This window comes from Panthera pardus, unplaced genomic scaffold (genome assembly GCF_024362965.1).
Source record: "Panthera pardus isolate Hobbes unplaced genomic scaffold, ASM2436296v1 HiC_scaffold_24, whole genome shotgun sequence".
Taxonomy (NCBI): domain Eukaryota; kingdom Metazoa; phylum Chordata; class Mammalia; order Carnivora; family Felidae; genus Panthera; species Panthera pardus.
This window is the reverse complement of record NW_026526810.1, coordinates 112,171,525-112,242,583: the sequence shown is the minus strand read 5'-3', so window position 1 is coordinate 112,242,583 and position 71,059 is coordinate 112,171,525. Positions and strand designations below refer to the sequence as shown.

General features: G+C 48.4%; 1 protein-coding gene, 2 long non-coding RNA genes and 1 other non-coding gene across 4 annotated transcripts; 1 reads left to right on the top strand and 3 right to left on the bottom strand.

The window, feature by feature from the left end:
• Positions 1-12,371: 12,371 nt before the first annotated feature.
• Positions 12,372-18,482, bottom strand: LOC109253857 (uncharacterized). The gene is made up of 2 exons (XR_008417265.1): positions 16,485-18,482; positions 12,372-16,087 (listed from the first exon to the last, which is right to left on the bottom strand). It is a non-coding gene; the product is annotated as an uncharacterized LOC109253857 (long non-coding RNA).
• A 417-nt stretch (positions 18,483-18,899) lies between these two features.
• LOC128773348 (small nucleolar RNA SNORA17) lies at positions 18,900-19,024 on the bottom strand. The gene has a single exon (XR_008417614.1). It is a non-coding gene; the product is annotated as a small nucleolar RNA SNORA17 (small nucleolar RNA).
• A 20,649-nt stretch (positions 19,025-39,673) lies between these two features.
• Positions 39,674-43,105, bottom strand: FOS (Fos proto-oncogene, AP-1 transcription factor subunit). The gene is made up of 4 exons (XM_019427195.2): positions 42,786-43,105; positions 41,763-42,017; positions 41,240-41,347; positions 39,674-41,115 (listed from the first exon to the last, which is right to left on the bottom strand). Exons 1-4 carry the CDS (start codon positions 42,924-42,926, stop codon positions 40,474-40,476), a joined length of 1,146 nt encoding a protein of 381 aa, XP_019282740.1. The 5' UTR covers positions 42,927-43,105; the 3' UTR covers positions 39,674-40,473.
• Positions 43,106-43,522: 417 nt separating this feature from the next.
• On the top strand, positions 43,523-67,123 carry LOC109253855 (uncharacterized). Its single transcript, XR_008417263.1, has 3 exons — positions 43,523-43,650; positions 45,624-45,793; positions 61,644-67,123. It is a non-coding gene; the product is annotated as an uncharacterized LOC109253855 (long non-coding RNA).
• The last annotated feature ends 3,936 nt before the right edge of the window (positions 67,124-71,059 follow it).

The window sequence follows — 71,059 nt, the reverse complement described above, 5'->3', positions numbered from 1 at the left end:
AGGCAGAATGCTAATAATTCTTGAAGCAGGGTGATGAATACATGTGGGTTCGTAGCATTATTTTCTCTACTTTTTTGATATATTTGAAAACTTTCATGATAAAAAAAAATCTTAAAACATTTGAAAAGATGTCATCTTATCATGGACACTTCAACTGTGTAAATCTGCCTCCTGCCCTTAGCACGCACTGCCTGCATGTTGGCAACAGGTGTTTCCTCAAAGTCTTCATGGATCTGCTGCCTTCTCTCTCAGATGAGCACACTGAAATGCTCCAGAAAATGCCCCAAGGACTTCCTTGGCTGGCAGTGCTGCTTTTATATCTCCATGGCTTTGCACATGCTGTTCCTTCCATCTGAACCACACTTTCCTGACCCACCTACCTCTTACTTAGCCTTGGCCCCTCTTCTGTCAAGCTTTCTATGATGTTCCCAGGCTTTGAGCCCCTACTGAACCTTGTACATGCCTCTGTGTTATACCATTTACCTTGAATTCCAATATTCCGCTTATATGCCTGGCTTAGACTTTTAGACTTTTAGGTACTCAAGAGCAGAGATTTTTTTTTTTATGTTTATTTATTCATTTTGAGAGAGAGAGAGAGAGAGTATGTGAGCAGGGGGAGGGGGGGAAGAGAGAGGGAGAGAGAGAATCCCAAGCAGACTCCAAGCTATCACCAAAGGGCCCAACATGAAGTCAATCCCATGAGCTGTGAGATCATGACCTGAGCCAAAATCAAGAGTTGGACACTTACCCGACTGAGGCGCCCAAGCGCTCCAAGAACAGAGATCATTCTTTATTCGACGTTCCATCAACATGACTTCAAATACCATCTGTATACTCATGACTCCCCAAATTATTTTCATGAGCCAGATTCTCTTAAGCACCAAAGCCATAGATGCAAGTCCAGATGCCCCCTGAACTTCTCCCCTTAGAGGTACTAGGCCCCCAAAATTCAGTGAATCCCAAACTGAACATGTTCTCTTGCCCCAAAACTTACTCCTCCTGTTATCCCTAGCAGGTGGACGGGGCCACTCTCCATCAGTCACTGAACCCACACATCTGAACTTCGCCCTGTACCTCTCCTCCCCTTCACCTCCACACCTGGCCAACTTCCGTTTTTCTATCAGGCTTAGCTTAATCGTCACTTCCTCCTTGAACCTCCAAGTCTAGGTACGGGACTCTTACTGAGAACTTCTTTACCACCCTATGAAATGGCACTTGGCACCGAATGTTAGTTGCCTCGTCTTCCCCACCGGCCGGTGAAGCTAGGGCCCATGCCTGTCTTGGCCACAGCCATCTCCCCAGCACCTGACGCAGGGCTCGCATGTAGGACATTTAACCCATATTCACCCAGTAGTAAACTTTGTATTCATGGGACCTAGCACATAGCTCAAAAAATATTTGTCGAAATGAATGAAGATGAATGAATGATTTTACAGCCCTAAAGTCAAACAAGCAAAAGAATTGGGTTCTAAAAAGCAGCCCGTGGCTGCTCCTGAGTGGCTCAGTCAATTAAGCATCCGATTCTTGACTTCAGCTCAGGTCATGGTCTCCTGGTTCATGAGTTTGAGCCCCCACGTCGGGCTCTACACCCGACAGCGCTGATATCTGGGAGCCTGCTTAGGATTCTCTGTCTCCCTCTCGCTCTGCCCCTCCCCTGCACGTGCGCACGCTCTCTCTCAAAAATAAATAAACACTTCGTAAAAATAAATAAAAAATGAATAAAAAGCAGCCAATGCTCATAAACAGCATTGAATCATGAAACTATGCTCCCAGAAACTTTTTTTTAATGTTTATTTTTGAGAGAGAGAGAGAGAGCAGGTGGGGGAGGGGCAGAGAGAGAGGGACAGAGGATCTGAAGGTGCAACAGAGAGCAGAGAGCCTGACTCGGGGCTCGAACTCACGAAACCACCAGATCATGACCTGAGCCGAAGTTGAGCGCACGCAGGCGCCCCCCCCCCCCCACCCCCCCCCAGGAAACTTTAGACAGACAAATTAGCACATCGACTCCTCAAGGCTGCCCTACACCAAAGGTCAACTATTTTACTTAAATGAGTCTTTAGGCCCCTCTTCTCGTAGTGAACTATTAGAAATAACCGAGGCACTAGGAGGGTGAAATCTCCCCGTTTTAGTGACATACTCAGCTGGGGAAACTAAACACGCATGTTGAAAAATCGAAAGCCAGATCCTGACTCTGCCCCTCCCTCACTTCCTTCATGTTTAACTTTTCCTCCCTATTACCTTCCAGGGACCGTAGAAAGACTGGCTGAAGGCTGTAAAACAGAAGCTATGTAAATAAGGGAAGCATCTGAAGCTCCGGTGCCATTTAAGGCCACAGCTGTCCCCGCAAAAGCCACGGGGCGCTGCTGTTGAGTCAGGTGGCTGGGGAGGGCCGACGAGGGGGGGGCCAAGGGGCCCCTCTCCTTAGCTGTCAGATGCCTGCGGGGGCACTGAGGCCCTTCAGCTTCTCTATTTGTCATTTGCAGCAGGGCCAAATGCTCGGGTCTCTGGGGACCCGGCAAGGCTGCTGTAATTTTTCCCAAGGGTTTCAGCTCAATCTGGGTGAAACCTTGAGAAACCAAGAGGGAAAGAGCCCTCAGTCAGATGCAATTCAAGGCAGCGAAGATTTATCGGGCATGCACATACATGAGTCCTTGGAAGGAATACTAAAGAAGTCTATGTCCTCGATGGTGCCCTCAAGGGGCTGAGCCCCGTGGAAAAAATACAGAGCGAAGCGCGTGAGGAAAAAAACCAGGGGACACAGAGGCAGCATGTCATCAAGTGCCACATTACGCGGTTCAGGCTTTGCAAGCATCAAAGACTCAAAAGAGTAATGTGACCAGGAGAAAGCGAGGAGGGCCTCGTTGTACTATCTGATGTCGGATGCCCGCTCGGGGCCAAGTAGCATATATATTAGCGCTTGGTCTTTACAAACCTCATGAGATAGGCTCCGAGAGGCTAAATAACTTGCCCAAGGTGACAGCTGGTGAATGGCGGGCCCAGGGTTCTAACTCTAACCTCAAAGCCTGTGTTCCCGACCACCACACATATATGGCCTCAGAAAGGGTACTGTTTATTATGACTGAGACCCTGAGCTGACACCTTCACACATACCGTTTTTTTTTCACCGTCACGCTATCCCGAGGAGGGGAGGTATTACCACTCCCGCCTGACACACGGAAAAACTGAGGCTCACAGAAGTTAATGTGCCCCAGGGGAGGGGGAGGACCGGGAGACCCCGTAATTGCCATGCCATTCAAGCTAATTCAGATAACTTGTGCATATCCATTCTCCACCCCACCCCCACCCCTGATTTTTATTCGAGCCACAAAGATTCTAGAAACACAAAGGCACCATTTTAGGAGTTGGGCACATTCAGATACTGTGGATGATGAGCTGTCTTTCAAATACGAATTGATAAGCAGTCTTTTTGCAGCTCAGTAATCCGCCCCGGGAAGGAAGCACAGCCCCACGGGGACTCACTATCCCACCAGGTCCACACTGGCAAGTATCACCATGAAATATGACGGCTGAGCCTTTGGAAAGCACGCTTTGTATCATGCACTGTTGCAGTTCCTTGACGGTTTCCGACTGCCACCAACTTCTGTTGATCGCTTCAAACACCGCCATATCCCCGGGCACAGTGCCAACCCTTCTCTCCACGAATCCCGTTTTGTGGATGAGGAAACTGAGGGTCAGGGAGGCTAAGTGACTTGCTCCAGATCATGCAACTGGTCAGTTGCAGAGCCAGATTTCTTGCCCCCGGGCCAGAACCTGAGCTTCCATCATTCTCAGTGACGGTTTGCGCCTGAATGGACAGTAAGGCTCTTCTTCAATTTTTGAAAAACTTAAAGATGCAAAGGTGCCCTTTGTTGATACAAAAATACACAAAGGGGTATTTGTCCATCTCGTTGACAACCTTTGTAATTTTTGATGAGTAAGCTAATCTCTCTCTGTAATCTCAAGCCCTGTAAAACATGGGTAACATGGCTTCCACACCCTAAGGCTGTTATGCGGACTAGGTGAGATAGCATATAAAATGCCTAACATCAGGGGCGCCTGGGTGCCACAGTCAGTTAAGCATCCGACTTCGGCTCAGGTCATGATCTCACGGTTTGTGAGTTCAAGCCCTGCGTCGGGCTCTGTGCTGACAGCTCGGAGCCCAGAGCCTGCTTCCTATTCTGTGTCTCCCTCTCTCTCTGCTCCTCCCCTGCTCACACGCTGTCTCTCTCTCAAAAATAAATAAAGATTTTAAGGGATTAGAAAAAAAAAAAAAAAGATACAACGCCTAACATCATGCCTGGCATATTGCCAGCACTCCATAAATGATACTTATTAGCAGTGGCGATATTTATTGTCTACTGTTTCCCAAGCCTTATGCTGTGTGTTATAAACAGTGTTTAAAATAAGATTCTGACATCATATATGGAAGATACATACATACATATATATGTATATGATTGGAAGTATACGGGCGAGCAGTCTAGAGTGACATAAACCAAAAGAGTAACAGTAATTATAGGAGGTTTTCATTTCCTTCTGCATCTGTATACATTTCCCCAGTTTTTCTATAAAAACCATGAATGGATTGCTTTTGTAATCAAAATAAAGAAAATCTTGGGAAATCCATTGGAAGTGCATTTCATTTTGGAGTGAGAGGAACACCGTATGTCAAAGAAGCCATGAAAGTTTGAAACATTTTAAAAGGTGTACTAGCTTAAAAGCCCCAGGAGGGAAGAAGTAGCTTTTCCCCACAAAGCTGAGCAAACCCAGCTGGCTCCGCCAGCAGTTGCCATGACCCCTGGTTCTAGAACAAGACACTTAGGATGGGAAGAGGAAGGCTCTCCCGTGGCAACCGCGCATCTGGTGGCTGAAATCTCTTTAGTTGTTCTGAGGCCAAGCCCTGCCGGACCCGGCGCCCTCCTGCATCCTGTCACCCCTTCACCCTGACGCGTGCATCCTTCCCGGGTGGGTGGCCACCTCTCACACCGATGCAAGTGCAGCAGCAGCAGCGAGTGGCCGTCTGCAGCTCTCCCCGCCTGGAAAGGCAGGTCCAGCTGCTGAGGGAGGTCCCACCTGGGCCGGCTAGATAGCAGCTTCCATGGACACCAAGGATAGCCTCTGAGAAGGGGAGCTAAGAGAAAAGGACGTGGCAGAGCAGCGCGGGGGTGGGGAGGGAAGGGGTCCTGCGGCCGGAGTGCTTCTGCTCCCCAAGGAATCTCCCATTCGATCCTCACCATGGACTGGGGTTGGGAGGGGGAGGGTAACTGGGAACTCGATCTCGCAGACGGAGTGTTGGGAAGTTCAGAGCCTCGCTCAAGTGCTACAACTAGTGTGAAGCGAAGCACGCACTGTTTCAGGCGACACCAGAGCAAATGTTGCAAGAGCGGTGAGGGCTGTGGCAGATGGGCGGGGGGGGGGGGGGGGGGGGGGGGGGGGGGGACGGCGGGTAGCGAAAACAGGGCCAGCTTTTCAGCTCCGGGTTGGGGGGCGGAGGGGGGGGGCAGCTGTGCCGTGCCTGAATGCGGGACCCACCATGGCCAACCGGGTCTTCTGGCTGTTTTGTGAAATGTCTCGGTTTCTGAATGTTGGATTCATTTTAAAAGTGAACTAAGATGAAAGCATCTGAGTGCCAGCCAGAACGCTCCTCCAGGCCGGGTGTGGGCCGGCCAACTTGTACCCTCGGCCTCAGGGGTCGCCTGGGTCGCCCAGCCTGCTCGGTCGTGCCATTTGCGCGCGCTGTGACCAGGGGGTTTCAGGCTCCCCTGGAGAAGAGGGGGACACTTCCCATTGGGCCGGTAACCCCAGAGAAATGAGAAAAATATCCGGGTTTTCAGATTACCGGTGCCAGAAGATGGGCTAGGACCAAATTAGCCAGGAGAGCAGGGAGCTGGATTTGGTATCTAGGTCTCTCTGACCACAGCCCCTTTATTGTTGTAGGCAGAGCCGGTCAGCAGAAATTGCTTCAGGGATGACGATACATCCACTTATACCCGGCGAGATCCTGGGGATAAAGTCAGGAACAGAACAGAAAGAATCCTGCTGCATAGAGTTTACAGCTGAGAGAGGGGAGGCCAAAAATAACCAAGGGCGTGCTCCCCGGTGGGGGGGGAAAGGCCCAGGAAGAAAAGTTAAGCAAGCTAAGGCAGACACAGCACAATGAAGGCCACACTGGTCATGAAGGCCTTCTTGATCAGGTGAGATATGGACAGAGACCCGACTTCATCGAAAGCCATGTGGGTTTCTGGGGAAGAGCAGGCCAGGAGCAGTAGGTGCAGAAGCCCTGAGGCGTGGGGACATGTGATGCAGGAGGGAGCCCTGAGTCAGTATGTCTGGGGCAGAAAGGAGAATACAAGGAGACGAGGTCGGAGGAGGTAAGCAGAGGGAGGAGCGTGCTCCGTCATGTAGGACCACGTTGGCTCTCGTCAGGACAGGTCCTAGGGATGAGACAGGAATGAGATCTGCCCTCAGCCCTCAAAGCTTGCAGCTTGACCCCGTGACCACTGTATCCTGCTCCGATCCACCTGTATATTCCTGGCATCCAGAATTCTCCTCACATCCCCATTGGCCTCGGTGCCATTTGGCTGCAGGAGGGACGCTTCAGGGAACCCACTCAGCACAGGGCCACTCTCTGGATCCGGATCGAGAGACAGCGAGAAGGGAAAGCATGTGCTGGCTGCCCACCGTAGGATCGGACATGCGAGACTCCGTGGTGAAATGCGCACCCCCACTTCACAGGCTGACACGGGGACAAGAACCATTACCTTCCATTAGGTCCCAGAAGTCCTTTTGTGGCCGCGTATTCGTGCAACAGGAATGTATTGAGTGACTGCTGAGCACTGAGTCCTGACTAGGACTTGAGTAGCCACACATGAAGGGGACGACCATCCCCACCACAGAGCCCCCAGGCCCGAGGGGATACAGACGAGCAAACGGGCCACGCAAGCACAGCAGGTAAGTTCGGCGATGGGGGCGGAACAGGAGACACTGGGCCGGGTGTGCTGGCAAATGTTTGACGCCTGGCTCTCTGGAAAACTATGCGTGGGTTTATGAATTTTACTGCTATAAAGGATGCACAGCACACAATATGCCAATAATAACAAAACATACCGTACTCTTTATTGTAAGCTTCGTACAACCAAAATGGGTTTTCGCAGAATGCTTTTGTTGATTTTTGCTAACACTGGGGTCTGGAGCCAATCTATCGTTGGAACTGATGAACAGGTGTGGTTCCAACAGAGTATTTGCTGATATTCTTGTTTATGCTAATAAGAAAGACAGAACTGAGATAAAAAAGGTATGTTGGGATTTCACTTATTTGTCAGTGACGGGAACAACTTTTTTGCCGAACTGGATGGTAGTTTTTAAATTACCAAATGGTGGGGTGCCTGGGTGGCTCAGTTGGTTGAGCATCTGACCTCGGCTCGGGTCACCATCTCAAGGTTCGTGAGTTGGAGCCCCGCGTCGGGCTCTGTGCCGACAGCTCAGAGCCTGGAGCCTGCTTCGGATTCTGTGCTTCCCTCTCTCTGCCCCTCCCCTGCTTGTGTTCTCACTCTCTGTCTCTCTCTCTCCCAAAAATAAATAAACATTTAAAAATAAATAAGTACCAAATGAATATCTCCTCGATTTTTTTGTGCAACTCACAGTGCAATGGCTACAAACACCCTTTCAAGTTTAATCTGCATTTTCTCCATCACGTCCTTATGTTTGGACAATCAACAATCCCCCATTTAGAGTATTTGCTGTTTTTCATTGTGTAAATATACACACAAAGGCTGATTTCAAACGGGGGGGGGGGGAACCTTTGGGAGGTGGTTAGGTCATGAAGGTGGAACCCTCAGGAATAGGATTCGTGCCTTTACCCAGAGGCTCCTGAGGGATCCCTTGCCCCCTCTACCCTGTGAGGACGTAGGAGAAAGAAGGCACTGACTCTAAACCAGGAAGGGGGCCCTCACCAGAAGACAACCAGGTTGGTGCCTTGATCTTGGACTTCCAGTCTCCAGAACTGTGAGAAATATAGTTCCATTATTTATAAACGACCCAGTCTGATGGATCTTATTATAGCTGCCCAGACAGACGAAGACACGGTGTAATATACTAAACGAAGATTCGGGAAGAGGTGCCCAGTCGCCTACCAAGTATATGGTATTTTCACCATGGAGATGCATGAGACATAACTTCAAGAGCATCGGCAAAAGCAAAAGGTGCTAAAGCAATTAGGAAATGGTGAATGTTTAGTATGTGTTACCATATGTGAATTCTTAATAATGTCCGTGTTTAACAACCCAGCTCGCAAGATTCCTGAAAATGGAAGGAACAGTCGGTTCTTTCAAAGCGCAAACTGTAGGCAGTCAGGCCAGCTGAGACCAAAGGGGCGGGGCCTAACAAGGCCCAGTGGGCCCCTGTGTTCAGGCTAAGGAAAGGCCTAGAAGGGGAAGATGTCGTCTCAGCAGCTGAGCAGGGAGAGTATTATTGAGAGAGAGTCATTCTCTTTACAAGGAATTGATTTGGCCTTGAACTGGGGCAAAAGCCCTCCAAGTCCAAGGCATGCTGCAGCCCTGAGGCTTTAAAGGAAGGGGGAGGGGGCGCCTGGATGGCTCAGCTCGTTAAGCATCCAACTCTTGATTTCTGCTCAGGTTGTGATCTCACGGTGGTTCATGCGCTCCAGTCACTCTGTGCTGTGTCTTTCTCAAAGTAAATAAATACTGGGGCGCCTGGGTGGCTCAGTCGGTTGGGCGTCCGACTTCGGCTCAGGTCATGATCTCACACTCCGTGAGTTCGAGCCCTGCATCGGGCTCTGTGCTGATAGCTCGGAGCCTGGAGCCTGCTTCGGATTCTGTGTCTCCCTCTCTCTCTGCTCCTCCCCTGCTCCTGCTATGTCTCTCTCTGTCTCAAAAATAAATAAAAACTTAAAAAAAAAAAATTCTCTCAAAGTAAATAAATAAACTTTAAAAAATAAATAAAGGAAGGGGGAAGACTGTGTGTGATGGAGGGAGGGGCTGGGAGCTCCCAGGGGATCCAGGTGGAGAGGGAGGCAAAGGGCAAGGAAGGGTGAGCTGAGTTGAGTGCTGGGCATGGCACAAGGGGACCCAGCCCTAGAAGAGTCCCCTCCCTCAAACTTCAGGAAAAGCCACACCACAGAGAGAAAAAACACTTGAAGAGTTTAACTTCTTGTGAAAAATGCAGGGAAGAGACTGAAACTTGTGTCAGGGTTAATGCCCACACAGGCCCAGAAGTGAGAGAGCTCGGGGTATCCCAAGCACTGAAAATGATTCATCCCCCAGAGCCCAAGGTGTGAGGTGGGAATGGGGGGTGGGGAAGATAGAGCCCCCAGAAGTCAAGCTGACGGTGATGGATCCTGCCTTGTGCAGCTCAACACTACAGGTGTTTTATTCCCGGCCTCTTGGCCTCCCATCCGCAGTCACTCCAGGCGTGGACAGCCAACAAGTGACCCAGACCTTGCGGGGGCCCCCACCAGAGTCAGGCTAATGCCCGTGCTGGGGAGGCCTTGATCTCCTTCCCCAGACCCCAAAGATGGGGGAGTGACAGGACTCAGGCAAAGCTCCTCTGAAGGGACCACTAACACCTGCCCCTTTGCTAACAATGATCTCTAACGGGTCCCAGGGCCCCCAGAGCGGGGACAGCAAGGATTTTCCCCCCCAGCTGCAGAATGTCCTCTTCTTGGTCTCTTGAAACTCACCCCACGGTGACACAGCAGCTCCGGGCAGTGACTAACCCGGGTTTGAGGTGAGTCTTTCCATGATGGGGCAATGAAGCTTTGGAAAAAGCCCCCTTCTCACGGGGGGTTTCTTCTATCTGCAGTTGGCTCATCCTGAAGTCAGAATTCTTGCCTTCCTCTTCCCCATTTTCTGAAGTCCATACATATCCTGTTCCTGTGGGAAAAGAAGAGGGGCCGCTCCTGTAAGCTCCAAAATTCAGCTCTTCGTGGCTCTATTTGCCCCCAAGCACCTGCTTGTCTCCTACCCCCCGGGGGCTAGAGCCACAAGGCCTGTGACCACTACATGCTCCCGTCTCCCAGGAGCCCATGGTCCAGTGGGCAGGGGGGACAGACAAACTGACAGTCGCCATGCACCGTGACATGCGTCCTCACAGAGATCAGCCCGGGGCCCTCAGGGTGGCCTGGAGACTGGGGCAGTTTGGGAAAGGCTGCCCAGAGCTGGTGGCAGGTGAGTCCGGAATTAAACACGGAGTTGCATTAGCCTGGCTGAGAAGCACGGGTAGGACGCATGGAACAGATGGAACAGCACAGGCAAAGACATGAGAAAAGAAGGCACATGAGAAAAGAAGGCACATTCAGGCTCTTATGAGTGGATTTTGGTGTGATGGACTACATTCTCGTTTACATTTCTACACCCCGATGAAGTCAGGCGTGGCTATGGGACTTACTTGGCCAATGACATTTGAGCCGACGTGGCACCATTCATTTCCAGACAGAAATGCATGGTTCAAGAGCCCAGGGCCCTCTTTCTCTACCCCTGCAATCGCGGAAACACACGGCAACATGGAGCTTCTACCAGAGCCTGGATCCCTGAGTCACTATAACGAATGGAGCCCCCTGCTGGTCTGAATGGCCATGCAGTGTGAGCAAGAAATGAACTCAATGGCTCATTTGTTACTACGGCATAACCTAGCCTGTTCCTAGCTGATACCATTGGCCCAGCTGCGGAGGGTTTATCCCGGGGGTGGGGGTGGGGGGGCGGGTGTCAGATGAGCCTGCCTATGTATACGGTCAGCTAGATCCCCTATTCTTTCTCCAGATCTCAGACAGCAGCACAAGCTGTACATAAGTGGATTAGAATCCTAGCTTTATCATTTACTCGTTCTGAGAGTTGGGGAAGTTTAGTTAAATCCTTTGAGCCTAAGTTTATCCATCTATAACTGGAGAATAATGAAAACAAGATTACCTCCTTCCCAGGGCTGCTGTGTTTCCTGAGTAAATCAATGCTCGATCTTCCCTCTCCCCAGTTTTGACACTTGTCAAAAGTGTCACGAAGGTACTTGTTCCAAATGCAGATTCCTGACCGCCCCCCCCCCCCCCACCCTACACCTACCGAGTCTGAATCTCTGCAGGTCAGGCCCAGCCATCTGTGCTTTCAGAAATCACTCCGGGTAGTGTTTTTGCGTGTTACAGTTTAGGAACCACGACCTTTAAAGTTTTGATAGACAGTCAAAACCTCTGCCCCGAGAAAGGATCGTTGCTTGGAGGCTGGCTTGGCCTGAGGCCAAGAATCTTCAGACTGCCGCAGATCAGGTGGCCACAGTGCCTCGGACAAAAGCCAGAGGCTTAAAAGCTCTGTATTACTTAGAGATCAGGTAACGTCACTTGGAGCCAGCTCAGTGTGTACAACTCCAGCATTAATCAGCCCTCTGCGGCAGAGGCCCAGATCTGTGCTGAGCTTTTTATGAGGTGTTCTTCTCCGAGGGAGAGCTTTCAGGGATGCACCCCCTCCATAGCCCGGCCCAGGGAGGCTGACCCCTCGGGGATGTGGTACCAGCCCCTTTTCCTTCAGGAAGAGGCCGATTCTTCAGAGAATCGTGTAAGACTGAGACCAGGAAGAGGGCTGCAAAACTAGACCCTGGCAAAGTAGCTTCTGAGGGTAGAGAGCTGCCCAAAGGCTGCAGACAGATGCTTTAAGCTACCCGTAGTAGCTTAAAGTACCAGGCTCAGCTGCCCTCCTGGCCAGCAGCTTCCTCCCAACACATGCCACTGTCATATGGCTCTCTTCCTAAACATTTCTCCAAATGACACTTACGCTCAAGAACACACCATGGCTCCCTATGGCTTCCCACCCAGGGAATCGGGTGTTAACTTCTTGCTCTGACTTTCAGACCCCTCCACGTCATACCGCACCATGCCTTTCAGTCCTTTCCCCCACTACGTTCCCAGCCTACTAAGTTCTCTCTTCCCTCCCTTGCCACGGTAACCCCCCTGGGAGGGGAGTTCAGACCCCTCACCTGTAGCAGATGCTGCCGGTGCCCCACCCAGACCCCCTTTCCTAGGCCGGTGTGGCCATTCCCTGCCGCGAGGTACAGGAGGCCGCCCTCTTGCCTCCACGCTGCACAGCTGTCCATGGGACCAGGCCGAGGTTATACTTCAGTTGAACCCCATCTTTGTGTGGTCTCTTCCCTCCTCCCATCCTGTTTTTCTCACTTCCTCACAGACTTTTTCTCCAGACAGAACGCCCTCATAAATCACCTGCACGAGAATTTATGTCTTGGGCTTTGCTTCCAGGAAGCCTGAGCTACGACTCCCCTGTCATTTGAGAAGTTACCTTGAGGCAACAGTGGCTTCGAACTATATGCCCAGGCAACCTATACCAGAGGTCACAGAACAGAAAGGCTCACAGCCCAAATTAAGCCATTTATTTATTTTATTTTTACTCTTTTTGGACAGAGAGAGAGAGAGAAGGGGGAGGGGCAGCGAGAGAATCTTAAGCAGGCTCCACGTTCGGTGTGGAGTCCGACACGGGGCTCGATCACACGACCCTGAGATCGTGACCTGAGTGGAATTCCAGAGTCAGATGCTCAACCAGCTGAGCCACCCAGGCACCCTGAATCACACCATTTATTAATCAATTTAAAACACACAGTGGACAGGAGGAAGGTAAAGAGACAGGACAGGTGATCACATTTAGGTGGAAGGATCACCCTGCCTGAGTCCGGGGTTACAAGCATTCATGTATCTTGTCCTCTCTGCCACAACAGCCTTCTCTCCTGCTGGTGTGGCTACGGGGGTCAGACCCAAGGGCAGGCCAAGGGCAATAGCTGGAGGCAGTGCCCGAAGTAAGCACACAAACGGCCTCTACTGGGGAAGACCAAGGACAAGTATACCTGTTCACACTGCAGCACCCGAGTGCATCTGCTGAGCAGCTGTGGGTTTTCTCTGTTTCTTGGAGTGTCACCAGTGAGTGACCAACACAGGAGTGACATTGCTTCAACCTGGAGAAGACGTGATCCGTGCCTCATAAATCCTTAAGATTTACTTGGTATTCTCATTCCTTGTCTGTAAGCAACATTCTCATTTGATCTATATTCCACCCATATACGTTCTATTTATTCTTTCTGTGTCTAAAAAATCTCCTAAGCTACTTGCTTCTATACTTAATGTCTCTCATTTTCTATAGCAAAACTGAATATTCATAAATAACACGGCAAACACAAGACAGTTCCCTTTTCCAGAATTACCATCTCCTACCCATCGGTCTAAAGAGCTTTGTGTCACCCCAAATATAAAACCACATCCTTTAGGAACGGAACTAGGACTCAGCTCAGGTTTTGAGCACTGGTCTGACTGGCTCTAAGTCCATTGTGCTGTGTGACGTGTTGTTTGGGAACATAGTCTGTCTCCCCTACGGGAGGTAGGGACCCGCCCCCCCCCCCCCCCACACACACACACATGCACACAGTGCTTGCCCAGTGCTTGAATGATGTCGTGGGGTTCAACTGAATCCATCAGCATTTTAGAGACGGCTCAGCCAGTTTGCTTTCCTGCGTCATGATCACTGTGCTTAAAAAGCCAGAGGACAGGGGCATCTGGATGGCTCAGTCGGTTGAGCATCTGACTTCAGCTCAGGTCATGATCTTACAGTTCATGAGTTCGAGCCCCGTGTCAGGCTCTGTGCTGACAGCTCAGAGCCTGGAGCCTATTTTGGATTCTGTCTCTCTCTCTCTCTCTCTCTCTCTCTCTCTCTCTGCCCCTCCCCCACTCATGCTCTGTCTCTCTCAAAAATAAACATTTAAAAAATTTTTTTCTAAATAAAAATTAAAAAAAATTAAAAGCCAGAGGACGGAAACAAGCTGCCCCCTCCAGCAAAGCTATGAACAGGGTAGGTGCTAAACCCTGGTTTTCATTGGCCAGATTCAGCCTGTGAATAACCAGTGTCCTGATATCTCTCCGATTCAAGAAAGCAAACTCCTGCCCCCGTGCGACTATAAAACCAGGAGCCTCTGTCCGTTTCCAACTGGTCCACCCATCACAGCACTAAAAGCTGAGCTTTTATATATGAAAAGTGCTTGCCAAATTCCCAGAATAGCCGTGGCAGGAAATTGAATAACAAGGTAAAAGTGTAACCCTGCACTACACCGTTAATATTGGAGGGGAGAGGGTGGGACAGTCGATTAAGAAAGAAAAATCTTACTGTTGGCCGGTCAAGCTCATACACAGAGCTCTACTTGAGGCTCAAGCCACCAATTCCAATCCACACAGAAGTGACTGGAGACGAGGATTTGAGAAGGACCCACCCCCCCACTCCGCTCCACTGAACAAACCTTCAGCTCCACAAAACGTGTGGGGTCTTCGTTCTAGCCATTCTGCGCTGCCCCACGGGGCCACCCTTGCCCAGTTAGTAGGAAAACCTCTCTCCTTTACACACTTTCTCTTCTTTGCTCTATCACTCAGGAGGCTTCTGGATGGGGAGGACGATGACGATGATGGTAACAGCTCACATTCACAGAGTCATCGGTTGGGTTCCTGAGAAGAAACCCTGAGACCAGCGTGCACCGTGTGCTGCCTGGATCGACGCTTTCTGGATCGACAGAAAGGGAGGAAAGAAAGGATTGGGCAGGATTGGGCAGAGGGAGAAGCGGAGCTGAGATGGAAACCCAGCAGAGGCCTCCATCAATCCCACGGAGCGTTCCAGGGCTCGCGTGACCTTCCAGAGTTGTCCTGAGTTGAGGCAAGGGGTTCAGGCCTTTATAGCAACTCATCATACATCAGGCGTTGAATGTTTCCCAAATACGGAGAACGGCGTCTAGCACATAACAAGCGCTCAAAACGTTGTGAATGAATGAATTGGTTCACAAGGGGAAAACTCCAGCGCTGCGTGTTTCAAGAACAACTGGGAGTCTGGCTCCACTTGTCTGTGCTCTGCCCTCTTCCATGGGTTGGCTTTGCCCTCGGGATGGCTTCCATCGAGGTCCCAAGATGGACCCAGGGCTACTTGTATCTGTGCCTTTACCAGGAGGAGAGAGAACTTCATCATTATATCCATCAGAAGACCCAAGTCTTCTCAACTCAGTCGGTTGAGCGTCCAACTTCGGCTCAGGTCATGATCTCGCGGTTTGTGAGTTCAAGCCCCACGTCGGGCTCGGTGCTGACAGTTTGGAGCCTGGAGCCTGCTTCGGGTTCTGTGTCTCCTTCTCTCTCTGCCCCTCCCCCACTTGTGCTCTGTCTCTCTCTATCAAAAATAAATAAGTAAATGTAATAAGAAAAAATTTTTTAATGAAAAAGAATAAAAGAAGACCCAAAGTGTCGCACTCCACACTTCACAATACGAACCGATCACTGAGGTAACAGGACTGAGATTGTGCTGATTGTTAGGACATTCAGGACCCCCCTTGACTTCCCACCCAAACCCAGAAAGCAAATATGAGTGCTGGTAGGAAGTGGGGAAAAGAGGAATGGATATCGAGTAGGTAATCAATGAACAACCACTGACCCTTCATCCCATGAGCGTCCAAGCCCTTGAACCCTCTGCTCCCTTCCCCGGGGTCTAGCTTCACCTTCTCCTCATCCCCTGCCTAAATGACCCTCACCTACCTCCACTCTGCAGCTGAGGGTTTGGGGTCATTGGCTACCCTCAGATCCTGTGGGAGAAGGGGAACGAGAAGAAAGAAGTCCACTGAGAGTGGGGTCTAGACTTGGGAGGTTTGAGTCTAATGCAATTAAATTAACCACTCTGCAGAGCCTCAGATAAGCCCCTGTGGCCACACTAGGCAAAATATGCCTTACTCTCTCCCCCCTTTCCCTGCTTTATTTTCCTCAAAGCCCTTATCTCTGTCTGGACTTCTATTGTGTTTATGTTTATTTAGTTGTTTGATGCCTTTTCTGCACTGGAACAGATGCTCTGCAAAAGCAACTACTTTCTTTCATTCACATCTGAGTTTTTGTCATCGACAAAACTCATTTGTGGATGGATGGATGGACGGACGGACGGATGGACAGACGGAGAACCATTGGCCTGTGTTGCTATGGTAACGGGCTCAGTCTCCTCCTCCACCTTCAGTGGCATTGTCAGAGACTTTTTTGTTTTATCCTCCACTCCAAAGTGCCAGGCCTCAGGAAGGCCAACTGGAGAAAGACAAGAGAGGAAATGTCATCCTACCTCAAGTAAATCAGTCTGTCCTTATGAGCCAGAGAACATCTGATCCATAGATATGGGGCCTAAGTGGTCCCCAGTTTTAGAGGAAAAAAAATCAATGAAACTATTTTGTGTGTACAGATTTCACAAGTGTGAAATGTAAGATTTTGACAACAATCCTTTTCAACTCTTAATCATCATTAAATTGATAGAAATCACACATCATTAAATTGAGCCTGGCTGGCTCAGTTGGTAGAGCCTGAGACTCTTGATCTCGGGGTTGTGAGTTCGAGCCTCACGTTAAGTGTGGAGATTACTAAAAAATAAAATATTTTACAAAAGAAATCACACATGCACTGTAAGGCCAGCAACGGCCACCTGTCTCACCGTGGCTAATGTTTAATTGGAAGGTGCTGATTGTCACATGGTTCACAGGCTCTTCACCCACAGAAGGACGAGGACAATTCTATCATCTTTCACATGGTGATCTGGGAGCACCGATTAAGAAAAGGAAAAAAAAGGGGGCGCCTGGGGGGCTCAGTTGGTTAAGCGTCCAACTTCGGCTCAGGTCACGATCTCACGGTTTGTGAGTTCGAGCCCCGCATCAGGCTCTGTGCTGACAGCTTGCTCAGAGCCTGGAGCCTACTCCGGATTCTGTCTCCCTTTCTCTCTGCCCCTGCCCCGCTCACACTCGGTCTCTGTCTCTCTCAAAAATAAACATTAAAAAAAAAGAAAAAAAAAAAAAAAGACCAGAGAATTTGAGGCCAGCCTCCCCGGTTTCCAATCCCAGACCCACTTCTTACTATCTGGGTGGTCTAGAGCAAGTTGATTGATCCTTCTGTGCCTCCACTTTCCCATTCATAAAGTGAGGCTACTCTTAGTAGCTACTGCCCAGGACTCTTGCAAAGATGAAGGAGTTGCCACGTGGGAAGCACTAGGACGAGTGGCTGGCTCGCTGTGGGCACCGAGCAAGTGTGGGCTGTTGGAGAGTCTGGGCTGCAAGGTTGAACACATCAGTCACCAGGCAAGCCTCCGTCACTTACACAACCCACTCACACACACGGAACGCACGCATAACACGCACAACACATCCATAACACCTATAGCATACAACAAGGAGAACAAAACACACAAGACACAGGACGTACATACGTGCATACATAACACAGCCAGGCATTTTTCATACTCCGTGCATGGCGGTTTCGTGCAACCTTGCAGCCAAATCCCTGCTGACACACGCCCGTGAGACTCGCTGCTCTTCCCCCTGGTGGGCCAACGTGACATCATGGAATGCCACGACAAAGCAATTTACCAACTGCTCGTTCTAATTGCTCCCGGAGCAAAATACTCCAGCAAAATACTCCAGTTTGCTCCCGGAGCAAAATACTCACAAGCTTCTCGGCCACAGTGTCTTCTCCAGCGCAGGGTGGTGCTCTGGAGTCAGGCATGAGTTCAAACCCTGACATTACCACTTACCAACTGAGTGACCAGGAACAAGATGCTAAACTGCTCTGGCTGTGATGCTGTTCTCATTTTATGGAGGCGGAAACAACCAGAAAGAACAAACTGCTACCCGTGACTCTCATGTTATCCACGAAAAAGATTTACCTTGCACGGTTGCTATAAGAAATGAAAAGGTAAGGTGTGTACCTCATTTACTTTAGTGCTTGGCACACGCTGATCTATGCTAACCTAACAGCTGGTGGTGGTGGTGGTGAATGACGTTTTCTTTAAGCAGAAAAAAAGTTGCTTGGACTTAATTACTCTAAGCTGCTTTTCATGAACCTAACAGTAAAGGAGACCCATGGTGACTTGAGTCCCCCCAGCACACTTGGGTTCCAGGTCTCATAAACTTTGACCCAGCATCGTGTTGTAACGGTACCATTTCCCTTCATGAAATTCGAGAGGTGATGTTTTGACATTGTTGCCTTTCATTTCCTCTTGATGGGTGGGCTTAACTTGTTTCTCAATTTAGGCGAAGCAAAAGGGAGAAGTATTTTTAAATCGCTGGGATAGCCCAAGTCGGTCCTACCCTTCTGGTCCCTGAGAAGGAGCCCCAAATTCTCTCCTGCTCTCCTAAGGCATTGGGGCGTTTTCCAGTTCCTCTGATGGCCAAATATAATACTTTCCTTAGTTTCCTCCAAAGTTCCCCCATTTCAGCTTCAACTTTCCCCCCGACACTTGGGTGCCTTCACAATGAGTTTTGAAATAATATCTTAACCATATTTCACGTTCTTGTGGTGCATTTCAGTTCACCAAGTGCTTTCACATCCATTCTTCCTTAAGGGCTACAGGAAGACATAAGTCCTCCTTATGAGGACACAGCTGAGGCTCAGAGAGGTGAGTCAGCCTTCAAATGCCCCCGTCTCCCGCTACAAGAAGACAGTCTTTGACACTTTTCTTAAAACTGCGGTAAAATATGCGTGACACAGAATTCACCGTTTTAATCATTTTCAGGTGCACAGTCCAGCAGCATTAAGCACGTTCCCATGGCTGTGCGGCCATCGCCACCGTCCATCTCCAGAGCTCTTTTCATTTTCCCAAACTGAAACTCCATACCCATTAAACGCTAACACCCTCCTCCCCTTCTCCAGCCCTTGAAACCACCTTTCTACTTGCGGTCTCTATAAGCGTGACTGCTCTGGGAACCGCGTGCAAGAGGATCATACAGTGTCTGTCCTCTGGTGCGGGAGACACTTTTGCGGCAAGATTTCTGGAGGACGTACTGGGATTCCTTCCCCCGCTGTATTTGTTTTGCTAATATTGCACATTAGCCAGAGTGTCTATTTTTTGTGTGTGTCAAGTGTCAGACTATTAATATCCAGACATTCATGGGCCAGAACACTGAGTGAGACAAGCCTCTCCTTCTGCCACCTAATGACCCGAGTGTGACACATCAGCCACATCTGCAATGCTCTGAGGGCAGGAGGGTGTCTATTCCTCACCCGAAAGTAACCTACCCTCGTGGACACAAATACCTGGTAGGCCCTGCCCTGCAAAGCACATGTTTTCTAACATTTTGTTTTATGCTGAATGCTGTTTGTTCCTCTTGGGCCTCCAAGAAATTACTTGACTTGTGGACATCAGCAAAAAAGAAAAGAGGGGAGAAGAGGGGGAGGAGAGGAGGAGAGAAGGGAGGAGGGAGGGGAAGGGAAGGGAGGGAAAAGGAGGGGAGAGAAGGGGGGGAAGGGAAGGGAAGAGAAGGGAAGGGAAGGAAAAAGAAAAAAGAGAAAAGAGAAGAAAAGAAAAGAAAAAGAGAAGAGAAGAAAAGGAAAAGAAAAGAAAAGAAAGGAAGAGAAGAGAAAAGAAAAGAAAAGAAAAGAAAAGAAAAGAAAAGAAAAAGAAAAAGGGCTCCTGGAGAGGGACATAAGACATTTTCATGTTCTACTTCTGAGATTCCCAAAGACTCCCTCTCATCCACTGGCCTCTGTGCGTTGTTGTTGTTGTTTTGTTTTGTTTTGTTTTGTTGTTTTAAAGAACTCTGTGATCTACTTCAATTCATGTTTTGCCAAGAAAGCTAACACAGCTGCAAATCCTCTCTGCCCTGAAAGCCTTCCAGCCTTTCAGCCTTTCCAGAGGCCTCTTTGCTCGCTCAGTGGCCACTTCCCTCCCTCCCGGGCTGGCCAGCCTCTCTGAGCCCACTGTTCCCCAGGCCGCCCACCAGCTCCTGTGACAAGGCACTACTCTCTGGAAGTGGCCGTGCCTTCTCTGTGGGTTTCCATTACTTGGAGAAGCGCAGCCCCCTTGGGCACCCCAGCCCCCCTTCTTAGGCTTCCCCCTCAGAAAACTGGCTCAGCTGCCGGCTGGTAAACTGGCTGGCTATCACCATGACAACAGCCTGGCCCAGAGCCTGGATGACGCCAGGCCTGACTCCCCTCCCAGCCTCACCCAAATCTGTTTGTTCAAGTTCCAGCTGCTTTTGTTGGGCTCCGTTTTGCTTGTCAGTTTGAGGCAGCTCCACTGCTGATTGGCTGCAGGGGCTGGGCTTAGCATCCCTGGGATACTAACCGGGAAGTCAGCTCCCTGCCTGGGCAGGGATTTCCTGGCACCCTGGGGTATTTCCCCATCACAGTAACAAGATCTAGAAGAGCCTTTCAGGCAGGACAGAGCCCATAGGAGGCCAAGGCATCAGATAATCCATTAATGCTCTGATCCCTCTGATGACTTCAATCAAGGACAGTCTCGCCAGCCCACTGTTGGCTCTGAGATGCCACACTCATGACTAAAAGCCAGCCTGTTGTTTGATAAAACTGAAGAAGCAATACACCATGTTGATGGAACCGTCCGGCTGTGGATTAACATCAAAAATAAATAAAACCAGGAAGAAGAAACAATTATGTGGATTTTTGAGGAACAGTTTAAGTGAATATGGCAATAGACATCCGAGTGGATTTTCAAATCATCACTTGGGGGCGACTTTGCTTTTATTATTTGGATAACTACAGAAGCAGGAATCTGGAACATTGTTGGTGACTAATTTGAAAACACACCTGTAGCCTTTTGTCATTTCATCAGGTTTTTATCTCCCAAATAACTCAGTTTAATAACTTGCTTGGCCTCCGGGGCTCCTGAGTTTACCCCCAGATTCTCTGGTTTGTGATATAAAAGGTGCTTCTCGTGTGTCGCCCTTTGCAGCTGTGTCAGGGCAACCTCAGCTCCTCATCTGTAAAATGGGAGTAAATCATGCCAACCCGCCAGGCTATAGAGCTACTTAGCTTGGCTTAGTCTTGGCACTTACTGAGCTATTTTTTTAACGTTTTTTTATTTATTTATTTATTTATTTATTTTTGAGACAGGGAGAGACAGAGCATGAACGGGGGAGGGTCAGAGAGAGAGAGGGAGACACAGAATCTGAAACAGGCTCCAGGCTCTGTCAGCACAGAGCCCGACGCGGGGCTCGAACTCACGGACCGTGAGATCACGACCTGAGCCGAAGTCGGACGCTTAACCGACTGAGCCACCCAGGCGCCCCCTTACTGAGCTATTATCGTCATCATTAACTCCCACCAATGCCTGTTTTCTGAGGATCCTGACACTCTTTATAAAAATTACATCATTGATCCAACAAATATTTAACAAATATTTACTAAGTCTCAATTGGCCAAGCACTGTGCCAGCCACTAACGATAAAATGATAGACAGACACAGCTCCAGCCCCTTGGTAGTAGCTTCTGGACTAGTGGGGGAGACAGACATTAGTCAAATAACCACACAAAATGTAAAATTACATCTGTGTCATGTGAGTGAAGCCATCTTAGACACTCCAGACCAGCCCATCTCCCAGTTGAATACCACAGAGGACATCAGTCTTTGCCATATTGAGCAGAAGAATGTCCTGGCCAATGCCTGTCTTAATTCCTAACTCACAAAATCATGAGATATAATAAACTGGTTGATGTTTTAAGCTCTGTTCTCCCCCCAAATAATTACATCTGTATTAAGTGCCTAAAGCATTAAGAGAATGTGAAATAGAGGAAATAAACTACATTTTGGCCACTTTTCCTAGTTAGAAAACAAGAGTTAACATAAGAATTTAGAATGATTTGATCACCTAAGTCCCGGAGTGGAAAGCAAAGCCCAGAGATGGAAATGCTCAATCCCCCAACCCCGCAGAAAGAGCCTGGGGTTTCCTTACACTAAAACTTGTTTGCTGAACAGCGCCCTCTTCTGGCCTGGAGCCCTTTCTCCTGAAGCAGCTACTTCCTACTCGCTGCTTTTAAAGGGATTTGTAGAATATGATGTCCACTCCTTCCTCAAAGGTGTGCTGAGCGCCCAGGCCCTGGGAATACAGCCTGATCAGACACAGGCTCCCCACCCTCACGGAGCTGACAGTCTTTTGAACTTCCTGACATCTCTGAAGAGTGTAGGGCAAACTTCAGAACGCCTACTTGTTGGATAAGAAACTGGGTCGAGGGCGGCAGATAAAGCTTTGCTACACTGTTGATGATTTAGGACTAGATTTTAGGGTGCAAGGATGCACCCTGCAAGGGTGCAAACCTCCCACCGAACGTTAGATTGAGCCCAATTTCGGCAGGCTCGGTAGCCACACTCTGCCTCATCACCCTCTACTTCTTGAGTTCCCTCCTGCTTGGGAAATCTCTTCATGGTCCCTGAACCAGGGGACCCCACCTCTACACCGCTGTGGCCTCAGGTGCCTTTTCCTGCCACTTCATCTCTGCTATGGTTTCCCCAAAGCCAGCCTCAAGTCTCCATCTTCCCAAAGACCCTCCAGCCCTCCCTGACATCTTGCCCCTTAGTGCCCCTGCTACTGTAACATACATTTGGGAACAGACACCCAGGCAGACACCTCAATGTACATACCTTGTCACATCGAAAGCACAGCCTTTGGAGGGATCAGACAGACCCGGAGTTCAGATCTGCCACCTACTAGACTGTGACGTGAGGAAAATTTCGTCACCTTCTCCTACGCAACCAGGCTGTTCTGAAACTTACATATGTTTCGAGCACTTGGCACATAGTAAACACTCAGCAGTTTGTATGTCTAAGTCCTTTAACATGTCCAATCTGGTCACCTGCTTAAAAAGCATTACGACCCTCGAGGCATCTTCTACAGCCTTGGGCGCGTGTAGAGAGATATATAACCTGGGCGCTGTGTGGAGAACAGGGCTGATACAGAAGGCATGGTGCCTAAGGCCCACAATATTTTCACAAATCCATAGACATGATTTTATTTCTCTTAAAACTCAGGAGAAAAAATTAACTTTTATATCAAAAAATGACACTATGTTATATATGTTAACCTAGTTGTCTTCATACCAATGCAGTCATAAAATATAATTTTCAATGAATTTTTATAGAGGAAGGAGCCCACAAAGGCCAAAGAGTCTAGGGCCCATCAAAGTCATTATGCAGCCCTGATTCTGAAGAAAGTCCTCTGCTATTTAAAAAAAAAAAAAGAAAAAGTGGGAAAAGCAAACAGTGGCAAAAGAAGAAAATCGCTCACTAGCTGAGTGTAAGGGTCTCTCCAGCCCTAACATTCTTCAATTCAGAGAATTCCTTTTGCCTCAGCATGGCAGGATCCTGTACAGAGTGCATTCTTAAGAGTAAATTTCCTAACGCTTTCAGAATCTGTGAGTCCATCCACTTTCAGCAGAAGATCTTGTCCCCCAAGAATTTGGTGTGCCTTGTAAAATCCATGTATGCGCGCTTTATCTACTTGGTCAAGGATTGCCATGCCCTCCGGTGGCCGACAGAGGGCGCAGCGATTCAATCTTCAGCGTGGGTATCACAGCCAGCAAGCGGAATAGAAAGCCTTGCTGTTCAACAATTGGGGCCTGACATGGGAGATTGTTAAGAGATTCAGTATCTTGGACCTGACCCTAGGGAGGATCCTAGACACCTGCGATCAAAATTCACATGTTAAGAAGATCCCTGGGTAGGGGCACCTGGGTGGCTCAGTCAGTTAAGCATCTGACTTCAGCTCAGGTCATGATCTTATGGTTGGTGAGTTTGAGCCCCGTATTGGGCTCTGTGCTGATGGCTCAGAGCCTGAAACGTGCTTCGGATTCTGTGTCTCCCTCTCTCTCTGCCCCTCCCCACCCGTGCTCTGTCCTTCTCTCTCTCGCTTTCTCAAAAATAAACATTTAAAAAAATTATAAAAATTATATATACAAACATTAAGGTTTAAGAAGCACTGATTTAAAGCTTCTAGCCTGAGAAAGGGAAGCCCACTTCCTCAACAGAAAGAAGGATGGGAGAGGAACTGGCCAAGGCATCCCTTGCAGCCCCCAAATCTCCTATTCTTTCAGCCAATCAAGATGGGACTGAAGCCACAGGAGGGATGTAAAAGCATTCTATAGGTCACAAAGCAACTAGCTTCATCTTCTTCCATTTCAATAAGTACTTACTGAGTGCCTACTATGTCCTGGGCATCGAGATACAACAGTGAGCAAAAAACAGACCCTGTTCCTACCCTTGGGGGGCTCTCAGCCTAGCGGGGACACCAAGGATGAATCGTCACACACACGACTACAAACCTTGATGTGGTTGCCATGTGGGTGCAGAGGGCCATGAGACAGTCACGGGAGGGAGGGGAGCCGGTTTATACCAAATGGTCAGGGAAGGCCTCTCTGAGAAAGTGAACTATAAGCTTGAGAGCTGATGATGCCTAAGCCAGGGAAAGAGTAGGAGCTCCTGGCAGGCGGAAGAGAATGTACAGAGGTCACGCAACAGGGAGGAACGTGGAGCATTCAGGGAACTGAAAGAAGGAACTGGCATGGAGTGAGGCAACAGGGAGGGAGGCAGAAAGCAGCCTGATGGGGCCAGAAGCAGAGGACACAGGCTCCACACGCGCACGCGCGCGCGCACGCGCACACACACACACACACACACACACACACACACACACTGCAAAGCGACTGGCCCACGGCCCTGTTTTGGAGGGTCCCTGCTGCAAACATCCATGTGAACAACTCACCCCTGCCCACTGAGTCCCATTCTCCGCGACGGCTCACTCTCTCCTCTGCCAACCTCTCCTCACCCTCCCCACCACCAGCCATCTCTCTGTTACCTGTCTGCTTCTACCCTTCCCGCTCCAGCGTCCCCACCATTTGCCATTTAAACCTGATTGAGTTCTCCCCCAACTTGCCCGGGCAGCCAGACCCCAATTTCAGGACAACTCCTTCCCCTGAAGGAAAGACAATCCCTGAATCAGAAGCTACAAGTTCACTGAAGGCTCCATGTATGGAGGGATCATCATGTGCTGTGCCAGCCACCATTTTATACACTTTTTCATCCGATCCTTACAACCCGCCTTCACTAGATAGCTGCTATCATTCCAGCTTTGCAGTTGAGGAAATTAAAGCATTTCTGAAGGGTAAGTAATTGTTACAATTACACAGCTAGAAACCATGTGACCCCGTACTGACGGCACAGCTGCATTTCGAAAGCCTCCAGAAGGAGCACACTCTTGGCCCACCCCAAAAGAAATCATCTTGAAGGTGTACAAATAATCAGCTGCAAAGATATTTGTAGCCTTGTCTAGAACAGCAAAAAAATGTAGAAATCGCCCAAAGGTGGGGCGCCCTGGGGGGCTCTGTCGGTTAAGCGTCCGACTTCGGCTCAGGTCATGATCTCTGGGTCCGTGGGTTCGAGCCCCTCGTAGGGTGCTGTGCTGACAGCTGGGAGCCTGGAGCCTGCTTCGGATTCTGTGTCTCCCTCTCTCTCTCTCCCCCTCCCCCACTCATGCTGTCTCTCTCTCTCTCCCCGTCGAAAATAAATAAACATTAAAAAAAAATAAAAAAGAAATGGCCCAAAGGTTATATTTCAACAATGCAGAATTATTTAAATTGCTGGATGTTTATAACTAGAATCCTATGTAAGCAGCTATTTAATTTGATCACATAGAAAAATATGTTCATGATCTATGGTGTAGAAAAAGCAGATTACAAAATATTATTACAGCGTGATCCTATTTTCATAAAAACCACAGCATAGAAACTAAAAGGTATAAAAGTAGAGTGTATAGGAAAAGTACGACCAAAAGTAATGATGGTTGTTATCTCTGTGATGAGACTACAGGTGATTTTTTACTTTCCTTATTTTGATTGTCTGAATTTTTAAAGGTTTCGCCACGAGCATCTATTTCTTTTCGAAAGAGAGGAAAAGCAATAAAATAAAAATGAAAAAACTCAGGAGGCGTTTGAGCCTTCCCATTTATTACCTGTTAAAAAACAAACATATTGCTCTGCTGGGAACATTTAAAAAAACATGTTTTCTTCTCACAAAAACAAAAACAAAAAATCAGAAAGAACAAACAAGCAAAAGGAGAGAAACACATTCCCTCCTCCCCACAGACACCCAATACCAGCACCTTCGTGACTCTTCATAAGTCCCGTTTTTTTACAGATAGTAAAAACAAAAAACAAAACAAAACAAAAAAAAAACGTTCTGCTCTAGATGCCAGTCCCTGGGGCCCACCCTGTTCCCAGCGTGAGTTTGGAATGGGGCTTAGAGATTCCTCCGCGATACCAAACAGCCCCTAAGGTGGATTTGTCCAGGTCTCAGACTGCATCTGGGATTCCAGAATAGCAACTCACTTGGTGCGGACCCTGCTGTTGGGGATCACACAATTCCTCGTGGGTCACAGGCGACAAGAGCCATCAAGTGTGAGGACCATAAGAGTGATTCCCAGTGTGTTTGCAATTGCGACACCCTATCATTACTGGATTTTGCAACCATCCTTCCCCTTGGAAGAGAACTCAAAGGAATACAAACAGCATTTGCATATTCCATTTAGTACTTTTCCACACATGCAGCTGAAGGGAAGTAAGGTGAATCTGGCTTTAAGACTATCACAGCCCTCCTTCCCCCCCACCCCCCCACCCCTTGGAGAACTGCTGGCAATCGATCCCAGTGTCCTTGGACAGGTTTGGGAATGACAGCTCTGAGGAGCTGTGCGGACAGGTTCTGCCACGAGGGAGGCCACACCAGGCCGGGGAGCCCAGGTCGCAGGGCAGGATGTCTCTGGGCCATTCCCACACATACACACTCCACAACAATAGGTTTCTAAGGCCCACCCTGCCCACACCCTCTCTTATTAAAGTCCCCCCTCCTGGGAAGGGGAGCAGGATGGCCCTACAGCTGCTGGCGCCTAGCCCCACTGGGTCCACACCCTCAGCGCAGCCCTCGGGCACAAAGTGTTCCTAGAGCTGATGTGCAAGTCAAACCATTCCTGGATCCTTCAGAGGCTGCGATAGCCAATCATGGCCCAGGCCCAGGGCCTCCCCTCCCACCCCAAGCTCCATGATTGAGCTGGTGTCACTACTGCTGTTCCATATGCTCTTCCTTGAAACTTCAGAGATTTTGGAGACCCTATTCATACACACACACACACATACACACACACACACACATATATATGTATATATATATATATATATACACGTGTATATATATATGGCTCCTCTCATCAATAATAACTATAGGGGTGCCTGGGTGGCTCAGTCGGTTAAGCGTCCAACTTCGGCTCAGGTCATGATCTCTCAGTTCGTGAGTTCAAGCCCCGCGTTGGGCTCTGGGCTGACAGCTCAGAGTCCGGAGCCTGCTTTGGATTCTGTGTCTCCCCCTCTCTCTGCCCCTCCCCTGCTCGCACACCGTTTCTCTCTCTCTCAAAAATAAACAAACGTTTAAAAGAATTTCTAATAATAACCATAGCTTCTCTTTACTAAGCTCCTTCTATGATAGGCATCTTGCAAGCATGCAATGCACGCAGCAGTCTTTTGAGGTAGACACAATTATTCTCATTTTCGCAGATGAGAAAACTGAGGCTCCAAGAAAGTCGAGTGATCTGCCCAATGTCACACAACTGCTAACAGAGACAAGAGTCAACCCAGACCTGCCTGACCCCAAAGCTCATGTGCTGTCCTGGAAGGCTAATGCAGAGGGGAACCGAGAGATCATATAATATTCCCCATCCCATTTGCAAGACATTTAAGATGGAAAATTCATTTACAAACTGTTAACTAGCACTTATGTGCCAGGAGCTTTGGAAATATCAACTCAATTTATCCTCATCGTATTGCTAGGAGATGGGTACTTATTTTTACAGATGGGAAACTGACACACGGAGAGGGGAGTACACTTGCCTAAGGCTGCACAGCAGATGGTAGAGACTGGGTATAAACCTGGCCCTAGAGCCCCTGTGCTGCCTCTCTGAACCCAGGAGCAGAGGCCCTTCCCTCCTAATTCTTCGTCCTTTGGCCTTTCCACATCACCACTCTCCTCTCTCTGAGAATCCATTTCAAACTTTCTCATCCCTCTCTGGGTGGTGATGGTGTTCTCTTGTGAAATTGCTTTGTGAACTACTTATTGTGCAAGGCTTTATTTGATTAGGTCACTATCTAGATTCCTCCAAAGAACTAACAGTTCTAGAAAGTTTGTCAAAGCAAAGGCTTAGCATTGTTTTGGGTTTTTTGGTTTTGTTTTGTTTTGTTTTGTTTTGAATGCAGAGATTAATCAATTAATTTATCATTTAGTCAACAAGGGCTTATTGGGAGCAGTTTCTGTCCCCAGCCCTGTACGGGGCAATACGGAGTCTAAGAACACAAAGACACACAAAACATGGCTCCCACCCTCAAGAAAACAACACTAATGACATCATATATAAGTGTGCACTCTGTGCGCTGGGTCTGTATACAGCCGCATTCAGAAGATACCTAGGAGACGAAAGTCAGAGAAGTTATGATGAAGCAGGTGGAACTTGAAATAGGGATTGAAAAAATAGGGGCAGGGTTTGGATAGCAAGAAGAAAAATACAGTCCAGGCAAGAGAAAGAATGCACCAGATCCTCAGAAATAAACTAGAAAGAGAAAAGGCTGGGGTTGTTTTTTTGTTCCTGCCAAATTTTTCTATTTCTATCAGAGTGAACAAAGAGCAGATACCTCCTCTAGCCTCTACGCGACAGGGCTTCTGGAATCGGAGAAGGGCGCTGTGCCTCATATGTCCACCAGGGGGCAGAGCTGCCGCTTCTGCCGCTATAGCTCCGAGCACAATCAGAGGTGAAGGATTCCAGACTTCCCAAATCAGCAGGATGACTGCGGCCAGCGGTGGGCACCAATCTTCTTAGTCTGAGCTGCCTTCATACACAGTCTGGAAGTGAGGGAAGAAATAGAATGTAGAATGTAAGAGAAATTGGTCGAGATTGAAAGGGGAGAGAGAGAGAGACATTGAAGAGGCATTCCCCTACAGAATCTAACCTTTATGTACCATGAAAAGACCTTCCAAGGGCTGAGAGGGGTTCCCATGGGTTCAGGCTACATGCCTTCTGCTGTCGTCTTAGCTGAGAAAAGTTTAATGCAAGGCTTGGGTCACTATTAAAAAAATAACTAACGGTTAGTCTAAGCCTGGTTTCAGGACAGCCAAGTCACGTTCTCTGGACAAGAGAAGCCATTCCAACCACTGTAAGGAGGAACGCTTGTGGCTTGGGAAGTACACACGTCCCGGCCACCACCACAGGCCCTGGTGTCAGGCTGTGGCTGCGTGAAGCAGCAGGTGTGCCACTGTTATCCGTTGGGAGGCCTGAGGTCAGTACTTAGCTTTACTGCACACCCCCTCATCTGAGCCGGGCAACAGGGTCCTGAAGCCACAAAAGCACACAGGCGGTTAGAGGTGAGATGGAAGCCAGAAATCCTAGCCTTTATCTGTCTCCAACTAGCTGTGCAAGTTTGGGTGGACGAACCAACTTCTCGAGAGCCTGAGTTTCCGCATGTGTGAAATAGAAAGGCTGAATGGGGGGGCGGGGGGGGGCGGGCAGGGAGAATGTGGGATGTGCTTTTCTGCTCTGAAATTCTGGAAAACACACAGTCCTCTGGTCAGAAAACCCGGGGGATTGGTGGGGTGGGGGGCGCGACTGAGCAGCTTGAAGAGTTAGCCCCTTGCCAAGCAGTCCAGTCCCCAGCAGTGGCCTCTGCGGCACTGCCCGCCCCACCCCCGCCCGCAGGGCCCGGCGATATACACCCACGGCTCCCTCGGAGACTTCTGGAATCTCACTGGATTCCTCCCAGGAATGCTTATTGCCCTTTACATCTGCAAATCGCTTTACATCAGCAACCCTGCTGCGCGATTATTAATCATCGCAATATTCTTCCTTCCGCCTGGAAGAGGAATTGCAGGGATCCGGATTTATAAAGGTGAAATCCGAAGGTAATTTGCCTAGGATTCATTCAATAATCAGGTAACTATTTTAATTAAGCGCCTCATACGAGCAAGGCGCAAAGAGCCACACAAATCCAGTTACCATTGGGATCAAAATTGCAGGGGTCCTCAGCGGGCTTCACTGACATTCCAATTATGTCATGGGGATAGGGAGTAGTTCCAAGGTGAGGGACGGTATTCCCTCACAAGCCTGACTGATACTGCTGCAAATATTACGATCACCCCCCCCCCCTCACCCCCACAGTTCATTTTACCACGCCGAGTAAAGAGAAGCGACCTTCCCAAGGTCACTTATCCCCCAAGGGGCAACACTGACCCAGAACCTCTGGCTACAAAGCTTTCCACTGCTCCATGGGCGAGAATTTTAAGTTCGACCCTATAAAATATAAAATAGAGTTAGGCGAGGGATGGCTGTTTCCATGATTTCCGGCACAGAGTGAGAAAATCGTGATCCGAGCTCACCCACCCGGGACAGATGAGACAGCCCCAAATTTTGTCTGCAGCCTCAAAGAGTCAAGTAATGTTTACAGACCTCAGAGCTCATCCGATCACCCACGCCCTCTCCAGGGGTCCCTAACGCCTCCGCCCCTTGCCTCACCTCGGGTCTGCGGGAAGGGGCGGGAGGGGGGGCGCGTGACACAGAGCCGCCGCCAGCACACTGCGGGGGCGTGGCCGGGAACAGGGGGCGGGGCGAGGCGGGAGTCCGGTTCCCAGCCTCCTCCCGACGGGCGGCTCGCGGGCTGCGCCAAATATGGGCAGAACGGAAGCGGCGGGCAGACGTCACGGCGCCGGGTGGCGGCCGCGCTGCGGGGCCTGTGACGGGAGGCGCTGACGGCGCCTACGTGTCACCATGGAAACCAAACAGTAAATAGAGGACTCGCGAGCTCCTGGCACGGCTTGACCCTGCGACCTGGCCAGAAGCAAAGGGCCGGAAGCTGGGACGGGCCGGGACAAACCTGGGCCGGGCAGACGTGGGCATAGGAGGGGACGCCGAGAGAGCACCCCCTCGGGAAGCCAGCTATCCCTTAGCCCAGGATCCAGCAGGGGTGGGTCTAGAATAGAAAGAAGCCCTTCTGGACCAGAAGAAGGCTTCCTGTCCTTTTTGAAGGGCTTCTATTGGCCTGCAAGGTTGTTGGGGATATTGGTTTCGTTTTGTCTTTTCTTACTAGCGGCTAAGAATTCAGGGATCGGAGCCACATTCCCCGGCTCGGATACCAGCTCTGCCACTCCACTCGGATGATCTCGAGGAAACCGCAGTCATTCTGTGCCCCAGATTATTTTATCTGTAAGGTGAATAGCAAGACTTACCTGCTAAGGTTGTATTAACGAGTTAATGTAGATACTAGTATGTGGGAGTGTGTGTTTGGAAGAATCTGGCCCGTGGTGAGCCAAATCAGTGCTGGCTATTTTTATTCCTAAGCAGCAAAACAGTAGCTTACCAAGTATTAGGCAACTACTAAATCACAATATTGTTGTAATGTTTTGTTTTCTTGATCGTTTTTCAGTTTTAAAATGAATAATTGTAAAGGAATTTTCCACTTTAAAGTTAATGTTAAAATTTAGTAAAGTATTGCCTGTATTAACTGAAATGTATATTTACCAAATAAAAATATCACACCTCTGTTTGCACCGCCTCACAGTATTAGATTTTAAACGCAAAAACTCCACACGGTCATAAATAATAACAGAACTGAAGTCACTCAAGTTCAATTTCTCATTCACTGTTGTCCGTGTTTATTTCAAATCTATTTAAACACAGTGTTGTGTACTACCATAGGTTGGAGATGTGCATTGCACCCAAAACAGTTTCAAATGACTCTGAACCATTACAAACTTAACTCTTGAGATGAAGGCATATAGCTAAGTCCACGTGTTGGGGACCAACTATTAGTATAACTGAGAGTTTCCTTCCACGTAGCATACAATGCATTAAAGGGTCAGTGATTTTAAAAATGAAGCTTACCTACACATTATGAAAAGTTGACAGTAATCCCAGCAACTGTTTACAACTCGAAGCAACAAGAGACGTTCTTTTCAGGAAATACTTTGTCACACCTAAAGTTGACAGTTCATGGCATTAATAAAAAAGCAGACCAACTTTAGTTGGTTTTATTAGTTTTACATTCTCAGCATGTAATGTGACCTCTTGTGGATGAGAGGCCCTTGGTTGACCCCCCCAGTAATTCCTACCTCCTGGTGTCCATGCCTTTGTGTAATTCCCTCCCCTTGGGTGCAGGTGGAACCCAAGACTCGCCTCTAAGCAATAGAATATGGCAAAGGCGATGGGATGTTACTCCTGTGATAAATAATCTGCAATATTTATATATTCACCTGTATCTATTTCTATATAAAGGAGATATATACATCCATTTTACCAGCACACACTAGTAGGTTCTCCTGGCAGGCTTGCCGAAGTGGGCAACCATGTTGAGAACGCAGCCTCTGTGATCTGAGGATGGCCTCTGGCCAACAGCCAGCAGAAGGTCAGGCCTTAGTTACAAAATCGTGAGGAAATAAAGCCTGCAACAACCAGAATGGGTTCAGAAGCAGACTCTTCTCCCTTCAACCATCCGGCTGAAAATTCAGCTCAGCTGACACCTTGACTGCAGCTTTATGAGACCATGGACAGAGGACGGAGCTTACCCATGCAGTCCACAGAAACGAAGAAATACGTGTGGCTTCTGGCTGCTAAATTTGCGATAATTTGTTGTGCAGACGCAGAACCCTAATCCGCCCGCTTTGCCCGCCCACACAGCTCCCACCTCGCCGTTGTGGTGTAGCACCTAGCACTACATACACTTCTCGGGCCTTCCATCCTAAATGGTGGGGTATGGGCCCCTGCAGTGCATTTCCACCGTGGTCACCTGATGTCGTCAGAGTTTTGAAGCTGGAAAGGGAGCTCCGAGATTTTTGAAATCCACTCCTGATGGGGTAATCTCAGAGGGGCTAGAGGCTCACCCTAAGTCACATAAGTACATATTATTTTAAGTTTACTTATCTTGAGGTAGAGAGAGCACAAGCAGGAGAGGGGCAGAGGGAGAGGGAGAGAGAGAATCCCACACCGGTTCTGCACAGCCAGCACAGGAGCCCAATGTGGGGCTCGAGCACACAAACTGTGAGATCATGACCTGAGCCTAAATCAAGAGTCAGACACTTAACCGACTGAGCCACCCAGGAGCCCCACGAGTACCTACTTAGGAGCAGATTTTAACATTCTAGCAAAACAGTTCAGCACGTCAGACTTCATAGTCACAAAGAGCTCATTTCAAATCTCTGATCTGCTACTTCATAAGTGTGTGACCTTGGGCAATGTGATATTTTTTTAGCTCATTTTCCTCATCTGTAAGATGAAGATCCTAATAATATCTGCATCATCGGGCTGTGGTGCGGACTTAACGAGAGCATCCATTCAACAAAATAATTATCGTATGCCCAGTATGGGCCAGTTACTAGAGGTAAAATGCTTAGCGAAGCGAATACAGTCCCTGATTTAGCATTGCCTGTGAAGTGCATAGCACAGCCTGGCATATAACAAGCACATGTGAAATGTTAGCCATTATCACTATTGTATCCTAGGGCTCCAGGTCCGATCCCAACCACGTGCCTCCAGACGAGCTCCATAAGCTCACATCATAGAACATCTATTGTATAAGTGAACTGCCTACACCACCTGCCCCCGCCCCCGCCCCCCGCCCCCGCCCCCGGGTATCTCACAGGCTTGGCAAACTCCACATGTCCAACATGGAACTTACTTTCTTATTCCCCAAACCTACTCTTCTTCCTGCAGTCACAGTCACACAGCCTCCATGTGTGTCGAGCCCGGTGAACCTGGGAGTGACTGGGATTCCTCTCCCTCCCTCACCTCCCACATCCACTCAGTCACCAGGTCCCAACAGTCCTACCCCCTAATTACCTCTTGTTCCCTCTGCATTCCCACCACCACTGCCCCGGACCAGCCTACACACAACTGAAGCAAGTAAATACCAGGCTGTTCATGATCTGGCCACAGTTACCTCTTCCTGACCTATCTCCAGCCCCCTCCGCTTTGATGCTGCAATATTAATGTAAATGAAATCAAATGCACTTCGGGGATGCTCTATAATCACATCCCCCTCCTTTCCTTCCTGCCCCCCTCCACCCATATTTTATAGTCCAGCAAAAGCAAGTGTGTTGTTTCAGGAGTGTGTGCCTTTACGGGGATATCCCTCTGCTTCCTGAAATCCCTCCACCGGCCACTCGCTCATCTGGCAAACTCCATCCATCTTCAAAGCCCAGCTCAGAGATCACTGGCTCGGAGACGCCCCCAGATAGAGTTCATCACTCCCTCTTCTGCACAACTGTTGCATCTGATGTTTTCACCGTTACGGTGTATTATGATGCACATGTTTACGTGTCTTTCTCCCTTACTGGACCATGAACTCTTTGAGTACAGGCCTATGCCTTTCTCATATCTGAAACCAGCACCTGATAAATAATAGACATCCAGAAACTTTTTATTGCATTAAATGAAGCCCATGCTTGCCCGAGAGGGTAAATATTTTCTCCCCTGACCCCCATCTCCCTTAATTATAGAGATAATAAATAATAGCAAACACTTTTATACTGTAACAGGCACCCAATACATAGTAACTTTTTTTAATACTTGCAACAACCCCAAGAGGTAAGGTACAATTATCCCCCTTTTACTTAAACTAAGGTGCAGAAAGGTGAAGTAACTGGCCCAAGGTCAAGGAGCCAGGATTCAAACCTGAGCCGTTGCTCTGAACCACTCTGCTATATTGGATCCAATTCCTCAAATCCAAATTAACTTATATTGTTTTGGTAATTAAAGCTGTGATGAGAGTCTCGTAGTTGATCAAAAAGCCTGCAAATCAATCATTGCTTCCGTAGATCTGACTGCAAACTGTTCCCCCAAAGTAAACATGGCGGCCTTCTGCTCCTCATCCTTTGACAAGACCTCCTTCCGAGGCCCTGCTCCTAATGTAACCATGGATCAAACCCCTCCGGATTCTTATTCTAATCAACTGATTGGACCAAGCAAAGCTCTGCCTTCTCAGTGTGAGCCGAGAGTAAAAAGGGCTTATTAGTCAAGAAGAACTGATGGCCACCAAGCCAGGCAGCCTCCTTGGGACAGTGGCCAAGAACCCTTTCTGCCCTTGGGCAAAGGAAAGGCAACTTAGTGAATGAGTGTGTGGAGTCATTGAAATGAATTGCTTTGAACTAAACCAGTTTATGCTTCTGTCGCTTTCTCCTGGGTGCAAAGAAAGTAGCCATCTATCCAGCCAGTGTCCTTCAGGGATTTTGAACTCATTCATCAGGATTCAATACACTTTATTACCAACTGCTTTTCCTCAGGTCTGGGCATATTCTTGGTAAATGATGATTATGATGATAAGGTTGATATCAGTAATGATAGTAACAACAGCTAACCCTTATTCTTCTATTCTTTTTTTTTATTTAATGTTTTTCTTTATTTTTGAGAGAGAGAGAGAGCAAGCAGGGGAGGGGCAGAGAGAGGGGGACAGAGGACCCAAAGCGGGCTCTGCACTGACAGCAGTAAGCCCAACGTGGGGCTTGAACCCACGAACCCCCAGCTCATGACCTGAACCGAAGTCAGAAGCTCAACTGACTGAGCTAGCCAGGTGCCCAGTCTTCTATTTATTATAAAACTAATTTAGCATACCAGTTTGTAGGTACTCCAAATGGGTTTGTGTGATAGTCTAAAATTTCATATGGGGGCGCCTGGGTGGCTCAGATGGTTAAGCTTCTGACTCTTGGTATCAGCTCAGGTCATGATCTCACAGCTCCTGGGTTTGAGCCCCACCTTGGGCTCTGTGCTGGCAGTGCAGAGCCTGCTTGGGATTCTCTCTCTCTCCCTCTCTCTCTCTCTTTCTCTCTCTCTGCCTCTCTCCTACTCTCTTTCTCTCTCTCTCTCTCTCAAAATAAATAAATAAACTTTAAAAAATAAAATAAAATTTCATAAGAATAAGGGTGAAAACCATAATTTTGTTTGTTTCTTTGAAGATGGTTATACCAGGGTGCCTGGGTGGCTCAGTGAGTTAAGCGTCTGACTTTGGCTCAGGTCACGATCTCTAGGTTTGTGAGTTCGAGCCTCACATCAGGCTCTGTACTGACAGCTCAGAGCCTGGAGCCTGCTTTGGATTCTGTGTCTCCCTCTGTCTCTGCCCCTTCCTCACTTGTACTCTGTCTCTCAAAAGTAAATAAAAGCCTTGAAGATGGTTATGCCTATATTTACCATACATCCATTCTTCATTTGATGTTGAACTTCTCAATTTGTAAATTTGTCTCGAAGTGTCACTGACCTGCAGTATGCTTGTATTTTGGGGACCTCTTAAAATTCTTTCCCACTCTAGCTAGTGCCCTACCTTAATACTGTAGAACCCTTGACAGGATTTTTTTTAAACAAAGGAAATGCTTTTCTATCCAGGAAGAAGTCCGTGAGGTACACAGCTTTATCTTCACTTTTGAATTCTACTTATCTCCCTTTAGATTAATTTTGTAAATTTCACCTGCCTTCATTTATTCATCCATCTTCATTCATTTAACAAGCATTCGAGCGCCTAATAGATACTGGGGAAACAGAAGTGATCAAGACAGAAGAGATCCCTGCTCACATGGAACTTACAATGCAGTGGTGAAGAAGGGCCAAAACTCATTAAAAAGGAAAAGAAAACATAAATTAGATGTCACGGACGGTGACACGTGCTATGGAGAAACAAAGCAGGATGATAAGACAGAGTCATGGAGAGGAAATGTGTGCATAAATCACTTCAGATAGAATGATGTGGAAAGGGCTCTTGAAGGAGGTATCCTTTGAGCTGAATCCTGAATGACAGGAAGGAGCCAACCTGGGACAAGAGGCCCAGACAGAGAGACAGCAAGTGCAAAGGCCCTGTAGCACGATCAAGCCTGCTGTGTGTCTGGAATGGAAGGAAGGCTGGTGAGCAGGGGCTGTAGGGGAAAAGGACAAGATGGGGATGTGGAGGAGAAATGTTCTTCCCCTATAGTCAGCATGGGACTGACAGCTCCTTCATGTGACTAGCAAAACAGCACACCTTAAAGCGATCTGATGTTCAGCATTCAAATGATCCTCAATTCTCATTTGTTTTTTGATTATTTGACTATTCTGTGCTTCGAGGAAGCCTCAGACACAGTTTAAAGGTTGATTTTTTGGTTTGTTTTAGATTTTTTTTGTTTGAAAAACACTGAAACTTCAGGTGCTCTCCTAAGAGTAATCATCCGAGAATTTTTACTTTGCCTCGGTCTCGCTTTTGTCCTTTAACTAAAGATGGCGTAATTGATTTGCTTTCATTCACACCTAGAAAGTTGCTGTTGATACGAAATTATTGTTCTTAGAACAAATGGCTAAATGCTACCTTTTAATTTTAATAATTGAGCAAGATGCAGGGATGTGCAAAGACAGTACAGAATCTATAATCCACCATTATATAGAGATAAATATTTTTTCTTCTATTCTTTTTTTATCTAAAATTAATTTGGAGCTGGAAACCCAATGGCAGGGTGTTCACTTTGAAATTGAATTGGGCAGAGGTCAGAAGAGCCAAGGATAGAAGTGGGGTATGTGTTTGAAGCCAAACATAAAAGATGTGAAATCCCCATTGCTTAATATCATAAAAGGGTCTGGAATAGGAGAATTTAGAGAATATGTGTGGAATGTACTTCTGCTCATGGAAATAGTGCAGAATGTCTGCATTCAGCCACCAGGCCGGTATTTATTATCCCTGTACTAAACCCCAGACACTGAGACAGGTCTGGGGATCCATTGATGAGCCAAACCAGACATGTTCCCCCATAAGAAAATGACCCTCCCATCCTCATTCCCATCCCCTTCTATCATATGTGTATCTTTTGTATATTGTGGGATAGTTGTTTTGTTGAGACCAGTGTGAGGTCGTATCTTGTGGGTAGAGATCAGTCTTTCCCAAAAAGAAGTCGACATTCCTAGTATCCATCATCCATGGGAATTGTTGAATCCTGACTCAGGAAAGGAAGATTTGGAAAGAGCCCTTTGGCTGAAAGAGAGGGAATTCCTTTCTTCTCTTGATCCCATGAGAATAGTCTGCAGGGAGCTGGGTGAGATGTCAACCCTATGGAGGATACTCTGTCCTCCGAGAAGCCTGGTAAGGGATTCCTTGTGTGCAAGTACCTCTCCCTGGACCTGTAATGCGGTCTTGTCGATGAAGCAACCTGTTCTTCGCTGGGTCATGGTGAAATAGAAGAATGGTCTGTGTCTGGGCATAGGATAAGGCTGTCAAAGGGAAAGCAATGTTCTTTCTCTATAGTCAGCGTGGGACTGACAGGGGCCATTAGCCAGGTCCTGTGGGAGCAGTTCAGTGTCCAAAGCTGAGGTCCAGCCACCCTTCTCCACCTGGGAAATCTTCTGTGGGTTGTTATTCCTGTATGCGAAAGCAGGGGAGGGGGGTGGCTAGCTTCTTTACGGGGTATCTCACCTTGTTATTTCAGATCTGGGTGTTAATTACAGTAATTTTGTAATTAGTCTAGGCTTCATTTAAAGGCTACAGAAAATTTACCCTCTGAACAGCAAATAGGGAGTCTAAAGCCACTTTCATCACTGCAAGACAGACAAAAGTAATATGCAGTCGTATGTGATCTATCAATGTTCTCAAGAGCCTAAAGCAAGTGGGTTTCGAATGTCAATTATTCTGCAGGCACAGGGAGACCGTAGGTGAGAACATCAACCTCAATGGAACTGTCATTTTCAATTAAAACTTTCAACTTGACTGAGTGTGACACCCCATAACCACCCAGTGATTTTCATTATCACCAAAGCATAGGGAGGCTGGCACCGAAGCTCCCCTTCCACAGAGCAGGTGTGGGGAAGCATGGCCTCTGGCTTCCACACAGGGTACCGGCCTGGTATCTGAGAACAGGGTGGGGAAGGGCCCCGGCTCTTTTCTTTGTGGTTTGTGCATGTGCGTGTCAGGGCCCCATTACTAGAGGTGTCCCAGACAAAGGTCATGTTCTTCTTAAAGATTCTAAGTTAAAGCTTATTCAGAGTCATGTTGACTTCTCCTTAATGAGCTGTTATGTAACTTTTTATTTACCGACTGATCAACCATTATTTGAACTGTTCAAGTTCTCTTGCAAATTCTCAGGGCCAGTTTTCTCTTCCCCCAGTGTAAACAGAATGGCGGGCATATGATGTTAAAGGAATGTCAGCAATTACAATGCATTTATTACCGAGGGATAGGACAGTAGCCCTCCTTTCCTTGTGAGAATAAAAATAGCCCAACTAAATGTATGCTCGATTTAAGGCCTGAGTTTTGTTTCTTTTTTTTAGACCAAATATTAAGAGGCAGCTCAGCCTTAGGGATAAGGTATGAGGAAGTTAAGATTCGATCTCACTAGTGGAACACTGAGAAAGGCATGCATTCTAAACTTTCTTCAATTTGCTCACCTTGAGGGTGAGAGTAACCCTTCACGTAATTTTGAGGGAATAAAAAGTTAAAGTGGTTTGTACAAAGCTCAATTCTGTTTGCTTAAAAGGATTCCTTTAAGATCAAGACCTTTCGGTTTAATATTGGCACAACTAGATTTAAATATTTCCCCCTTGGACTTCCAAAACAGAGAAAGAAGCAGGAAGACGCGTTCCCTCAAAAGCTATATAGTACAGTCAAGTGCCACCCCAGAATCTGCTAGGGAATCTTAGCCTCACCAGATGAACCCATATTTGTAAAATATTCCCAACATCAGCTTTAGAGTTTCCCTTTGCTTTTCAATAAGGGATCAAACGAAGGGGCGTGTCCCCCTCCAGGAGCTACCCTTCTTGACAAACTGGTCTCTGATACCTTTCAGGATCTTACAAAACTTCCAGAATAAAGAGCACAAGTTTGGTCGCATTCAACTTAAATGCTTTTATTGACAATGTCTTTGAACAATAAGCAAACAATGCTTAAATTTTTCATTCAAATTCACTTTCCACATGTCAAAAGACCTCAAGGTAGAAAAAAATAAAATAAAAATATAAATATCTGAGAATCCATCTTAATAAATAAATTAAAAACACAATAAAACGTTTTCATGGAAAACTGTTAATGTCAGAACATTCAGACCACCTCAACAATGCATGATCAGTAACGTTACGATGAACATTGATGTTGAAGAAAAAACTACAGTACATGGATATAGCTATTTATTTCTATCTACCAGAAAATAAAGTCATATCTTTTCTTAGTTTAATATTGGTCATTGCTAATCAGAACACACTATTGCCGGAACACAGTACTTATTGTTAAAATCAGCTGCACTAGATACAATTCGAAAATATCCAGCACCAGGTTAATTCCAATAATGAACCCAATAGATTAGTTAATGCTATGAGAAGACTAAAGAGAAAGAGATAAGAGACACAGACCCAGGCCTGGCTCAACATGCTACTAACTACCAGCTCTCAGATGTGTCACTGGGAACAATACACACTCCATGCGTTTTGCTACATCTCCGGAAGAGGTAAGGACTTGAGTCCACACGTGGATGCTTTCAAGTCCTTGAGGCCCACAGCCTGGTGTGTTTCACGCACAGATAAGGTCCTCCCTAGGTCTACGGGAACCCTCGAGGGAAGACGTGTTTCTCCTCTCTGTAATGCACCAACTCGGGCAGCGGCGCTCGTGGGTGCCTGCTGCCTCCCCTCCCCGCCTGCTCACAGGGCCAGCAGCGTGGGTGAGCTGAGCGAGTCAGAGGAGGGTTCGTTGCTGCTGCTGCCCTTGCGGTGAGCAGCCCCACAGCTGGGGAAGGAGTCAGCCTCAGGGTAGGTGAAGACGAAGGAAGACGTGTAAGTAGTGCAGCTAGGAGTACAGGTGACCACCGGGGTGCACAGAGGCTCCAGCTCTGTGGCCATGGGCCCCATCCCCAGGGAGCCACCATGCAGGGGCTCCCAGTCTGCTGCATAGAAGGAACCAGACAGGTCCATGTCTGGCACAGAGCGGGCGGTCTCAGAGCCGCTGGGCCTGGACGATGCTGGGAACAGGAAGTCATCAAAGGGCTCGGCCTTCAGCTCCATGCTGCTGATGCTCTTGACCGGCTCCACGGAGGGCTTGGGCTCAGGATCATTGAGGAGGGGCAGGGTGAAAGCCTCCTCCGACTCGGGGGTGGCAGCTTCCGGCAGGCCCCCGCTCAGATCTAGGGAAGCCACAGACATCTCTTCCGGGAAGCCCAGCTCATCGGGGATCTTGCAGGCGGGTCGGTGAGCTGCCAGGATGAACTCTAGTTTTTCCTTCTCCTTCAGCAGGTTGGCAATCTCAGTCTGCAAAGCAGACTTCTCATCTTCTAGTTGGTCTGTCTCCTGCACACAGAGGGATAAAGCAAAGCATAAGACACAGGCTTACTCAAGCTCCCCTATACCCAGTCTCCAACTTGCTCCCAAAGTTTGAAAAAGGAGTGACCTCCCCTCCCCAGGATCTACCCACCGCTTGCAGCGTATCCGTGAGCTCCCGCCTCCGGTTCCGGCACTTGGCTGCAGCCATCTTATTCCTTTCCCTTCGGATTCTCCTTTTCTCTTCTTCTTCTGGGGACAACTAGAAAAATAATTTTCAGAAAGGCCAACAGTCAGTGACAAGGTCTGCCATCAGCTCTGTTCAGCCACCCCAGGGAAACTGGCCCTTGGTGCTTCTCAGCTTCCTGGCACCTCTGCTGGGAAGCCATTTCCAACCTGCCGTTGTGGGCTAGGTGTGACTTACATTTAAAATCGGAACAAAGAGCCCGGTCTAAAAGCAGGAGGTAGGAACCTATCAGGGAAGAAACTATTGCAGTACTTCTTGGGGCAGGGCTACCAGAGTCTGGCTTGGGGTGGAGATGGCTTGGAGCCAGGGGTCCCCGTTCGGGATGCGCGGTGAATTCCATCCGCGGCTTCGCCCTATCTACTGTGCTCCCGGTCTCCACCCACGCCAACCCATGCCCCCTGCTGAGAGAAGGCGCAGAAGAACTCCTCACCTGTTCCACTTTGCCCCTCCTGCCAATGCTCTGAGCTCGGCCTCCTGCGGTCACGGTCTTCACGACTCCAGCCCTGGAGTAAGCCCCGGCGGAGGGGGCGGGGACTCCATAGGGGTGGGGGGCTCTGGTCTGAGAAGGAGCCACGGAGGAGACCAGGGTGGGCTGCACCAGCCACTGCAGGTCCGGGCTGGTGGAGATGGCAGTCACCGTTGGGATAAAGTTGGCGCTGGAGACGGCCAGATCCGTGCAGAAGTCCTAGAACGAAGACAGGAGGGGAGAGCTGACGTGAGTGAGCAGGTTCCGGACACCGGTGGCGACAGCCGAGTTTCCAGTGCCGCATGCAGCAGGGAGAGGGAGGGAGAAGCGTGCCCTGGACTGCTCTCGTCTTTTTATATGCCCCTCATCTTGGATGGAAGGTCTCCCCGTTTCCTCCCAAGAAATCCGCAACGCAGTGCCCTTCTCCTCCACCCTGCTGCTGCGTCCCCGTTATCCCTTCGGCATCACCCGCTTGAAAGGGGGTTTGTTATAAATATCCCTGACGTCTGCGCTGACGCAGGCGCCGCTCCGGAGTCTCCTGAATGAACTCGCTTTTTATCAATGAAACTGCCTTACACACCCGCCTGCTTCACCCTCCTCCCCCGCCCCTCCTCCCTGCTCCAGGCAGCTAGGGGAGGGGGAATCGCCGCTTTTTGCCGCCTCCCGGAGGAGCCAGGATCGAGTTCGCGAATCTTTGCTTGGGACCTGTTTGCCCCAGCTCATGTCAGAGACCAGTCAGAGAGCGCGGTCCCAGGGCAACTCAGGATGAGCCTGCCGCGGGAGAGGAGGACCGATTCTTACTATGACAAGCGTGCGTGCACTCGGAACAAGTCCGGGGCTCTCCGAGATAGGGCTGCTCCGGCCGGGGCAGCCTCCCTCCCCGGCCCAAGGGGTCCCCGACTCGTCTCCCCGAGCGTCCCGCCCCCCGTGTCTCCTCCCCGGTGACCCCGAGCCCCGGGCCCCGCGGCGGCGCGAAGCCAGCCTCACCTGCGCATTGACAGGAGAGCCCATGCTGGAGAAGGAGTCGGCCGGTGAGTGGTAGTAGGAGAGATTGTCCCCGGCCGGGGAGGCGCTGCTGCAGCGGGAGGAGGACGCCTCGTAGTCGGCGTTGAAGCCAGAGAACATCATGGTCGCGGTGAGTCTAGGCCCGGGCGAGGGGCTGAGGGGCAGAGGCAGGTGGGAGCTGTGGGGCAGAGCTGGGTAGGAGCGCGGTCACTGCTCGTTCGCTGCGCCGCCGCCGCCGCCGGCTCTGTCTCGACTTCTGGGCTGCTCGCTGCAGATGCGGTTGGAGTACGAGGCGCCGCAGCCACTGCTTTTATAACAGCATTCTATGAATGAGCAGCCACACGTCATGGGCGCGACCATCGTGGCGCTGGGGGGGTGGCGAGCGGACCTGGACGCCTCTGCTGCCTCCTTGCCGCCTCCGCCGCCCTCGCAGCCTCCCGTCTCCCGTCTTGGTGCGTTTCCTTATCTCCTCAATGCTTAGCAACCTAGGACTTAGGGGTCTCACGGACCCCCTAAGATGAGGGACTCCGGGGATAGCTCCCCCCACGACCGCAGGGAACGGCCGTGGAAACCTGCTGACGCAGATGTCCTAATATGGACATCCTGTGTAAGGGAGGGGGGGATGGATTGACGGGAACTGCTCGCGGGCTGCAGCCAACACCAAGGGTGCAGCGCGGGGGGAGGCGGGGGCCGCGGTCGGGGGAGGGGAGGCGGGAAAGGCGAGGAACGCGAGCGAACATTCGCACCTGGTTCAATGCGGACCCTTGTTCCCGGAGCGGAGTTGGGGGATGGGGTGGAAGCGACTTTTTACCAGTATACGGAACCCCGGAAACGTGCTGGGGCTAAGGTAAAGGAGAAACAGGTACAGAGCCCGAGGGCTTAAGCCTCGGCCTCCGAAGGAATGCGCCCCCCCCCGCCCCCCAGCACCACGACATTCCAAATTCTAGCCCTAATTCAGTGCAAACTGTGGAAGCAGACCCTTAAGCCCCCACTCTCGAGCAATACTAGGACTGTTACTGCATTTGGAAGCAGAAAGTCCGGAGATCCAAAATAAGGGACTACGATAACCTACTTTACCTACGATGCTGGGCATTTTGATTTTAATTTTTTGTTTGTTTTTAAGGAAAAAACGCATTTTTTTTTTCTCGGCCATACTTAAGGATGTTAGTGTTACTGTCAAATCTCTGAGACACTAGCCAGTAAACATTGTGCAGAACCTCCACGCAAGGATGTCTGATGGGTTCGTTTGCCTCCTTCTGAGCTGGGGCCCGAGGAATGGGGTGGGGGTGGGGGGATGTTATGTGGGTAAGGTGGTCATTTGGGAGTACCGGGTGGAGAGAGCTCTTGGGGGAGCGCAAGTCCAAGCGGGGGAGTTAGATGTGGTTCGGTTCCCCCAGGAAGCTGTGCTTACTGGGAGCCCACAAGCGGGTGATTTTCCAGCGAGGACTTGGAGGGGGGAGCACCGGGCACGCTGGAAGGACCGTGGCCAGCAGCGCCCAGGCCGGGGACCTCGGCCACTGGGACCTAAGACGCGGCCCCGTGGCCTGGAAAACGGGGTTGGGGCGCCTAGATGCTCGGGAGTGCGTTGCGCCCCCTGACGCCCCCAGCCTCCTGCTCCGCTGCAAAGGACAGCTGGGGTCACATTGCCCCTGGTTGGGTCCCAGAGCGCCGGCCACCTCCGGGACGCGAAGCCGCAGATCCCAGCAGAGCCTCTGTGTCCCTTCCCCCACTCTTCGGGCCAGGGGCTCACGGAAAGGGGCGAGGCGGGATCAGGGCAGCGGGCGGATCCCTCGGGGAGCGCGGGGAGCCGGACCGCCGACCTGCCTTCAGCCGCCGCACCCCGGAGCCAGGCGATCCTGCTATAGATAGTAACAGGGAAGCGGCTGTTTACAGCAACACTGCGCCGCCAGGGCTGTCTCCAGGCGACGCCGCGCGGCCGGGCGCGCCGTCGGCCGGGCCAGGCCGCCCTCCCTACTCGCTCCCCCGGGGCCTCGGCCTCCCCGGCCCGGCTGCGGCCACTCCCGCCGCCTGACATCATCCTCCGGGTCCTGGGACTGCGTGCGGCTCGCGCGCCGCGGTGCGCTAACCTCCATTCTTAGAGATGAGAACCCGGCGGGAGCTGGGAGGGCAGGGAGGCGGGGATTCGTGGAACTGGGCCACTTGCTATTTTTTGCATTCCCTGTCACAGGCAGAGGTGAAAACAGAATTTCATCATTGTATGGCACTGGTTTATGTTGGTGGGAATTTAGGCGCCCCCCAACCTCCGCACTTAAAAAAGGAGAGCGAGAAGGAAAAACATAATACATAAACAGACTTCTCCGAGCTGCCTTGAATCGTAAAACAATTCTCCGGCCTTCAGTTCTCCTAATTCTATCATCTGTCAGGCTACTTCACTGTTCTTGATTATTTACAAAAAAAAAAAAAGTCATGAAGGCAAATCCATTTCTCTTATTAGCTTGGACAAAGGAGGTCAAGCTTTAAATTCCTGGGTCTGGTCTTGCCTTCCATTCATAACTGGATCTCAGGCCGCTTAAGAGAAAACCTAGAATGACTTCATTTATTTCCCCTTCAGAGTTTGAATTAGCTCAACTCAGCACCTAAAGGATGTGTCAAGATTTTATATCCCAGGATTTATCTCATATATCACTTTATCCTGTGTTTGCCAATAAAAGGAAAGGGGTCTCTGAATGAACCTGTCCCCTCCAGATAGCTTAACTCTTTCCTTCCCAGCACCATTACGACCTGAGAGTTGGGGATTTAAACCCATCCTCTGAAAAGGACAGAACCATGAATTCATAATTCTTTTATTTATTCATCCAGGAACTACTGACAGCCTCTTATGGCCATGCACTCCTGTGAGTTCTGGGGGCTGGCACTTACTGTACAGAACAGAATGGACCTGTCCCTACCTTCAGAGACCTTCCAGCTTTGGGGAGAAGATCAGCAAATCAGGAGAGAATTACAAAGCAGCAGCAAACGCTTTGACAGAGGTAAGAACACAGAGGAGGGCTCAGAGACCAGTATCAGAGGAAGTGACTATGGTACAGAGATGGGACCTGGACCCACTGTCCTCTGGGAAGTGACATGATAAAGATTGAAATGCCAGAGCATCTGAATCTGTGATCACCCTAACGTACTCTCACATCTGAATCTGCTCATGGTATCTGCTTCAGGACTACAAAATCACATTTTCAATGTGGAGCTCACATGATGTAGCCTTAAAATAGAGGGAAATCAGAACCGATGCACGAAATTATCTTTGCCATTAGCCAAGGTCAGGGTGACTTAGAGACAGATGTGCGTGTGCCTCTGTGAACATAGTGCTGCCTTCTAGCAGGGCAGGGGTTCTGTGTTCAGGACAAGTCTGAGCATATAAAACCAAAACTTACGCAGTTTGTGATTATCTATGTGCGGAGTTCCTCCTCTGTGGGGATCCAGAAGTGAAGAGGAGGGTAGAATCCCGTGTCTGATTTTAACCCAAACTGACAACAAATATATCTTTCCTCAACAGTTGCTCCTTATCAGATAGAGACTTTTCCTATTTTGTACTTCTCTGGCATTTGAATTAAGAGACCTGACCCACATCAAGCATTTGTTCAGCAACTCTGGAAGCCAGTGCACATTGTTTAGCCCGGTGTTATTGCAACATTAAGTGAAAGGCTGCTGTCTGTACTGCCTACGTAAATGCTGCCGCACACAATCCGTCCCCAGCATGCAGAAGTAGTTATTTATTTGGGGAAGTGTGGTCTAGCGGTGAAGGGTTGTGGTCAGAGCACGGGACCAGAAGTCAGGAAGATGTGTATAGCAAAATCAACTCCTTCAGGGACTTGGGGAAGTCGCTTCTTAGATTTATTCAACATCCCCATGCTTTGGCCCTTGTCTTTTTCATGTACTGATATTCACTTAGTACCTAGCCCAGTGCCTCGCCTGTAACAGGTGTTTGATGAATATCTCCTGAATGGACGGATGAATGAATGAATGAATGAATGAATACCCTCATCCAAGCAAGGCAAATATTGTCCTTTATGGGTACTTAGAAATCAATAGATAAGGTTCTTTAAATCTTTGGAAAGGCTGAACAGGCTGTGTCTTTTATTCTTGGGTATGAATAGGCAAAAATTGGGAAAGAGAAAATAACAAGATGCTAGGGCTATTTTCAGCTGTTGCAGGCTCTGGGCCTAAAGAACACCCCAGTGGTTCGTGATGAAAGATCAAACTTGCCCTTGTTATTGAGCCCCATGATAAAGACAGCCAGTGCCCATACATAAATGCCACATTGTCTGCAGTGACAATGACCATGTTACCACCACCCTCTAATTTATTCATTCTAAATGTCTGGACCCAAGGAGGGGCAGGACTCACACACACATGACACCCAGTGGAGGGCTTTAGGGGTCAAGGTTACTCACCCTATGGCTCAGACAGTGAGCAAAAAGACTGCTCCTATTTTAAAACAGTGGAGGCACGGGATTACCACCACCATCGCTGCACACACACACACACACACGTACAAACATACGCACCGCTGCCCTCCCCCCCCACCACCACCCCCGCCGTGGCCACCAGGACTAATCAGTACTAGGGATTTAGCCTCTTTGGGAAAAGCTGCATTCCTTCGGAACAACCCTTGGCTTTTTGACAGGAGATGATGATTCAATGGGATCCCCGTCCTTCTGCTAATGCGAGCATTTAAACAAAGCTCAGTGTGGTCCCTGGGATAGGCTCCCTCTGGAGCTGAGGACATTGGGGAATAGTTACAGTGCCTGAGAAGGAGACATTTCAGCCCAAGCTTGCAGCCTGTCTCACCACAGCCTGCATCATTGGACCCTCACTGTCAGTCACGCTGACACTTCCTGTAGAAAGCAGAGCTCACCGCGGCCAGACCAGCGAGTCTTCTCCAGGTCATTGGCTCCTCAGCTGTCCTGAGCTGAACTTCTGCAGCTCTGGTGGACTTAGCTGCTGGACTTTCAGAAGAAGCCCATCTAGGTCACTAAACCTATAGGAAAACGACACACCCTCTCTAAACACTGCAGCTGCAGGACTCCCATCCAACGGGGAAAATCCCAGAGTCAGCGTGGGTAGGGCCAGGCATGGCCAGAATGGGCTAGCACGCGACGCCCTCCAAGGAGTTAAGACATCTCAAGCATAGCTGACACCATTTTATCTACAGCCTTGCTCAGCAAGAAAGATCCTTAAAAGAGACGGTAATAATTGTGACGACAAAAAAAAAAAAAAACAACACAATCTAAACCAGGAAGGGGCGTGTGGGCGGCTCAGTGGATTTAGGCGTCTGACTTCATTCAGCTCAGGTCATGATCTCTCTGTCAGTGAGTTCGAGCCCCCGTATGGAGCTCTCTGCTGGTGCTCGGAGCCTGGAACCGGCTTCCGATTCTGTGTCTCCCTCTCTCTCTGCCCTTCCCCCACTCAGGCACGCACGTGCTCGCTCACTCGCGCGCTCTCTCTCACTCTCTCAAAAATAAGTAAACATTAAACCAGGAAAATCCTGGCCAGTATGTAGGCATTCAGAGTTACTCTGCCTTCTGTTCTATAGGTTCGAGTTTCATCCTCAGGTATGAACACTTTTTGTCTTAGCTCAGTATCTGCTTGTGCCCTACCAGAAAACTCCCAGCTGAGGTCTGATTTTCTCCGCTGTTATTTCACATGGAGTGTCAGTGAGTTAGAGATCACTGGCTAACATCCCCAAAATGACTTTACTGAAGAATTCCACCTTCAGACTCTGGCCCGCCGGAGATTGAGAGGTAATCAATGAAGACAGGGACAGATCGCACGCCGAAAGTCTACTCTCCCACTTAGTGGGGCTCTGAATTAAATCATAACACTAAACCCTAAACCATCAATCCCTTCAGACCTGTTTTAGTGGCCAATTTACAGAATCACACTGTGGAAAAAAAATTTACATTCCTTACTGAGGTCTACCAAGTGTATGACCCAGCCCCTGCCTAACCCTCCGACCTCATCTTGAAACACTTTCTCTCATCTCCTCCACTCCAGCCACGCTGGCCTTCTTCCTGTTCCTCAAACCTGCCAAGCTGGGTCTGTAGCTGAGACTTTCTATCCGTTGCTCGCTCTTCCCCCCACATCTTAACATGTTGACTCTACCGCATGATCAATGCCTGCTCAAATATCAAATTCTCCACGAAGCCTGTCCCGTCCCCCGTCCAATGTGGCATCCCTCAGTCACTTTCTGTTACATTACCTGCTGTCATTTTCTGTCCAGGACTTAGCACCATGGTACCCTATTTGTTTTATTTACGTCGTTTTTCATTGTCTGCCTCTACTAGGCCATGATTTCCACAAAAGCAGGGGGCTTATCTGTCTCATTCGGTAGGAAACTATCCTTGGTGCCTAGCTTCGTGACACTAGAAAGCATTCAATAAATGTGTGAGGAAAGAATGAACAGTAAACAGAAAGCTCAGAGAAGGCAGCGTGGATTCTCTCTTTGGATAAAGGGGCTCGATGGGTGACTTCTTACCTGTACTCTCCGGAGGTGAGGGGAACCAAAATCCTGAGCAGCACCTGCTTTATCAGGCATAATAATATAAATGCTTCCAAAGCCCATGGGTACACCCATTCTTAGAACTGCATACACCCATCATATTTGCTGTCTAAATGCTCCCACTACCTGTAGTTTTAAATCCACAACCACCCCCTTCAGAAACAGTGATCAGCACAATGAGACAATCTGTCTGGGATAGGTTCTCCTTTCTTTCTTTCTTTCTTTCTTTCTTTCTTTCTTTCTTTCTTTTTTTCTTTTTGAATATTTATTTATTTATGAGAGAGAGAGAGAGAGAGAGAGAGAGAGAGAGATAGAAAGTGGGTGGGGGAGGGGCAGAGAGAGGGAGACAGAATCCCAAGCAGGCTCCTCACCTTCATTGCAGAGCCCGGTGTGGGGCTCAAACTCAACACCCATGAGATCATTCCTGAAACCAAGAGTTGGATGCTTAATTGACGGAGTCACCCAAGTGCAGCGCGCCCCCTCCCACAAATATTTTCTTTTTCACAAATTGAAGTTAATACGACAAGTGACTTTTTTAGAAAATATTTGGGGGGCGCCTGGGTGGCTCAGTCGGTTGAGCGGCCGACTTGGGTTCAGGTCATGATCTCACGGTCCATGAGTTCGAGCCCCGCGTCGGGCTCTGTGCTGACAGCTCGGAGCCTGGAGCCTGTTTCAGATACTGTGTCTCCCTCTCTCTGACCCTCCCCTGTTCATGCTCTGTCTCTCCCTGTCTCAAAAATAAATAAACGTTAAAAAAAAAAAATTAAAAAAAAAAAAAAAAGAAAATATTTGGGCATAAGGTTTAAAAACCTAACTTTTTGTTTGTATGTTTAACAGCACGGGGAATAGACCGTAATAAAATTTTTATGGCCCCAATACTAAAATGACGATGGTACTCTCCCAAGGGGTTCAAAATAAAAACAACATTAAATTGCAAAATAAAATTTTATTTCAAAAGCTAAAACTCACAAGTATGCTGAAATAAGGCCAGGATGTAAGTTCATGCGGGAGGGAAAAATTGCGGGTTCCCCAGTGCCAGAAACAGTGCCTTGCACAACAGCAAGGTACTCAATAAACAGAATGATGGCTACGGTTTTCCCAGTTCTTTCTTGAATGCCCCTTACCCCCATCCCTGGCCCTGCCCTGGCCCCAGCATGTTCTTACTTGGCTTCTTGGGCAATCTAGCCATGACTGGGCATGTGGCTAGGGCTCGGTCAGTATTTGTTGATTGTAAGACTTGCACTGGACAGGACTGGAGTATCGCAGACCACACGATCACCTGAGGCCTGGCTGCAGGGCCTACATCAGCCCTATCTGGGCTGGAGCTGAACTTCAAGGTTACAACAGAGGACCACGCACTCCTGCCCCGTTCAGGATTGCTTAGCTCCGTGGATGGGATCAGCCGACAGGATTCTTCATTTGCACAGTTTGGCTGAACCATTCTATTCCTTCTTCCACATTGATCAGGTGGTTTGGAATCAACTGTGGGGAACCTGCCCAGAGGGTGTCTGCGGGTGAAGAATCTTCATTTTCTCCTGGCCTCTGTTTGTCGTGAATGGGACAGTTCACAGGAGGCGGGACTTCGGGGGTTCATTTGCTACTATGACTTTGCCATCCAAGTCTAGTGTTCATCCAGCTGGTGTCTGTCTGAGCTTGGAACTTGGAGAAGAGTGAAGCAAGACGTTGTGAAATAGGCTGGGGAAATGGAGAAAACCTGGTGTTTTCAAGTAGCACTCCACTCATTGGCCTCCCAGATCAGCAGGCTTACCAAACAGCAGCTCCCAGCCACAGTGAATATTTCAACACGTCTTACCCGTTTCTGGCCCGTGTGGTAAGATGACCAGAGAAGTACACAAAAAACCCTAGTAATGGAGAATACCGAAGAGTTTCAAATGAGGTGATTCTAGATTGTATGTTTAGATCAAGCAGCCCCGCGGTGTTCGAGATTAATTTAGTCGTGGTGTTCTGTTTTTAGTGTTTGTTTATTCATTTTTGAGAGAGAGAGAGAGAGCACGAGCGGGCGAGGAACAGAGAGAATCCCAACCAGGATCCGTGCTGTCAGCACAGAGCCCAACACAGCGCTTGGTCCCACAAACCAAACTGTGAGATCATGACCTGAGCTAAAATCAAGAGTTTGAGACATGTAAGTGCCCCGATTTAGTTGTGGTCTTATCAGAAATCTCTATCCTACCTTCTACTTTTCCATTGGTTTCAGAATCCCTGCCAGGGATGAAAGGGGCTTCATTTACCTCAAATTATTATTATCTTGCATAAGAACCAGAAAATTACCTGCAGGTACTAGGTAAGACCTCTACAAAGTTAATTTTTTCATGACTCAAATTGTACAGGGACAATTATCCTATTCCTTATTCTTCGTTCAGTATCTTTATTGAGTGTCTACTATGTGCTAGTTGCTGGAATCCATAGTAAACGGACAAGCTTCCTATTAAAGCAAAGCTCGTAGTCTAGCAATAAACAAGAAAACAACCCAAAATATCAGATAAAAGCTAGCAGGTAATTAAAATGGAGAGATATGTTGTGAGTGTTTGGATTAGGTGGAAGGAGGTGACTTTTGTGATGAGAAATAAATGACAGGAAGGAACCAGCCACGGGAAGACAAGAAACGGAGCATTCTGGGCAGAGGAAATGCTTCCCAGTGTAGTTAAGTACTGGGAAACATAACCGTTGACTTTTCCTCACCTCTGAACCCAGCAACCCTCTGTCCTTAAAATGCGCACCACAAGCTCTAGTGTCTGAGTTGCCCCCGAACCATCTCTCCCTCCCCCGGATGATACACACCAAATTTTGGATCAATGGTACCAAATTTAGAAATGTCCCAGCTCTTCCCGGTTTACTTTCCTCCCTAGCCATCACTGTACTTCGAACCAGGCACGGACAGTTAGTTCTATTTCGTTTTTATGCAGTAACAACCTATATAGATCCTTCTGATAAGTGGCTCCACGCTAACGTTGATGTTTGGTAAGATGTCTCTCAACAGCTTAGAGTCTTCATTCAGAGCCCCGAAAAACAGTGACGCAAATTGCCCTAGACCAGGATCTGAGGTCTTCCAGGACCCTTTTTCACAGGAATTTGAAAACAGGCACATTCCATTTTGCCCTTTGTTAGAGAGCTATTGACAATAAACAGAATTCGGCTCAGAATTTGTGCTGTAAAACAGCAGAACGCTGAACAAACCACTCTTTCTCACCCAGGGCAACACTCCCCTGGATTCTGCTGATACTTCCACAGGGTTTAAGTAAGAACATTTGGGAAGTTTATGGGAGACTAAAAGTCTCAACGCATTAGTTTCTTAAATTCTTTGTTATTTTGACTGCACCGAAGGCTATTCCACAAGCCGTTATCAGAATCCGCCCATCTTCAGTTCCCGTAAATATTATGTCTACCCAGAACTATGTGAACTATTTCATAGCTGGAATATGAGCCAGGCTGTGGAACTTGCTGGTAGGAATAAGAGGAGCGTTGAAACCTGAAGGCAAGAAAATTCAGGAGGCAAAGGGAAAAGTGGGCTAAAGGATTATGTATGTTTTGGAGAAAGAAGACAGCTCAGCCCTCAGAGACTGATTATTATTCAGCCCATACTTGATTATTTAAACCCAGCAGCGAATGTTTGCTAACACATTCCTGGGGGCACGAGGGTGGCTTTCATTACAAGTAAAGGAAGCTGCGTTCGGGCCTCAGCAGTCATCCTTGTTGTAACTGATACTAACTATTCCAGGCAATGGAGAGCAAGGAAAACTGAGGCAGCAACTGTCAAACGTTGGTGACCTCCTGGAAAGGAGCAAAGTAGGCAGCTGCTGCCATGCATCCTGGAGCTGGGGACTAAATTCACTCCGGTGGCAAACCTCTGATGCAGGACGTTTGTGAAAAGGCATTGTACCGCGGAAAGCACGAATTAAATGTGAGTTACTAGTGTTAAACCTGTGTTCTCTGCCCCCATCTCCCTCTCTCCTCCTCGGCTAAACCTACTCTTATCCAGGTTTCAAACTTGAAATGTTGTATCCTGAGCACCCAGCTTGAATTAGGAACCCTCTAGAAGTCTTTCGCTCGCCCCAGGCTTTGCATGTATAGCACTGATCACTGTTTCTAATAATGCATACTTATTTAGAAAACAATGGGGCTGATATCTAAGAGATCCGTTCTACAAAGGTTGGGATCTTTGGGATCTGATGAACCCCCAAACGCCCACAGAAGGCCTCGTATGAGTAGGCCTTAATTGTTGATTGAGTTTGTTTGGTGTCTGTCTCTCCACTCCGGAAGGAGAGAAATCCTGCTTATTTCACCCATGATGGACTCACAAGCCCATAATATGGTTTCTGGCCATGTATCGGCTGCTCAAAAAATACTTCTCGAATAAATGGAAATAACAGTAGCTAATATTTATTGAGTGCTGCCCAGGGATTGTGCTGAATGTTTTACAGATATCGTTACGTTATTTAATATTCACCAAAGTGCCATGATACATTATTATGCCATTTTGGCTGAGTAGTTTCAATACATCTCTTTAAATAATGATCTTATAATTCACTACTCCACAATAGATAATTGTGCTGTTTTCTCCCCAGTATAGTAGGTAGGTAGTGCCCTGGTGACCTGAATAAGTGAATTTATTTCCCTAGGTATCTAGCAGGGAGTTACTGATGAGAGAGAAAGTCTCGTGGGCTTTAATTATTCTTAAATTGCTTAGAATTAAATGATAGCCTCAGCTTCTGTTTACACTGGGTTTTGGAAGGAAAGCATATATAATATATAATAATATATATAGTGATATCTCTATCAGCAATATATACAGTGCTATAATGCTGGCTGCATTCGGTTCCTATACAGCCGCAGAATACGTAGAGTGTTGCCACTTCTAACTGAGCTAACCTGCCAAGAAGAGCGTTTCCACTTCTGCTAGAGGAAACTTCAAGCAGGAAAAAAGTATGGGCCAAACCTTGCCCGAGATGCTGGTTAAACTGGCTCTGCCAGTGTCTCCTGCACCTGCCTGGGACACCAGTTGGAAGGCAGGCTTGTTCCCTCCTCCGGGGAACATGCCGATCTTCACCACTCAGCCCCATCTGATCTTGCTGAACAGGCATAGAGCAGTCAAAATCCCACCTCCTCACGTAAACCTGGAAGTGTTTGGGTGGGTGGGGCCTGGTCCAAGCAAGGATCAGACCAACTGGAAACAAACTGACCCACCCAGACTGGGTGTAATTCCAAAGGAACTACGCAAAGTATTATATTCCCACCATTGTATTGCACTCTTCCCCATCCTGGTGAGATTGTGTCACACCCCTTTGCCACAGAAACTGGTGATCCAAAGGCACGTGGTTTAAGAAGTGGTCAGTCTGATTAGGAAAATTAATCAACCCTTGAATTCGATTTTTACTTCTCCTTGATGCTTCTGTCTGCTACCACTGTCAACGATACGCCATGGAGACTAAAGAAGGAATAGAACTGTCAGAGGAAGATAGGGAAAAAAATGACAAAGCAAGGAGTTTTCACAGAGCTATATACATTCAATTTAAAAGAGCTGTCCCTAAGTCTTAGATTATGTCTTTCTGACTTTCGTTAATGTTAAAATGTCCTCTTATTTATAAAATGATGGTGATAACAAATGGTGATTGTTTGGTACAATTGAGAGCTGACAACCTATGTCAGTTCACCAACTTTTTTTTTTCTTTTAGAGAAAGAGAGAGAGAGAGAGAGCGAGTGAATGGGGAAGAGGGGCAGAGGGAGAGAGAGAATCTCAAGCAGGCTCCACACTCAGAGCAGAGCCCAATGCAGAGCTCGATCCCATGACCCTGGGACCATGACCTGAGACGAAATCAGGAGTCAGACACTCAACCAACTGAGCCACCCAGACATCCAAGTTCACCAACTTTAAAAAAAATTTTTTTTAATTTATTTTTGAGAGAGAGAGCACAATCAGGGGAAGGGCAGAGAGAGACACACACACACACAGAATCTGAAGCAGGCTCCAGGCTCTGAGCTGTCAGCGCAGAGCCCCACACGGGGCTCAAACTCACAGACTGTGAGATCATGACCTGAGCCCAAGTTGGACGCTCAACTGACTGGCGCCCCTCCCCCACGCCAGTTCACCAACTTTTAAAAAACTTTGCCAGCCCCTAAAATCCAGCAGTGTGGGAACCCCTGGATTGCTGTAGTGGCCTCAGAGGCTTTGGGTAAGGACAGGGAGAAGAGTCTCTCCTTTTCATGTATGAGTAGCGCTCCAGATCTGCTGGGTGGGCTCCAAGTATCCTCTGTCACCAAATGGCACAACTTGGAGGGGCAACTTTGATTAAAATGAATAATGTTCCCTAGGCTCCCAGGATCCTGTTTTTCAGACCCACCTAAGATCCCAGTGTTCTTATGTGGTGCTGTCTCACCTGTCAGGGTGGAACATGTCTGATAACCTAATTTATGTTAAACTTTAGGAGTTTACTGCTCACTCATCAAAGAATTTGTATTTTCAACCTAAGACTTGAAGAGAGTGGTAGATGCTGACTCCAAAGGCATATTCCACTGATAATGGAATTTTAGGGAGAGTGAGGGAGCATGCCCTGACATGGGATGTATCAGATCGCACAGGTAGGCATTCATCCAGCCTGCCTATGAATGACACCCAAGCCCACCTTGACACTGTTCCACTTATAGGTCACCTTGTCTAGTAAAACATTTTTAAGCTTGAATGCCTTCTGCTTTATGGTTTTCAAAGCCCTTTCTTGAACATTCCCTAGTGTGACCCTCATAACAGTGCTGAGAGGTAAGCAGGGAAGGTAGCAGCATCTTTGTTTCATTTTATAATTTTTTTTAATGTTTATTTATTTATTTAGAGAGAGAGAGAGTGAGAGAGCGTGAACAAGAGTGGGGCAGAGAGAGAGGGAGAGAGAAAATCCCAAGCAGCTTCCACGCTCAGCACAGAGCCTGACGTGGGGCTCGATCCCATGACCACGAGATCATGACCAGAGCTGATATCAAGAGTCGGATGCTCAACCAACTGAGCCACCTAGGTGCCCCACAATATCTTCACTTCTACAACTGAAGACAGGAGGAGTGTGAGTTGAAGAGCTCAATTTCAGTCACAGCTGGGATGTGCAAGAGGTATGATGTGCACTTGGGTCTTGGAAGGCCAGGTGGGTCGCTGCTCCTCCGGGCCTGAGACAAGCCTGTCTGCTGTGGAAACCTGGCAGGTGCAGGCTCCACTCAACACCAAGATGGGAAGGTGTTGGGGGGAAATAGTGCCCATTAATGATAATCAAGCATTTATATGCCATTTGGTATTCCCACAGTACCAACTAATAACCGCTCCATCATTGTAATTCTCTTAGGGCTGAGCAAACATGTAGGGTCAGTAAGTTCTCCAGATCCCATGTTACAGGCGAGGAAATATGCTGGAGGAATTTAGTCCTCTTGCCGTTTGAGGAACTCAGCAGCAGAGCAGGACATCGCAGTCTTTAGGTTGAATTTGGTCAGCTAAGCGGAGCAGCTCAGACAAACCCCGGGGGCAGGAGGGTCTGTGCATGTGTGTGTGCATGTAGACACATAGGAAACCAACTGTTGCTTTGAGTACCATCGAAACTATCATCTATTTGGTATTTCCCGGATTAAAAACTCCCCTGCCACACTCTATGGCCCACAACCATGTTTGGGTCATGGTCAAAAGAACAAAAAGAAAGAACTAAGTCAAGGGGTGCCTGGGTGGCTCAGTCGGTTAAGCGTCAGACTTTGGCTCGGGTCATGATATCACAGTTTGTGGGTTCGAGCCCCGCATCGGGCTCTGTGCTGATGGCTCAGAGCCTGGAGCCTGCTTCGGATTCTGTGTCTCCCTCTCTCTCTGCTCCTCCCCCAACTCATGCTCTCTCTCTCTCTCTCCTTCATAAATAAATAAATAAACAAACAAATAAATAAATAAATGGAAGAAAGTTCCAGAACTAAGCCTGGGGGATGGAGAAGGACGTGGAAGCTTTGAGGTTGTAACTGGTGCTTTTCAACAGAATCATAAAATCCAGCTCATGTGCTAGAGTCAAATCTAGGTACTTAGAAATTCTGTCATTTTCCATCATACTCCCCTCTTCCTCGTCCACACTGAGAAACGCCCTCAGTCACCCCTCCTAGCTTTTCAGGTCCATCTTCAAGGCACAGTGTAAATATTGTCTCATTATTACTCTTTCTTTGCAACCCAGGTAGATAGGCTCTCGGAGACCAAGATGCTCTGTATTCCTAGAAATGTAAAGACAGATGATAGAATTCAAAAGGGATGTTCGATGGTCTAAAAATGATCTTATATCAGACTTTCAGATATGCCTTGGCAGCATCAGGACAGGAGGGAGACTTGCCTGGCAATTTAATATATTTACTGGGTAAATAGTAAGCACTTGCAGTCTCTGTGACTTAATCAGAATGAAGTTCATTACAATAAATAGCTGTGCCCTTTGGTCCTATTTGTATTGAGCAGGCTTCCAATTTCATTCACATCTCCAAAGGAAATTGTAGGCTAGAAGCTGGCCAAGGAGTGCCAGGGAGGACACTTAGCAAGGATTTTCCCCAGAACAGATAAAGGGGACAGGAGGTGGTGGGCTGATTAGAGCAGAGAGAACAAGATGCCCTTCTTATCAATTCCAATCTGTGAAAGTAATTTTACTTTCTTATTTTTAACTTGAGGTTTGCATCAGTGTCTCTCTCTCCCTTTCTGGGTTTTGAAAACATATTATCAGGTCATCTAAACCTTTTATGCAACATTTCAGACTTGTATGTGCATGAGCTGGTGAAGATTTATTATATTTGACACCATAACTAAAGATTTTAAGGCATTCTTTTAAGCACAACTTGACTGAAACCCCTGAGGCTAGATCCCTATCTCTTGCCAGATATTAACTTGGCTTCACTGGTGGGAGCTCAGGGTAAGGTTAAAACTGTTTCTGGAGACATTATTTGTGCCTCCGAACGTTTAACTCCATCAGTGTATTACTTTCATATATGAAGAAATCTGAGATTTTCAGATCAGAATTCTCCCCCACTCCATCCACCCCCATCTCTGTCCTCAATTTATTTCTATTTCTTTTGGAGAAGTCAAGTGCCCCCCTCCTCGTTTCGAATTAAAATAGGCAAAGAGAAAAGCGTAAGATTCGATGAGTCCATGAATACAAGTACCAACCCCTATCCTTTGGGATCCTTTGGTATTTGCTCAAGGTACAAGCAATCTGGGCATCTCTGGGTAGGAATACGGATAAATGATGTCATTCAACAGAATTAGGACCAGACGGGAAACCGTAGCCAAATCCTGCAGGGGGTAGCACTGAATCCTGGCATTAGGTACGGAAGGCCCTGACTGCTCTGGGAGGGTGAACAAGTGTAACTGTGAAGGCAACACAGTCTCCGGGATGAGGCTGAGAGGGGAATAGCATTTTTGAGGTGTGAAGTGGGGGAGGGTCGGGGATGTAACTCCAAATATTGGGCCGTGACAGCCGCCAGGCCTGAGGGCCGTGACTCTCACAATGGACTTGGTCACAAAGGGCCTATGTCATCTTGAGGCTGTATAATCTGTAAATGCAAGCTGCACGTTGAGCACGTTTTCTCCTGGATCTCATCCTTGGCGACGGATCCAGACCTCAGCCTCCAGGATCTGTTTGAGAAATAAACAAATGGGAGACAAACAACCAAAACAGCAACACGGTAGAGCTGGCGCGGGCGACGAAGCTCCGCCTTTGGAAGACTCGGCCAATCAGAAGCCTGTTGCTGGGGCCTGGTGTTTGGCCGCCTGACGTTCCCATGGAGACGGAGGAACGTTACACACTAAACACTGGGCGACGTTGACGTCTATGCATTATATCCATGGAGACGACTGAGTAAACGTCATCCCCGCACTTCCCCGCCCTCCCGCCGCGCCAGAGGCGGAGGGAGCGACGCAGACGTTGCGGTCACGTGCTGCAGGCTCGGAAAGAGGTCTGGTGGGCGGGGCCTGTTGCCATGGCTGCAGCTGGGCGGCTGTTGTTGTTTGGCGCTGGAATTAGAAAGTGCTGAGACTGCAGTGGAGCCAGAACCGATTCTGGAACAGCGTCTCCCGCCCCCGGGCCAGAGAGGGTTCCCCAGCCCCTGGAAAGCCAGGACACCCCCAAGGCTGTCCCAGCACGCCTCAGCCCCGGGTCCTGAGCCAAGATCTCTGTGCTGCCTGTGACTCCAGACTGAGGGCCAAACCTAGACCACTCCCTCCACGCTCAGTTGGCGGTAATTGTCAGGGTGACCTCCCAGACCGCAGTCTCCTCCAGCCCACAGAACAACCACTGGCCAAACTGCCTGACCCAGGAGACAGGAGCAAAACCCAGCACAGAAAACTTTCCCACTGCTTGCAGTCGACTCCAGAATCAAGGGAATCAGAAGCTTGGATGTCGTTTATACTTTAAAAGCAGCACGTTATCGTGCCTTGGCGCTTTATTGAAGACTTGAGGGAGGCGATCTAATAACCCCGTTCAAGGAACAATCCTCCCAAAGGGAGGGAAAATTTAGAAATCCAGGAGGACTGGATACTGAAAAGTGGGAAGGCCTGAAGAACCCAGGCCAATAGGAAGAGAAGCTTTGATTTCTGTATTGCTTAATTTTGTGTTGGGTATACAAGCTAGCGGAGTGTGAGAAATCTCAGGGTGCCAGCCTCCTTTCTCCTCACACGAGTCTCTCGAAAGTTATAGGAAGGGTGCAGAACAACTGTAAACAAAAGGAGATTCAGTATCAGGAGTGAGGGGTTAAGATGACTGTATGAAGGCAACTGCTCTATAACATTGGAATGATAAGGCACAGCTGAAGGGTCTGAGACTTTGAATTTTATCCAGCCTAGCTGCATTTACATTGTGTCTAATTTTTTGAGGGAAAGCAGAGGGGCTATTATGTTCTTGAATTAAAAATAAGCCATCGCAGGGGCGCCTGGGTGGCTCAGTAGGTTAAGCGCCCAACTCGATTTTGGCTTAGGTCATGATCAGGTCATGAGATGGAGTCCTGTGTCCGGCTCTGCTCTGATCTGAGCAAGAGCCTGCTTGGGATTCTCCCGTTCCCTGCCCCTCCCCTGCTCTCTCTCTTAACAAACAAACAAACATTAAAAAAGATAAGCCATTGGGTGCCTCCAATGGCTGGCTCATTCGGAAGACCACATGCAACTCTTGATCTCGGGGTCGTGAGTTTGAGCCCCACATTGAGTGCAGAGATTACTAAAAAATAAACTAAAACAGTAAGGCACATAGCAAAGTCACAACCATAAAGTGCAGGGCTTTAAAAAAAATAATAAGTCATTGGGATGAGCACATGGTGTGTGTTTCCAATGGCAGAAGCATAAAGAAGGATTTCATTAAAATGAATGGCATCTGGGCTTGATCTGGGATCCCTCCAATCCTCCACCGGAGCATACCCAATCCCATTTTCCTCTGACAAATCAGCACCTCCGAGTTCCCTCCCTATTACTCCTTGCTAGCCCTGCCTGGGCTCCCATTCAGATATTTTACCACCTGCCCACAGAGCATATCCGTTCTCTTTCAATATTCCTTTTCTCCATCCTCTGACCTACCTATTACTCACTTCCCTGACACCCTTCTCTAAACAGTTCTCCCTTAATTCCCTTCCCACTCTGTTGCCACTCCCCAAGTGTCTACCCAGTTGATCAGCACTCCCCAAACCCTTGTCCCATCCACCCGTCTCCACCATAATGTTTTTCCTGTCTAGTCCTTACTAAGCAGAGGATGGCAGCCTTTTGTAAATGTAGGCCAAACGCGGGAAGAAGGGCACAATGAGCAGAATAAAGTCATCATCGGCACTTCAAAAAAAAAGTCCCCAGACCGTAGTTGAGATTCGTGCCACGTATCCAAGCATTAGGCAGATTTTGCTTATTACGGGACCATGGGCTAGGGAGCGACCTACTAGTTCTGACATTTTCAGGGGAGTCATGATAACTTCAACTCTTTTCTGACAACTGATAGTCAAGCTAAAGCCCCTGGGAGTTTCAGTTGCCCTTTCCCCACCCCTAGTACTGCACCTAAAGCATAAGACAAATGGAAAAGAGGGAAACCTCAAGTTCAAGTAAATGGGAAGTCCTGTCTTGAGGGTAGATTAGATTGAATCAGTTTGGGCCTGGTAATGAAGTGGCTTGTGTTTTGTTTCAGATGGGAAAGGAAAGCTTTGCTATGATTTACCCCGAGGCACATAAATGACCAATCTTACCACCTAGAAAAAAAGTGGTTACTAATGTCCCTACTTGAAACTCAGAGTTAAGTTAGAATGAGACCGTCTTGTTTACTGTGAGATCCTCTCTCTCTCTTTCTCTGTCTCTCTCTCTCTAGGTCTTTCTTCTTATTCTTCTGGCCAATCAAGGTCCCAGCAAGCCGCTGACAGAGAGGGTGTGAGAAGGGAAAAAGCCAAGATTTATCTAGGCCTTTGATGTACCAGGAGCGTCTAGCATGTCCCCATCTACGGCACCTCATTTTATCCTCTCTACCTCCCTGTGAACTAGAGCTTTTTATACCCATTTTGACACCTGAAGAAACCAAGGCTCCAGCAATTAAGTAACTTGCCCGAGGATGGAGTACAGAGCCAGGCTTCCAATCCAGGGGTCAGTTTTCAGAGCTTTTGCTCTTCCTGCATCCTGGGACGAAGTGGAATACACAGAAAACCTCTACTGGGATCACATGGCAAGTTTACTTCTCTCCGGGGAGACTCTGGCCCTTTTTCCCCAACCTACGAAAAATAAAAGGCCGAGGGGAGACTGAAGATCTTTTGTGAGATCTGCTAGAACTTCATGAAAAGGTGCTGACACCACAAAGCAAGAACTTGGATCCCATCCCTGCCTCCTGGGATTAACCTATATTTCCTCATTGGCCTGAGATCCAAGAGACAAAGAGAGACATGCCCCAGAGCACAGGCAGCAGAAAAGTTCGGGCGAGTTCTGGGAGACTCTGACCTGCCCCAGGCTAGGGAGGGCACCACCTGGAGAGTTCTGCCAGATTCATCTGAAGCTGTCACTTGGGCCTGGCCCCTCCTCCTTCCCCTCTCTCCTCCCCCACGTCTGACCCTGCAGAGAGGCACGTCCAGCACGAATTCCTCCAAACTTCAGATGCCTTTAGGATTTTAATGTGTCTAAAGAGTTCCCTTCCTTGACAAGCGGCAGCATTAGTCAAGTTGAGTGGGTGGGAAGGGCATTTCCCGTCAATCCAGGGCCCCGGAGGAAGGGGAGACCCTCCTCCCTCCCAGCCTTGGCAGGCAGCTCCCGCAGAGATCCACGTGGGTGGCAATTGAGTCCAGAGGAGCCAAAGGGTTGCTTGCTGGGCAGGAATGCCCACAGGCCGCACCTTCCTCAGCCCTCCTAGCACCTCATCCTGTCTGGACCCGTGGAGGGGGTGGCAGTGCCAGGGAGTGGGTTCTCCTGTGTCTGACTCCAACAACCGGTTTATTGTGATGATTCTATTTGTGTTCCCTGTGTTCTGTTTGACTTGGCAGCTCAGAGGGGAAAGGGCAGCAGGTTCACTCCGGTTTGTACTGGGTGGTTCCTGCAGACACACCCAGGTATTAAAGCAAGCGGCTTGCACTGGGGATGCCTTTACCTGGGGGCCCTCAGTGTGCAAAAGCAAGGTGTGGGAAGTATTTCCTCTTTATGGGCCAGCCAGGTGTGGCTGGCATTTTACCTATTCCTGTATTACTAACGTCATTCAGATTCAGGTCAAAGGGCAGGCTTACCAGACTCCCATCATCCTGGGATCCAGGACCAGGGGATGGTTGATTATGTCCATTTGGGCCGGATAACCCTGGATACCTAGTACCCATGGGCACCATGACTCCTGGGTCTAAAACAAAAAATCCAAAGCCTGACAATTGGGTTCTACTTTGAAATCTAGACTCTCCTAAACCACCCAAACTAAGGACTCTTCTCAGACAAGGTGATGACATTCAAGGAGAACAGACTTCAAGGTCAAATACTTAGTCTAGAACTCTGGCTTTGCCCACTTATTTACCTGAGCCTTTATCTAGTACTGAAATCTCTAGCACGTGGGAAATAGCAGCTAACCCTTAGGCTAGAAGGCGCCAGGCGTTCTTCTAAGCGTTTTTATGAAAACTCGTTTAGGCTTCAAAACAACCTAAAGAGGTGAGTAGGTGAGTACTGTTATTATCATCTTCTTTTACAGACGAGGCGCAGAGGCACAGAGAGGGGAAGGAAATTGCCAGAGGTCACCAGCTAATAGGCAACAGTGCCTTGATTCCACAGCAGGTAGTCCGGCTCTGGAACCCGTGTGCTCAACCGCGATGTGGTAGAGACGTTCCCAGAGGGCCCACGCTGTGTCAGGGGTTAGAGATGTCATGGAGAGCAGACACAGACGCAGCCCCCAGTCCCTACCCTGTCAGCCTGACACTTAGGAGGCTCCCGAGTCAACTCGAAAGGGCCTTTCTATCAAGCCTAGAAACTACCCTCGCCCTTCATCCTTTACTCGAGGAAAGACAGGCATTTCCTAGGTGAAGGTGACAGTCATGGTCATGCAGCCAGGTCAGTAAAAGGAAGTGCACCTTCAGAAGTGCACTGGCTTCCACGGGATCCTTACCTGCCCCGGGCACAAGCGCAAAACCTTGCACAACTACACTCAGGTTCTGTCAGGAAAGAGCGTTCAACTAGGTAGGCAGGCGTGTGCCTCTCTCTGCTCCTTTGCACACTGAGGGGTGGCAGAGCCAGGTGGGGGGGCTGAGTCATGTCCAGCAGGCAAGGCCACAGAGCCCTTCCCTGAAGAAAGTGGCCCTGACCTAGACAGCCAGGTGATGAAACCATTTCCTCTACCAGAGAGACCCGACCACATGGCTGCAGGGCCTGGCAAGGCCACAGGCTTTGTTCTCCAAGGCCACTCCCTACCGGATGTGATAATGTGCACTGTGGACTTGAGACACTTAACAATTATTTCTTCAATGGAGACGAGGTGTAGATAATTACCGTTGCCCACAGTTATTGAGCTCTTAGCGTGCTTTATGTGGCTGATATGGATTCATTTATTTAATCCTTAAAACAACTCTATGAAGTAGGTTCTGTTATTATCTCCACTTGCTGGATGAAAAATGGAGGCTCAGAGAAGTTAGCTTCTCCAAGTCTCGACGGGCGATAACTGAGATTCATACCCAGGAATGGCTGACTTCCAAGAGTGTGCTCTCTTAACTATCTAAAGCAAAGTGAGGACCCGTCCTCTGAATCAGTGGGGACATGGGGACGGGAAGAAGTCTTGAGACATTTCCATATTGGACTGGGGGGTTCAAGGCCCCCAAATCCAGTTTACTGGGGATCCTTGGGTCCTCCAGAAGTGTGATCTGATGTTGGCCCCCAGATTCTGACTGGCCAGTCTAGAGCAACATGGGCCAGAGGTGGTTCCAGTAATTCCCTCAGGCTAACTAGATCCCATATAAAAGCCTAAAACTGGGCTGGAACCTTGCTGACCCTCCAAGCATAGAGCAGGATGGAGGCAGAGACTACCTAAGTACAAAACCGTGAGTGTCGTATTTCTGGGTATTTGCGCAGACAGGGCTTGGGTTCTGTGCTATGGCTGGAAGTGAGACTTGTCCATCTGGGCTTGGGATCTGTGCTGTGACTAGCATGGCATCATACAAGGCCAAAGCCAAAACCCTCCAGGCACCTTTCTATTCCTGGCCCTTTTATAGCACCTCATTTCCCTCCACCTCCTCCCAATAACACGTAAACACACCTTGGTATTATTTAATAACACCGGCCCTGGAGCCAGACTCCTTGGGTTTTAATCCTAGCTCTGCCACTTACTTGCAAAGTATTTATCTTCCAAATTGTCTTAGCTTCCTGTACCTCAGTTTCCTTGTCTGAAAACGGGGATGGCAATAGTCCCTTCCGTAACAGCGCTGTTAAGAGGTCAAAAAGAGAATGCATGGGATGGGTATGGTAAATGCTCAATACATGTTAGGCATTGTTATTGTTGTAGTAGTTTCTTCCCTCTTTGCATCCTTTTTTCTCTGGATATGAGAAAATCTTGTTGACAACTGGCTGTAAGCTACTTCCAACTGGGTTACCGTTTGCATTCCTCCTCTCATATCCTCTGACTGTCAATCCTTATGTAGTCCTTCCTGAAGAGATTCAGGAGTGGGTGCTCCTAGAATGGGGAAGAAATCCCATTAGATTAGGTCAGGGATCTTTGGGTAATTCCTTAAAGCCAATTTTCTTGACAATTTTAATGGGACCACTTGGGAAGGCGGCCAAAGCTATTAATTTGTAACAGCTGCTGAGAAATCACTGTCAACACCTCGGTATAGATCCTCTCTGTGGGGCACAGGAGTTAGGTCGAAAGTCATGAAAGCTAAAATAATTAATGAGCAACAGCAGTGTAGAGGATCGCTAAATCCTATTTGTGAGCTAAAATGCTAAAGATGTAATTAATTTAATTCCATCATAAATTAAAGGGCAAAACAAATAGCCCTTTTATAAAAACACCCCCCCCCCCTTGGCTGAGTCCCCCCGGAGACTCTCACCTCCTCTTCTTAGACTATCATCTCAGTCTGATGACAAACCATGTCTTAATAGATTTAACTTCTGTTTGACTTCTAACCTAAGAGCAGTACAAACCCACGTGCCTGCTAAATATAAGCTGATGATGACACGGGCCTAGGATAGAAAGTGAGCGACCCAGTGGGTGAGTTAATGCCACAAAGGAGAGTCAGGGCGAGGGGGTACCTTATCTCACATCTGAACAAAGGAGTATATTTCCTGTGAAGTCTGATGAGAAAATGAAAAAAAAAAAAAAAAAAAAAAGGTGTGGTTTGACTCCATCACACAAAGTTACAGCAGGTCTTGCCCTGGCGTAGAACTTTAAAGACCTGAGCAGCACATTTGTGGTTTGGTGGCTTTATCCGATTCTGGGGCTGATGCCTGCTGCTTTTAGTTCATGGCTGTAGAGTTTCCAGTCCCCTTTGGGGCTCTTACGTTATGGTTTCAGGTTGGCCACATATCTGTCTCCACTATTCAGATGGAACAGCCCCGAGGTCCCCCCCCCCCCCCCGCCCCACAAAGAGACCAAGTTTACAACAGGGGCCTCCCATGTGCCAGAGCCTGCTTTATCTGCCTCATTTCACTCATGATGCCCCCTTCCCAGGTTAGGAAACTGAGGCTTCATACAAGTTAAATAATGGATCCAGGATCATACAAGTAGAAAGGTGTCAAGCCTGGATTCACACCTGAGACCGTAGGATGTGACTGCCCAGATTGCATGCTTACCCACCAAATTATACAGCATCGCCGTATCCTTTCCCCATCTACACCATGGCTTGTGCTGTGCGTTGCCCTTTTCTTCTGCACACCTACTGAGGGTGTCCTGGCCATTCAGCAATTTTTCATCCCTCAAAGACCTTCTTTAATGTTCTGCTGTCCCACCCATTCCAGCCCAAGGAAGTCTCTCCACCCTCTGAACTTTTTTCTGAACTCCACCCTCTGAACTTCTGGCTCTGAAACACACATGATCCTGTGTGATTATTCAAGTGTTGTATTGCACAGGCTCTGTCTCCCAACTAAATTACAAGCCTCCAAAAGTCGGGATCACTGCAGTCCCCCCAGCACTCAGCCTAAGATCTGTGGACACAGTAGACACTCACGAGGTGTCTGAACAAAACGAAAGAAAACTCAAGATAAATATTCCAAACGGTGCCTCTGCACAGAGATCATTTTCGGCAAGTGAGAGTCATTTTGAGCCCAGCTACTTTCATCTATCAATCTTTTCGGAGTGCCTGGCCAATAAATAGGTGACGAATCAATATTCGAGAATAAAACAAAGAATGAAACTCCAGCTCCCTCACCTGTGGCGTGACTTGGGCAAATTATCGAAAATCCTCCAAATCTCCATTTCCTTCTGGAAAATGGGGGGCATTCTTGGAGCGTTTATGTGAGATCAGAGCCATGTGAGGCATGCCCACTCACTCACAGCCCTTGGCACACTACAGCTCCTGTGATTATCATTACCACCATTACTGTTTTCTAAACCTTCCACGGGAAATGGTTCCAGCCACTCAAAAGTAAAGGACTTTGGTCACTAGTCTGCCAAGGGTGCCGTGGAAAATTGCTGCAGGCGATGATCAAAACAATCCCAGGCAACCATACGATCCACAGTCTTCTGGCATGTTGCTATTTACCAGGTCTCGGGTGACGTTTTGTTTTTGCTTGTGGCCAAATCGGAACCCCCATGGTGTCTTCCTATGGAACTCGGCCTACCTTTACTACCACGGGGGAGGGGGGTGCTTTTCCTTTCTTTATTGAGAAAAGGAAACAGGAAATCGAATGTAAAACCCTCCGACGGTTAGTGTCACACCGAAAGTTGTGAATTTAACCACACCCCCGCCAGGAAATGAAAGAACAGTTCTCACAGTGATGTTCCCTCTCCTTTCGAGGCCCACACGGTGTTTTTCAGATTTTAGTTAGATAGTGTAGATCAAAGGGCTGAACTTGGGCACGGGTTGTCACTGGGTATTTGTTGATTTGCGCATAGATTAGCACAGAGATTTGAAATTGTACAAGTGGAGAAGGGACTTTCACTGGCTCTGTGACAATATGGCTCCTAGCAGACATCACAACCTGACGGGTCCACAGACTAGATTCTGACATATTTTTCTGTTCTAGCCCACAGTCTGGATTTACAGCCTCCCTAGGAGGAAGACGGTGATAGGGGGTGACAGCCGCCCCCTTTAGGCGGGCACTAGTTTCTGGTTTGGTGAATCAGCCACTGCACTGATCTGCCTTCCCTGGGGGGCGTTTGAAATTCCAGGCTTCTGTCCAATGTCTAAAAGACAGTCACAAAGCTGCCACTCCCACGGAGACAGGTGTATACTGAACTTCTCCAGTATATGCAAGCCTTTCCTTCTCACCTGCTCCTCCCTGCACAGGCCTCCTGATCACTAGTCCCTGCTACTCCCAATATAGACAGTTGTTCATAATCTGCCCTAGCCTGGGCATGAGGAAAGTTTGCCATTTCTTCGCTTTACAGCAGGGTAAGTGTGGATGGGAGGGATACCTACTAGGAAATTCTGGAAGAGCAAGTGAGTTGAGGAGCTATGGCCCCATCAGATCTTCCTCTGAACTGCACAGTTTGCTTAGTTGATGGCATAGACCTCTTGTTTTGCCACCCAACACTCATTCTTGCTTCTACCCGCCACCCCAGGGATCACCCCTCCCCGCTCTCAATCCCCGTGTTCTCTGTGGAGTTGACCCTCTCCCTCGAGAGCTGGGTCCCAGAGCTCCTAGATGAAGCCTTGCCTGACAGAGGATCGCCCCTCAGACGTTCCGGTTCCATGAGTGGCTCGCTAGAAACTAGCCCCTAAACCTTTCCATGTATGTATTCTTTGTATTCAAGCCACCGTAGGTTCACGCTACACATTCTTTTCACAATTGTCTGTCTTTACTACTGTCGCTCCATGTCACTCCCCTGATAAGAACTTCAAGCCCTCAGAACTGCTGGGAAAACACTTCTGGACGCGGGTGACTTTTAGAGGTGTCGGCCCATTGAGGTGTTGGGTTGCCCGCAAGGTCTCCGGCAAACAGGAATTGCCCCCACATCTGAGGGGGTAGCGAATAGGCAACAGGTGACCGTTAGCCTTTAGGATACTGTCGTGCTTTTAACCTGTTGGCCACTGACTGAGAGATGTCCAGGCGTTACATGCTCCTTGAGGGCGAAGGACTATGCCTTAGTCTCAGTTTTATTTCCAGAGCCTAGTCGGTGTGCCTGGTATAGAATAAGTGCTCGATAATCATATATTGAGTAAATAAAGGGATCACTTGCTGACTACTCTGGGTCAGGGCATCAAGAAATAAGACTTACTCTGAGTCTTCTGTGGAGTTGCTGCTAAGCCCTGAGAAACATGACTGACCCGGATCCATAAGCATTTATTAATGATGAGGTCATGCTGACGTTCATACAGGATTTCCACATACTGGAAAGGATTTCTTATGCATTGAGGTAAAACGCACACCTCGTATGCCATCATCAGACAGTTTGAAGAGGGCACACGCTGGTATAGAAGAGTGGTTATGAGTCTGGGAGCTGGAGCCAGGCTGCCTAGGTCTAAATCTTGTCTCTTCCATTTACTAGCAGTGTGGTCTTGGGCACGTACCTAATCTCTCTGTGGCTTCATTTCCCCATCTGTAAAATTTGGGTAGTAAGAATACCCATCATGGGGGCTCCTGGGTGGCTCAGTCGGTTAAGCGGCCAACTGCAGCTCAGGTCACGATCTCACGGGTCATGAGTTTAAGCCCCGCGTCGGGCTCTTTGCTGATAGCACAGAGCCTGGAGCCTGCTTCAGATTCTGTGTCTCCCTCTCTCTCTGCATCTTTCCCACTCATGCTGTCTCCCTCACCTCTCTCTCAAGAATAAACAAACATTTTTTTAAAAAGATTTTATTTTTAAGTAATCTCTACACCCAACATGGGGCTCAAACTTACAACCCTGAGATTGAGAATCGTATGCTCTATGGACTGAGCCAGCCAGGAGCCCTACTCCCGTTATGTGACTTTTCGTATTTTTTTCAGTTGTTTAAAAATGTTTGTTTAAGTAATCTCTACATCCAACGTGGGGCTCGAACTCACAACCCTGAGGTCCAGAGTCTCACGCGCTCCCAACTAAGCCAGCCAGGCACCCCTCATGTGACTTTTATTTTTTTATTTATTTATTTTATTTTATTTTTTTATTTAAAAAAAAATTTTTTTTAAACGTTTATTTATTTTTGAGACAGAGAGAGACAGAGCATGAACGGGGGAGGGGCAGAGAGAGAGGGAGACACAGAATCGGAAGCAGGCTCCAGGCTCTGAGCCATCAACCCAGAGCCCGACGCGGGGCTCGAACTCACGGACCGCGAGATCGTGACCTGAGCCGAAGTCGGACGCTTAACCGACTGAGCCACCCAGGCGCCCCCCTCATGTGACTTTTAAAAAGAAACCAAAATAAATTCCAAGTATGAGATCTTCTACAATTTCTCACTCATCGTGCCCCATAAACCTGAATGCACGACTGATTTTGAAATATCTTATATACTGAGCACAGAATATCTTGTTGTAACTTGTTCTGATCCCTGGAAGGTGTTCTAATTCATTATCAGTTTCTTGGCAGGGAAAACCCATGCCTTTCCCAGTGATGGTAATAGTACCTACTACAGATAATCTCCTTACTACCCACCCACGATGTAAACCGAGTCCCCTCTCCTCCTCGTCATCAACTGCAAAATCTTCTCCCCCTTCCCCTCCGTGGCCCAGTGTCATCTCATTTAGAGGGAGCGCCTTTAACCCCTGCAGCTGTCCTAAAATTGTGGAACTGCCAACAGATGGCCTTTCCTTTCTGTTCCCCCAGGCTCCCATTCAGGCAGGCTCTCTGCCGCCCCTCTCTGTCACAGCAGGGTGAGTGTCTGTCAGGATTCAGGAGCCTAAAAAAGGCACTGTTTAAAATTCTGCTTTCCCAGAAAATGCCAGTTATGTTGTCACCTCCCCCACAGCCGGTTTATTCCTGGGTTAATAGCATTATCATTCTAATATCACGGGACAATTCTGAGAACAGGGACAAAGGACTCAGGACAACGCATGTGCACACACACGCACACGCACACACACAGAGTCGTCTTTGGAAGATCAGTAGGTAGCTTCCAACACGGAATTAAATGCAAATATTGGGGGCAGCGATGCCTTGAGAGCACAGAAAAAGTAGACTAATAAAGCCCAATAAATGAAAATGTGAGTATTAAG

Excerpts from the sequence above, each read along its gene's own strand:
- FOS (XM_019427195.2), bottom strand. The coding sequence starts at position 42,926 with ATGATGTTCTCTGGCTTCAACGCCGACTACGAGGCGTCCTCCTCCCGC. Across the intron at positions 42,018-42,785 it reads GCTCTCCTGTCAATGCGCAG|GACTTCTGCACGGATCTGGC; the intron begins GTGAGGCTGGCT and ends TCTTCGTTCTAG. Across the intron at positions 41,116-41,239 it reads TCACGGATACGCTGCAAGCG|GAGACAGACCAACTAGAAGA; the intron begins GTGGGTAGATCC and ends CTCTGTGTGCAG.